The following is a 66,601-nucleotide window of genomic DNA, read 5'->3' on the forward strand; positions in this document are numbered from 1 at the left end:
GTACTCTTCCCCAGATCTGTGCCTCGACACAATCCTGTCTCAGAGCTCTACGGACAATTCTTTCAACCTCATGGCTTGGTTTTTGCTCTGACATGCACTGTCAACTGTGGGACCTTATATAGACAGGTGTGTGCCTTTCCAAATCATGTCCAATCAATTGAATTTACCACAGGTGGATTCCAATCAAGTTGTAGAAACATCTCAAGGATGATCAATGGAAACAGGATGCACCTGAGCTCAACTTCGAGTCTCATAGCAAAGGGTCTGAATACTTGGTATGTTTTATTTTATAAATTTGCAAAAAATTCTAAAAACCAGTTTATGCTTTGTCATTATGGGGTATTGTGTGTAGATTGATAAGGGGGGGAAATGATTTAATCCATCTTAGAATAAGGCTGTAACGTAACAAAATGTGGAAAAAGTCAAGGGGTCTGAATACTTTCTGAATGCACTGTTCATATCAAGTATTTAAAGGTTTGTAAAGCCATTGCTTTTCACCATGACAGTCGGGGATGTGTTCATGCATACAAATACATACCATTAAACATGCTAATGCACGTCTTTACCTGGTTAAATGGCGACTTGACTCGTGCACTTCCATCTCATGGCTCTTGAAATCATTGAGTTCCTTCCGTATGGCTGCCTGTGAAGGACAAACAGGTTGCGAGGGGAACAAAGGGTTAGTGCCCAGACAAATAGAAAGTCACTCAGGTCTTGCTCAGACTCCTTTTAGATGCTTCATGCATCATGTACTCTCCTCTTCAGGTCAAGAGTGAATAAACTAAATTCTCTCCATTAAAAACACACTTCTCCCTTGGTCGCCATCTTTTCCATCCTCTCCCTCCCGCTGGTTTGAGGGAGCAACAATAAAGAACCTTCAATAATCTCCACCCTGCTGCCTTGTACTCAAGGTAGCACCTTAGTTTGTGCACCATGTTGATCAGTATCGCAACATTCACAAGGGTTGTGTGCTTAGAAAAACATGACATTTTAGCCTGTACAAAATAATGAAAAGAATCCTCTAGTACATTCCCCTTCTTTGCACCATTTGGGATAACAGCACCGGAAGCAACCTTTTGTGGTGGTTGTATTGTGTGGTTTCTTAGAACAAAATCGGGTACAAGCACATCTGATTAGATGTAATGCATCCTTAAAATGATCACAACCCCGAAGATGACTCAAACTTCTTCCAGGAACAATATGTGGTGGCTCAGTCAAGTCTTTAGTTCTGACACAGGCCGGTGACGTCACAGACAAGTCTAATTAAAGCAGGAAGCACCAGTGACAATAAAAAAAAAGTGGTCAGATGAAGCAGATGCTAAGCTACATGACTGTTTTGCTAGCACAGACTGGAATATGTTCCGGGATTCTTCCGATGGCATTGAGGAGTACACCACATCAGTCACTGGCTTCATCAATAAGTGCATTGATGACGTCGTCCCCACAGTGACTGTACGTACATACCCCAACCAGAAGCCATGGATTACAGGCAACATCCGCACTGAGCTAAAAGGTAGAGCTGCCGCTTTCAAGGAGCGGGACTCTAACCCGGAAGCTTGTAAGAAATCCTGCTATGCCCTCCGACGATCCATCAAACAGGCAAAGCATCGATACAGGACTAAGATTGAATCGTACTACACCGGCTCCGACGCTCGTCGGATGAGGCAGGGCTTGAAAACTATTACAGACTACAAAGGGAAGCACAGTTGCGAGCTGCCCAGTGACACAAGCCTACCAGACAAGCTAAATTACTTCTATGCTCGGCAAGTAACACTGAAACATGCATGAGAGCATCAGCTGTTCTGGACGACTGTGATCACGTTCTCCATAGCCGATGTGAGCAAGATCTTTAAACAGGTCAACATTCACAAGGCCGCAGGGCCAGACGGATTACCAGGACATGTACTCCGAGCACGCGCTGACCAACTGGCAAGTGTCTTCACTGACATTTTCAACCTCTCCCTGTCTGAGTCTGTAATACCAACATGTTTCAAGCAGACCACCATAGTCCCTGTGCCCAAGAACACTAAGGTAACCTGCCTAAATGACTACCGACCCGTTGCACTCACTTCTGTAGCCATGAAGTTCTTTGAAAGGCTGGTCATGGCTCACAACACCATTATCCCAGAAACCCTAGACCCACTCCAATTTGCATACCGCCCCAACAGATCCACAGATGATGCAATCTCTATTGCGCTCCACACTGCCCTTTCACACCTGGACAAAAATAAACACCTATGTGAGAATGCTATTCATTGACTACAGCTCAGCGTTCAACACAATATTGCCCTCAAAGCTCATCACTAGGCTAACACCTCCCTCTGCAACTGGATCCTGGACTTCCTGACGGGCCGCCCCCAGGTGGTAAGGGTAGGTAACAACACATCCGCCATGCTGATCTTCAACACGGGGGCCACTCAGGGGTGCGTGCTCAGTCCCCTCCTGTACTCCCTGTTCACTCATGACTGCAAGGCCAGGCACGACTCCAACACCATCATTAAGTTTTCTGATGACACAACATTGATAGGCCTGATCACCGACAACGACGAGACAGCCTATAGGGAGGAGGTCAGAGACCTGGCCGTGTGGTGCCAGGACAACAACTTCTCCCTCAACGTGATCAAGACAAAAGGAGATGATTGTGCACTACAGGAAAAATAAGAGGACCGAGCACGCCCCCATTCTCATCGACGGGGCTGTAGTGGAGCAGGTTGAGAGCTTCATGTTCCTTGGTGTCCACATCACCAACAAACTAACATGGTCAAAGCACACCACGAAAGGTCGTGAAGAGGGCACGACAAAACCTATTCGCTAAGGAGACTGAAAAGATTTGGCATGGGTCCTCAGATCCTCAAAAGGTTCTACAGCTGCACCATCGAGAGCATCCTGACTGGTTGCATCACTGCCTGGTATGGCAACTGCTCTGCCTCCGACTGCAAGGCACTACAGAGGGTAGTGCGTACGGCCCAGTACATCACTGGGGCCAAGCTTCCTGTCATCCAGGACCTCTATACCAGGAGGTGTCAGAGGAAGGCCCTAAAAATTGTCAAAGACTCCAGCCACCCTAGTCATATACTGTTCTCTCTGCTACCGCACGGCAAGCGGTACTGGAGCACCAAGTCTAGGTCGAAGAGGCTTCTAATCAGCTTCTACCCCCAAGCCATAAGACTCCTGAACATTTAATCAAATGGCTACCCAGACTGTCCCCTCATTATTATTTTACGTAATGAGGAACGTTGTGTAACAGAAGGCAGAGTTAACTAGTTGCCATGTTTTTGCACCTGAACGGTCCTCAGGTGTTGACCCCGTATGCTCGGATCCCACCGCTGCCTCCAACATCACAAGGATGACAGAAAGGAGAGAATGGAGAGCGGCTCGCTCTTCTAAGAAATACACAGTTCATTAAAAGTCAGAACCACGTTCCGACGGCCGGGAGGATCGCTCGGGGGTGTTTACTCTCGGAGCGGTAAACAAAGGGGGGGGGAAACATCTAAACAGCAGCCTGGAAGTGCTGTGAGGAGAGGAGAGGAAATGTCCTGGCATTAAACTCCCGCATTATGCTTCTGAGCTCTGAACTGAACGGTGGAGATCGATTGATCCAGGGCAGTCTTCAGAGAGGGGCTGCTACCACGGCTGCCAATGTTGTTGTTGTTACTGCTATAACAGCACAGGGGAAGTACAACACTACAGACCGATAGGCTTTCGACCTTTGATTTGGGCAGGGGAAAATCTTAAATGATAATAGATATGAAGGAATAGATTATGGGTAGATCCGCATTGTGAGGGTCAAGTCGCTCATGTACTCCCCAGGGCTGTGTCTATGTACAATAGGATTTTCTCTGCAGCATAAACCGACTTCAAAGAAGCTAATACCATACCTCATACCAGTATACACAACCTCATAAAGGCAATTTGATGCTAAATGACACCGCTTGACAAAGTACTAAATAAATATGGCTCAAAGGTGATACATGTAGCATTTCCACAAGGAAATAGAAATGATCACTAAAATGCTACATGTAGCTCCTTTTACCCACCCATCCCCACCACTACTTGCCTTGTCGGCTGCCGTGAGGCGGGTCCAGGGTTTGTCTGCCCGTCGGTCGTGTTCCGGGGCGTCGGACACCTCTACGTAGTCACTGAAGCGGATCAGGATCTTAGCCTGTCTCAGCTCCTCCACCGTAGGCCTCTGGCTCAGCTGGAACAAGAGAGAGGAACATAGTGTTGTGATGAGTATGGACCATAGACATATAAATAATCCACGTATGGTATTGACAGAGCAAAGGCCGTAACATTATCTTTACACTGGAAAATACAGCATTATCAACCGTTACACAGGAAGTTTATCAGGCCTGAAAGCTAGTATGCTGAAGGTCCCTCCAACTGCTATATGAAGCAGCTATACTGTACTCCACATGATAGATTAGCATGTTGGGGTGAGTACAGACTGTACAAAGCAAAGACCACTATATCAACCTTTACCCAGGAGGAGACTTATCAGGCCTGAAGGCTAATCCACTGGAGGCAACCTAAACATCTATACAGCTTGGTTTCTGAAGCCATTCAATTACACTGCAAATTATTGATCCAACTTATTCATTTGTTTATTTGTTACATGCCATTGCACCAGATTTAGCTAGATAGCACATTTTCATCTATAGTCCCTGGGCAGAAAATAAACCAACATCAATACAATAAACATTAAAAATAAACTAGTGATTTTGGTTTGACTTTTATAAATAGTACAGTCCCAAGCAACACTACATTACTGCATCTGGGCGTGATAAAGGGCTTATTGTTTACTAAGAGAATGTAAGACTAGTTGTATGAGGGGATCGTTATGGTTTGCTCACAAATGCCAGTGCCAAGGGCACTGAGGACACTACCGTCCCCTGGGGTGATCTGGGAGATGTAGTGCTGTGACTACCACTGATTTCACACCTTGCTCTCCTCTCACGCAGAGTGAGTCATTGTTTTGCTGTTTGTTTTGCTGTGTCTGTCCTGTCCAACACCTTAAAGAACAACTGTGAGCCTTGGCAGTTGGCACACTGTTTGCCCATGGGGGTTATGCAGCATTTTTCTAAAGCTATTTTTGTAGTCAGGATGGAATTGGAAGTTCCACAGCTCCTACTTTTTGGAAGCCCCTCTCCTGCCTTACCTTTCGCGTTAATCGTCGTTTTATTTCCCTCTTCTCCTCCAACTCCTCCTGTTCGTTGAGCGCTGTGAGAAAACACAAGGGGTCAGAGGTTAGACCGTGTTTCAGGGCACACATGATGAGTGGGCTGTGCTGCTTAGGAAACGTTTTAACACTACTGGAAGGAGAATAACACCTAATTTACATAATTAAAATGCAGCACACAAACACACTTCTTAATATTCTACATCGCTGAATTTCTCAAAGCCTTCAATGGTTTATCATCTTCATCATCTTCATCATCGTTGCCTGTTTGTAATGTAGGACTATTTGCATTGCAGAAACGGAGGAAGGGAAATTCTGTTTCTCTATCCCCCATTCCCACATGGCTAGTTCAACATTCCTTAACATGGGGTTGGTTGGCTGGTTTAAGTTACATTAAAATAAAACACATTTCTTGCTTCTAGGGAACAAATGGGAATATTCAGACCCAGTCATATCCAGTTTTGCTCAGAAAAGAGAAATACTTCCATCTCACTAGAGATTACTCTTATCCTTTTCCATGGATGCTCTCCAAACTAATTATCAGAAAGCACCCTCTAGCTTTAGAGGGAAGGAGTTAAAATCAAAAGGAGGCAGAGGACTGAAAACATTCTATACTTGCTAATCCAAAACGCACCACAGAGTTCTGCGTTAAATGCATAACTATACCACTGTACTCTTGGTTTGGAGTGCCAGTCCAAACAGAATGTTCCATTTGATAAATGGGCTGCAGGTAGCCTAGTGGTTAAGAGCGTTGAGCCATTAACCGAAAGCTTGCTGGTTTGAATCCCAGAGCAAACTATGTGAAAAATCTGTCAATGTGCCCTTGAGCAAGGCACTTAAACTTAATTTCTCCTGTAAGTCCCTCTGAATAAAAGTGTCTGCTAAAATGTAAATGTAAATAAAGACATGCCCCATTTATTTAACCTAGGCTATGTTGTGGGGGAGACTGCCATTCCTGGAGTCTTACACCCCGCTTTTCCTCTCCTTACACACACTGCCAATCACAGAGCAACCTCTGGGAGACCAAGGCACTGGTGGTAAACTGGTCTATGATGAAAGCAGAGGAGCCCAAGCTGCTAGCGCCTGCCTGCGTCTCTCTGATACGGAGTGTGTTTGAGCTGAGAAACCAGCCTCCCTGGCCCTAGCCAGCATCCTGAGGGAACCACACCGCCTTGCCGTCCTCAAATGAAGGAGAGAGAAGAAAGGCAAGATGTATGCCACTGGCTCTTGGATAAGTAGGCCTCTGAAATAACCAGGGCAACTGTGGTTCGAGGCGGCTAGCATAAAATACTTATTAAATGTGGACTAATATGGTACATTAGGGTAAGTCAAGTCACTGGGAATAGTTGTAAAAGGGAGAACATTAGAGTGGTTTAATAGTGAGGTGATTATTATCAGTAAATTGCTACTGTCCTGTCTATATAATGATGATGTGTTATAATGGTAGGTTCAGGAAGTAGAGGTACATACAGTACTCACGTTTCAGGATATTCCTCTGTTCCAGTTCCTCAGCACTGGGCCTCTGACTCAACTGCCTGCACAAACACACGGTCAAGTCAACCGAACAGTAAATAGTCAAACTCAACTTCAGATGGATAGTACAAAAACCAAAACATGATAAACCCCCTGAGCAACAAAAGCAAACTTTGTCAACTAGCCTAATCTCCATAGACGACGACAACAGGACCAAACATGGGCAACTCAACCTACATTGATAGTAGGGCTGGGAATTGCCAGAGGCTTTACAATACTTAGGTGCCGATACAATATGTATTGCGATGCGCAAGATTCTGTATGTATTGCGATTTGATACTGTGATCTCATTGCGATTCGATGTTCCAAACATATTGCTCACTATATGTCTGCTGCAGAGAGACGAGAGCGCATGAGGAAACGAGTTTTGATCAGTCATGGAATAAGTGCTGAAAAGATGTTGGCTCACTATTTAAAAAGATGGAGAACAAGCTATAGGATGAAAAATACAAGAGTTTTGGCACAGGTACAGCCGGCTAGTGCTAGCTAACGCTAGCACGAAAAAATAAAATAAATAAAAAAGACCCACACTATTTTTTTATATTTTTTTACAACTTGATACTTTGAGTCTACAGAAACACATGCAAACATGGATATTTCTCAGTCCCTTTAAACTAAGCGGCTCACTTTCCGGTTCTGTGCGTGTCATCTCAGGACAAATCACATGACAAAAAGTTCAGTTTCTCTTCCTACTCAGTCACTCCCCTGCGGTCACTTCTCCTTTACAGGACTCCATCCAGCCAGTGTTATCTAAGTGACAGTTGAGTGACAGCTTGAGTGCCAGCCAGCACCAGGGTGACAGCTATGGCTGAGTTGGCAGGTCAGGACGGATGGCATCTCAGTCACTATATCTATTCTCTGACAGACATGAATAGAAACTGACTGGATTCAAGGCAGTGAGCCGCAATATTCTGTGTACAGGGCTCATGCCTTTATCTCAGTAAAACCTTCTTTTTTTTTTTACCAGCACCAGTATTGTCAAGGTCAGGATGTGCACATCACCCTAATTTTCTTCATTGAGTTCTTACATTTACTTCCAGACCAGATAAACCAGATTTCGTAAATGGTGTTATTCACACAAAATTATATGCTGTAACAATAGCATACAGCACCACACTATACAGTTCAGTCAACCATGCCCATCTCTATTCTCCCCCTCCTAGTTACTTTGTCTAGGGAAGTCACATTGAGATTGACATTTTTCATGTGATTACATCTCTTTTCCTAGTTGATCCAGCGACTTCTGCACCACGGAGGAGTGGAGCAAGAGGGAAACGCAAGAGAGACAGACAGAGACAGACAGAGAGAGAGAGACAGAGAGATGTAGGGAGAAATAAAGAAAATAGGGAGGGAGAATGAAACTGTTTGAGAAACTCCTGAGTGGCGCAGTGGTCTAAGGCACTGCATCGCAGTGCTAACTGTGCCACTAGAGATCCTGGTTCGAATCCAGGCTCTGTCGCAGCCGGCCGCGACCGGGAGACTCATGGGCGGCGCACAATTGGCCCAGTGTCGTCCAGGGTAGGGGAGGGAATGGCCGGCAGGGATGTAGCTCAGTTGATAGAGCATGGCATTTGCAACGCCAGGGTTGTGGGTTCGATTCCCACGGGGGGCCAGTATAAAAAAAAATATATGTATTCACTAACTGTAAGTCGCTCTGGATAAGAGCGTCTGCTAAATGACTAAAATGTAAAAATGTAAATGTAGAAAGCAAGCAGTTGAAAAGAGTCAACACTTTGAAAAGATTCCATTCCTAATTTATGCCTTTACCCTCTTCCCTTTTATTATGCGTGCAAGGTCGAGAGAGAGAAATCTTGTATCAAATCTCTTTGACATCAAGTGCCTGACATGACTGGCTGAATACAGTATGACATTCTAACAAGGTCGGTGAAAATGCTTTTAATTTGGTTTGTTTGGAATAAGCTCTGAACACAGTAGTAGCTATTCGGACTGTGTGGGGACATTATGGATGATGGCTAGAGCACCTCAAGAGGTTTCTGCCTGAGCCTACATGACGGGTGTCTGCTGCTACAATGTCCAGGACCCAGAGTTACTCAAGTTACAGAGAGACTGATTGGTTCGTCTTGTGTTGTCTCGTCTCAGTGTCTCGCTCGGCTGCACGCGTCCCGGAGAAACAAGACAGTGAGTCTGCTAGACGTCTCCGCTTCTCAGCATTCTGCTCGCAACGTCAGCTCAGCGTTCTGCAGATCTACACAGACACACGCTGGCGCTGACCTCAACCCAACCTCAGACAGTCTGACGGACCTCTGCGCTCATCCCAAACCATCATAAAGCATCGTTGTTATACAAGAGGCCATTGCCATATTCATAATGACATTACATAAGGAATTACACAATACGTTTGATGAAATGACCAATATGAAGATCTATTATACAGTCTATTAAGTCTTCATCAGAATAAGGAGAAGAGATGGTTGTCATAATGACCTCCTTCAGGATTACAACCATCCATTTGTATTGGCGTGCCAGAGAGCTGCAACAGAGGAGCACAATGCACATGGCAAATAGCATGAAATTGGGAGTCATGACGCTGCTAGTGTGTCCCAAATGGCACCCTATTCCTTATATAGTGCACTGCTTATGACCAGAGCCCTATGGGCCCTGGTCAAAAGTAGTGCAAAATATAGGGACTAGGGTGCCATTTGAGACGCATACAATGGCACTGCGTAAAGGACAGTGAGACATGGAGCGTTTTGGGAACAACATAATGCCTTCTGGGAACAACACACCATGTGCCAATCACAGCATGGAATAGTTGCAGAGTACGCCCTCTTTTTCTCTTTAACACCCAGTCTCTTCTCCACACATCCGTTATCTTCCCTCTTCTACTCCCTCCGTCCACCGCTTCCTTCACTACCATCTCATTGTCTCCCTACTGGCCAGGTCTGTTCTGTCCAAACAGCATCCTGTTCAGTGATGGTAGATTCCTTCAAACCATAGATTAATTGATAAAGAAGCATGACTAGGTCATGTTCTCCTTGGATTAAAAAGAACCCATCTGTATATTGCCATATTGAAATGGAATCTGAAACCATTAAAAGTGTTACTGCTGTGTTTGTAGGAGTGTGTGATCACTTCATATGGGCTTCTAAAGGTGTCTGTTCCCTTACCTCAATGTGTGTGGTGGTGCTGCATGTGTGAGAGCTGTTGGTATGGGCTAGTGAGTGAGTGAGTGAGTGAGTGAGTGAGTGAATGAATGAGAGAGATCCGTCAGTATAGCGAGAGTGTGGAGGAGTGGTGTGGTAATCCTTGGCATATATCACTGTGGTGATTCAGTGAGCGAGGGAGGACGGCAGGCAGTGGGAAGAAAAGAGGGAGGGAGAGAACGTAGAGAGATGATGCATTGCTGAAATTAGGTCAGCTCAGTTCTCAGCGCCCCTCTTAACAAGGTGGAGGGTTCATCTTTAAACGGATGGAAAGAAAATAATACAACTAAACTGATGGAAAAGTGTTTTGATAAAAAGGAGGCTTCCATTGCGCTTTCAAAAAGCCAGATGGGAGTGAGATTAGTCATAGCTAGTTATGTTAGCGGGGATATCAGACCATTTTCCCAAAGTGGGCCACAGTGCAAGATTTGGCTGTTGACAACAGTTTCCTGAAAGCTCTGTTATAGAGGAGAAATGGACACGCCTTTCAAAACACATCAGAGAGCTGTTGGCATTGCAGAAGAGGCATGCTTGGTCTAGTGCTACATTAAGGATGTTGAAGATATTTAACATAAAATGGACACGTCGCTCTATTTATGAAAATACAATGGAGTCTGTTCTAGTCACTATCCATCTGTGACTCTAATAATTGCTCTACTGAAAAGATCCTGGTCCACCTTGCAATCCTCCTTTGTTATAAGAGTTCTGCATGGGCAGGGTGTATGTGGCGCGTGCCCTCTCTCTCACCGTGTGAGCTTGGTGCCTATCTGCTGCCTGGACTCCAGCCTCTCCTCGTCAGTCTGCACAGGCAGGATGTTCTTCTCCTCCAGCTCGCTCTTAGATGGACGGTTACTCAGCTTGACGGCCAGAGAATCCTTCCTCAACACTTTCAGACCTAGGGTACCTAGACACAGACACCAAGCATTAATAAAATAAATGACCAGAGCCAGGGAACCTACACACAGACAGTTAAAACACAACATTATCCTACCGTGTGTGTGTGTGTGTGTGTCCACCATGGTGATCTTACTTGTAAAGAGAGAGTCATCATCATCTTCATCATCCTCGTTTTTGTACATGCTGGGCAGGTCCTCATAGTCGGACTCGTTGGGCATGTTCTCTTTGTCGTCCTCGTCGATGACCTCAGAGGGCACCTGGCTTCTGTCCAGCAGACTACACTGACCAGAACGCATTGCATTGCTGCAGGGAGAAGAGAGGCCAGGGGGTAAGTGTTAGTGGTAATGATGGATAGGATAGAATCTTCATAGTAATCTCTCCTATCTACCACTTTTCACTTTCCCAGTGTGAATCTAATGATTGCTATAGAAATGCAACAATGTGCTGTAGAGAGCCACTATGACCATGTCTCTACAAGTGGTTGACTCATTCCCCATCTTCTGTGTAGTCATCTTAGAAAATGGCAGTCTGGCTGGAATTGCCTTGACGCACTCGATGTGCGAGGTCGAGGCTGTGCCATTCCTGTATCATGGTCATTAGCACCAAATTGTCCACCTTGACTTGCAGCCATTGAGTTAGTGAGACAGACACACATATCTGGTTATCCGAGCCATAGGTTCCTAGCAGGGAGTTCAGTCTATGACCGCCACATTAGCCTACATACCATTAGAAAAGGTTGGTGACCACTGATCGGCGTCAAAATCACTTTCGGAGTCAAAAAGCAAATCGAGATCTAGCGCTCAGAATTGTTTCAAAACATGACCCAAAAAAATGTAAGCCTATGCAACATTGCCTAATAAAAAAAAGTTATGTAGGAATGAGATTTGTGCAGTAGGCCTAATACATTATCACAGCATATTGGCTATGCTTAGCCTGCCAATATTGTTCTTCTCAGATCACACTATTATATATCAAAACTCAAGCTTTGATAAGAAAATAGATACGTTGTAGTATCACTTGTGAGGCACAGCTGAGCATAAATTGAAATAAAAGTTTTTTTATTTTACTGAACTGATGGTACCAGCATCTGATGGTCAGTCTCAGCTGAGGGAGAGAGCAGCAGAGGGTCCCTGCACTCTTATTTCCTCCGGTGAGACTGACCAGAGAGAGGGGACACAGTCTTCCACCTGATGGTGAAACTCAAGTCACACCACATTATTTCTGCCTCATGCGCAAATTCATGTTGTTCCTATGATCAGAGAAAGTGAAATATTCCTCAATGTTAAAATAGACATGAAGAGCTAATAATAGTAATAATAATAATAATAATAATACAAATGTAGGTCTATCGCAGGTTTATTGACTACTCATTCATTGCAGATGCAGTGCTGGTTGTAGCGCGAGTGGAAGTAGGGAGAAGCGCATTTTATGTTTTGTAAAAGTGTTTAACATGAACTCACTCAAAAACAGCAGCTCTTTGCTGTATTGTTTGACAGCCTCTCTCTGGTCATAGTTTTAAAAGTTATGAAATCTCACATAGGCAAACTTTGCTGTGGGGTTGTGGAAGCTGTAGGCACAGTGATTTGAGCTATCCGATTGGCCAGCACAGTAGGCGCACTTGATTTAGCTCTCCTGGTCCGCCAGGTAGGCAGAGTCCCTTCAGACAAATGTTTTGGTTCAAAATTGGAACACTTTGCCTACCCGGCACGCTGAGCTTCTGAATGAAGTGCACCTGCCGCAAACAGTACAAAAAAATACGCAAGGCTTTATCGTTGGCTTTTCTACAGAAATGTTTGGTGATAGACTAGGAATGCCTTGAAGATCGCGGTTGGTGATCACAGCATGAGATAGTTGTCCATATCCTTCACATTACAGACCATTCAGGTTCAATGAAACAAAGTGGTCAATCAACTGGGTTGATGAGGGGCTGGTTCCATATTGCAGTCAGATGTAGATAGGGGGGTTTAATATACATACCACACAGCTATTTACATTTTAGTCATTACAGTTAGTGAATGCATACATTTTTGTAATTTTTTAAAATGTATTTATTTATTTCATTTTTTTCATACTGGCCCCCCGTGGGAAAAAAACCCACATCCCTGCCGGCCAAACCCTCCCCTACCTTGGATGACGCTGGACCAATTGTGCGCCGCCCATGGGTCTCCCGGTCGCGGCTGGCTGCGACAGAGCCTGGACTCGAACCAGGATCTCTAGTGGCACAGCTAGCACTGCTATGCAGTGCCTTAGACCACTGCGCCACTCGGGAGTCATGTTTGACTATCACGCTGTGACTAACCACAAGTCCCTGCTGTGTGCGTGCATAAGAGGACCCGCTGCTGTGAGGCGGTATCATACTCATGCATACATAGTGGCGCAGTGGTCTAAGGCACTGTATCGCAGTGTTAGCTGTGCCACTAGAGATCCTGGTTCGAATCCAGGCTCTGTCGTAGCTGGCCGCGACCGGGAGACCCATGGGGCGGCGCACAATTGGCCCAGCGTCGTCCAGGGTAGGGGAGGGAATGGCCGGCAGGGATGTAGCTCAGTTGGTAGAGCATGGCGTTTGCAACGCCAGGGTTGTGGGTTCGATTCCCACGGGGGGCCAGTATGAAAAGAAAAAAAACTAAGTCGCTCTGGATAAGAGCGTCTGCTAAACGACTAAAATGTAAATGTATAATCTACCTGAATGAATAAGAGGTCTGACATTTGGTTGCAGAAATAAGAGATCCCGGTCTATACAAATGATATGATAATACTGGCTGTACCAACTCAATTCAGTTGAAAGATAAGGGAAATGGAGAACAGCTGATAGATTCATTCTGGTTGTGTTTTTTTATCTCAAAATTGGGACAAAAAAACGCAACCAGAATGAATCTGCAACCAAGTGTTACATAAACTACAGAGAAATGACATGTCCAATTCACCAATACAGGGTAGAGGACAGGACAGGCTGTGGCATCAGTTGAGCCAGGCTTGCCTCTGGAGGAGGCCTGTGTGCCATGGTGCCACATACACACAGTCTGCTGTCAAAGTGGGCCACCCTGTACCAGTGGAACAAGGCGAGCTGGGTCAGACCTCTACATCAAAGCCACATGGTGGCAGCCTGACCCCAATATCACCAGGCAAGGGGTGACCTGACCTACAAACCAGCTGGACCTGCTATACAGAACAGATAGTGCGGCTTCAATGCATACAAGTCTTCAATTTTGACTATTTACCTAGGGTGAGTGTTGGAGATAGAAATATATGATACAGAACAGATGTTACACTTCACTCCCATCATAAAGTTTTGCCATCTAAACTGTATTTTCTTTTTTTTTTTTATTACCCCCCTTTTCTCCCCAATTTCTCTCATCGCTGCAACTCCCCAACGGGCTTGGGAGGCGAAGTTCGAGTCATGCGTCCTGTGTAACATGACCCGCCAAACCGCGCTTCTTAACACCAGCCAGCCGCACCAATGTGCCGGAGGAAACTGACGACCGAGGCACGCCCGGCCCGCCACAAGGAGTCGTAAAGCCACCCCCCCCCCCCCGGCCAAACCCTCCCATAACCCAGACGACGCTGGGCCAATTGTGTGCAGCCCTATGGGACTCCCGATCACGGCCGGTAGTGATACAGCCCGGGATCGAACCCGGGTCTGTAGTGACGCCTCTAGCACTGCAATGCAGTGCCTTAGACCACTGAACCACTCGGGAGGACCCGCCATCTAAACTCTTAATGTCTACCTGCAACTTCCTGGACAAAGACTATTCAACCATAGAGATCCATAATGGTTTTATTTAATACTGTGTATACAACAACTCACTTCTCCAGCCTCTGTAGGTTGAAGGCCAGCGTCTTGTTGAGCTCCTCGATGATGCGGCTGGGGGCGTGGCCTTGCATGGAGCCGTACTGCAGCTGGAGCTGATGGCCGTGGTTGTGTGCGTGTCCGTGTCCGTGGTTATGGTGGTTCCCGCCCCCCTGGAGCCCCTGGTGGAGGTTGGCTAGGGCTGTGAGATGCGAGGGCAGCAGAGGGCCATGGTGGGGAGGGTGGCCTTGGAGGTGGCCCTGGGGAGGGGGGCACTTCTGCTGGGAGAAGGTGCTGAGGGGGGAGGGTGAGGGTGAGGAGCAGGAGTTGTCCTTTACCCCTTGAGGCACACAGATCATCCCCTTCTTGGGAGGTAGAGGAGGAGATAGCTTGCCTCCCTGGCCTTGCATACAAGCCAGCTTCATCTGCTGGCAAGAGTCTGGACAGAGAGACAGATGGGTAGAGAAAGAAACAGAAACAGGTAAACATAAATGTAACTTTTTTCTGAATAGCAGTAGCAGAGTGCTTTGACTGAACTAAATATGCTTTGACATGTCCATTCTTCCACGATGTCTTAACTGGTAAGTATAAGTAGGACTGCAGATTAGTGTGTCCTGACCAGGAAAATGTCTTGGCCCAGGGAAAACCCAGGGCTCTAAGCACAATCACCAAGCCATATTGTAAAAGACGGGCGACAGTCGGATAGAGTAGATAAACATGACAGTGTACAGTAGAATGTCCAGATTTGATTGAGCAGGGAGAATTAGATTAGGCCATTGCCACCTCCAGCAGAGACAGACAGGCAGACACAGACAACAGCTGACCTGGCTACACTGGGATTTAATGACGCTAATCTCTCCATCTGCACAGACACAATGTGTGTGCGTGCACGCGTCTACTGACAATAGGTTTACGATTATTCAACTACATAACTGTCTAAAACTTTCACTGTGTCTCTGTCTCAGAGCTTTGTACTGTAAGCCATTTTCCAGTTCAGTAAATCGTTTCAGTGCCAAACATGATTACATTGTATATAAAATTCTTGTCCCAATGTCGTACACCCATGTTTGTCCTTCCTCACCCTCACCCTCAGGGGAGACAACTACAGGAAGAGCCTGACTGATGTCGTCCAATCCACTTTCCCTTTGTTAAAGGAGATCAGCAAATCTTGTTGAGGGTTTGACACATTAACAGTGCCTTTGTTTTAGTCTAACAAGGGGCATCAGTGGCAGGGTCGCTGTAGTTGCTGGTGTGTGTGTGTGCTTACCTGTGCTGTAGTTGGGGATGCTGTGGTTGGGGATCCTGTTGAAAGGTTTGGGTGGGAGCGCAGGGGGCTGTTTGTGGTACATTGGGGTCTTGGCAGCGTTGTCCTGAACATCACCGGGGAAACCAACAGATTTCTTGGAAGGCAGGACCATGGACGACTTCATATTAGAGGGCTCCCGAGTGCAGCCTCCGCCCTCCATCGAGGATCGGAACTCCACGGTTGCTGGAGAAAGACAAACACCAAATATAAACATGTACAGACAACTGGAAATGAAACTGTCTATGAAGGTGAAGACAACAAATTATGTGCTGCATCATTCAAGTGAACATGAATGATATGGTAGTGACACACACAGAGTATACTAAACATTAGGAACACCTTCCTTATATTGGAGTTGCACCTATCCTTTGCCCTCAGAACAAGCTCAATTTGTCAGGGCATGGACTCTACAAGGTGTTGAAAATGTTCCACAGGGATGCTGGCCCATGTTGACTCCAATGCTTCCCACAGTTGTGTCAAGTTGGCTGGATGTCCTTTATGTGGTGGACCATTCTTGATACACACAGGAAACTGTTGAGTGTGAAAAACCCAGCAGCGTTGCAGTTCTTGACACAAACTGGAGCGCCTGGCACCTACTACCATACCCTATTCAAAGGCACTTTAATATTTTGTCGGGCCCATTCACCCTCAATGACACACTACTCTGTTCAATAACTCAAGTCATACTTAATTTCAGGTTCTTCAGCGATGAGTATATAAACTACTTACAACTCTTCCCCACAATCAGAACAAATCATTCTCAGCATAACAAAAAGAGAAAGTGGAGTTTCCCAAAAGAGTTAAATGGTGATATAAACAAACTTATCCAGGATGAGACTGGTTTGGTAAGATGGAGAACTATATAAACAAGCTAGTCCAGTGAAAGCAGATGTATTGTTAATCAAATGGCTATCCCCTTTTGTATTTTTTTGCACTGACTCTTGCAGTGACTATGCACACTCACTGGACTCTACCCACACACTACACTGACACTCCAACACACACACACACACACACACGGCTGTTGTGGTGACTGTATTACAGCCACACCGGTGTTCACGAGTCATGAAGGCAGTCAAATTCCACGTGACCGTTTAGTCACGGTAATTAGGCTTCTCCAAGATCTGATGCTCATTAGTAGCCTACCAAACTTGCTAAGTGCCTGGTACTCAGCACTCTATTGTCCCTCTAATCACTCTGACATCAATTAAAATGTATTCGAAAATCTAATCAAACACTTCATGAGAACATTTTTCTCCATAACAATGCACCTTTATAATAAAAGCATTACATGCATAATTGCATTTGCAGTCACTTTTGATAATGGTGTTTTCCGCTAATGGAACATTTGTGCTTATAGCCTACTACCATGTGCGCATTGCTGTGCTTATAATGTGAAGAAAGTCTGATAGTTTTAGCTTTACATTTTGATAAACTTTCTCATCGGTTGCGTCAGCCACATTGCTTAAAAAATATTTTTGGATGCTAGTGGTTGTATTAATTTAGGATCTATCGCATCCCACAACTGTCCCAGAATATGTTTGGAATATTTATTTCCTCGCACAGAATAGGTCAACCTTTGTACTATGGGGGATAGTAGATTGACATACGCTAGTGCTTTTGCTGTTCGTTAGGCCTACTCATATTGTTGGCTGACGAAAGGTAAAATGTGGACAGTTCTTCCAATTTCTTCAATATGCACAGTGAGCCCCACATTTTGTTTTTGATTTTTTGGGGCTTACCCGTTTTGCATGTTATTTTGGCATTAATACATGTCACATACCAGTTTGCAAACAATATACAGTGGGGAGAACAAGTATTTGATACACTGCCAATTTTGCAGGTTTTCCTACTTACAAAGCATGAAATCCAGAAAATCACATTGTATGTTTTTAAAGTAATTAATTAGCATTTTATTGCATGACATAAGTATTTGATCACCTACCAACTAGTAAGAATTCCGGCTCGCACAGACCTGTTAGTTTTTCTTTAAGTAGCCCTCCTGTTCTCCACTCATTACCTGTATTAACTGCACCTGTTTGAACTCATTACCTGTATAAAAGACACCTGTCCACACACTCAATCAAACAGACTCCAACCTCTCCACAATGGCCAAGACCAGAGAGCTGTGCAAGGACATCAGGGATAAAATTGTAGACCTGCACAAGGCTGGGATGGGCTACAGGACAATAGGCAAGCAGCTTGGTGAGAAGGCAACAACTGTTGGCGCAATTATTAGAAAATTGAAGAAGTTCAAGATGACGGTCAATCACCCTCGGTTGGTCTGGGGCTCCATGCAAGATCTCAACTCGTGGGGCATCAATGATCATGAGGAAGGTGAAGGATCAGCCCAGAACTACACAGCAGGACCTGGTCAATGACCTGAAGAGAGCTGGGACCACAGTCTCAAAGAAAACCATTAGTAACACACTACGCCGTCATGGATTAAAATCCTGCAGCGCACGCAAGGTCCCCCTGCTCACGCCAGCACATGTCCAGGCCCGTCTGAAGTTTGCCAATGACCATCTGGATAATCCAGAGGAGGAATGGGAGAAGGTCATGTGGTCTGATGAGACAAAAATAGAGCTTTTTGGTCTAAACTCCACTCGCCGTGTTTGGAGGAAGAAGAAGGATGAGTACAACCCCAAGAACACCATCCCAACCGTGAAGCATGGAGGTGGAAACATCATTCTTTGGGGATGCTTTTCTGCAAAGGGGACAGGACGACTGCACCGTATTGAGGGGAGGATGGATGGGGCCATGTATCACGAGATCTTGGCCAACAACCTCATTCCCTCAGTAAGAGCATTGAAGATGGGTCGTGGCTGGGTCTTCCAGCATGACAACGACCCAAAACACACAGCCAGGGCAACTAAGGAGTGGCTCCGTAAGAAACATCTCAAGGTCCTGGAGTGGCCTAGCCAGTCTCCAGACCTGAACCCAATAGAAAATCTTTGGAGGGAGCTGAAAGTCCGTATTGCCCAGTGACAGCCCCGAAACCTGAAGGATCTGGAGAAGGTCTGTATGGAGGAGTGGGCCAAAATCCCTGCTGCAGTGTGTGCAAACCTGGTCAAGACCTACAGGAAACATATTATCTCTGTAATTGCAAACAAAGGTTTCTGTACCAAATATTAAGTTCTGCTTTTCTGATGTATCAAATACTTATGTCATGCAATAAAATGCAAATTATTACTTAAAAATCATACAATGTGATTTTCTGGATTTTTGTTTTAGATTCCGTCTCTCACAGTTGAAGTGTACCTATGATAAAAATTACAGACCTCTACATGCTTTGTAAGTAGGAAAACCTGCAGTGTATCAAATACTTGTTCTCCCCACTGTATATATTTTTTAAATCATTGAGTTAATAAAGCCGCATACAAACATGGTATCTTTTTTGCTTTCTTGAGCAAGGCAGCTCCAAAATGCAGGTGTTTCAGCCTAGCTCAGTGCTTTCTGTGGTGGTGGGGCAGCCATCTGAAAATACGGAGCATAGGTGTTGGTACTGTTCTATAGTTGCGCCATAATTAGCTCAGTGTTCTGTCACTCGTGGGGACAGTACGTCACCACCAAGTCTAAGGGTAGACCTAAAAAAGTCAAGCCCCTTGGGTGCTGCCATAGAGTTACATTAGAAGTGCCCATCCAAGAAGGCTCAAGGTCATTGGCCACAGATAAAATGACGTCAAATCACGTTATATCTACAGTAGCTTTGATTGGACTGATCATGTCAACATCATACTTTCAAAATCTTAGCTAGCAGTCATCATCATGAATCAAGTCGACAATCTACTGGCAAATCCTTTTTAATCCTTGTCATATGAAGAGAAATAATGAAGATAAATTATAGATAAAACATATCGGTGCGCATCGGCCATAAACATTACAACAAGTTGGAAATCGCAAATTCAACAATGAGTGGTTTGGAAGGAATCAGTGGCTAACTGCAAGCATTGCAAAGCAATCACTAGCCTGCTATTCAGTGGAGTGGCTGTGTGGTCCCAAGTCTGGGATTAAGGGTCTCTTTTCCAAGCTTAAAATTATTCAAACATTCAACATTGGCCATGGTGTCAATGAAGCATGATTTGTGCCGCGCTCAAAACCACTGTTAACTCTGAACTGCGAAAACTTGACTTCAGTGAGTTCAAGACAACTGTGAAGTCAGGAAAAAACGAGCTCCGACTGGGAAATACGTTTTGAACGGTCATCCAACTCTGAATTTTAAGTCAGGAACTCGGGCCTCTTTCTAGAGCTACGACCTGAAGATCAATGACATCATCATGATTCAACCTTGTTTTTTTCCAGAGATCTCAGTTATCTTGAAAGCACCATAAATCCAGAGAATGCCAGACTTTGATGACACAATTTGCCCGCCGCGCCACCTTCCTATTCAAGTGAGCACAGCACAACAAGGTGAGTCCAAAAATGTATTGTATGTTGCTGCATAACTGTTGTAATATGCCATGGAGATATGTATAATGTAGCTAAGAAAGTAATACTAGCCCATGTGCCTCACCCTAATAATTTGGTCTATTTACCCCTCTTAATTTTGCCTATTGTTCTGACTTGGTGGTGCACATGTAGCCTATAACCTGTTTTAGAGAAATGTAATAATCACATTTTGTAAAGAGTTGTCTGCTTATATGCCCCCTTTATTTATCCTACGGATCTGACTTGATGTACAGGGAGAACACTAAGAACGGCCCATGTTCTGAATTCTGTCGCTGTACATTTCAAAAGTGCTAAACAAAGTTAGATTGCCTCTTATCTGCTTGTCGTCCCCTTAGGTCATAGTTTGTACATCTCAAATGTTATTAGAAACCACATTTGTTTAAGCAAGTCAGCCAAATCAGCTATGTTTTTTTTTTAAGGAAGTAAATGATGCTGAATGAACTGTTTCGCTGCCAGACAAGGCTCCGCTGATAGCCAGGTGTAGCAGTGGTAAGATGTTGGGACAGCTTTATGTAGGCCCTAACAGTTTGTGGGCACCATTTGTCACCGTTATAGTGCAATTAATGTATTTTTTAGTGGCTTTGCTGGCATGCATCCCACTTTTTTGCCCCACCAAGATTTACAAGCTAATATCGCCACTGAATATGCACCTCAGAAATTGGATAAGGACAAGCGCATTTGAGTCCCCGATGGGTCGGTCTTCACTTGTAGCCTGTGAGAAAGACCCAATCACGTGATGGAGTGCGCAGCACTCAGGGAGAAGCTCACAACGGCCACTCGCCACAAAAGGCATGGATTTTTTTAGGGTGCATTACAGCCACACAAAGGGGATGCCACCGTGAAATTCTAGGCATTATCAAATGCTTGTCAAATTGTGAATGATGTGTGTACAGCCTGTGCAAAAAACTAAGCAGAGCTCATGCCTATGAAGCGACTTTTTTCAAATCATCATTCAAGTCGCATCATGCAGCGTTACAATGTATTAAAAATCAAAACATATAGCCCAACGTCTGTAGAACAACTAAAGTTACATTCATATCTTGAAAATCAAGCATATAGAAATACCTATTTCTTTGTTAACAGCTCAACACAGAATAGCCGCATGTGTGCACTCCCTCAAATCATTTGGAGAAAATATCCTTTCCATTTTATTCAGCTTTGTTCAATTGTATTCTTCATACTATAAAATAATGCCACGGAATTCTAAGCAAATCTTGTCTGCTAAATGAACTAGTGTAGCCCACATCCATTTGGCATAGCCAGATCAGGACCTAACATAAGGACAACTCAGAGTATGCTATTCTGGTCTTCTGAAATAGACTACATTTTCTTCATATCATGCTTCTTTAGACTAAAATAAATAAATAAATAAATAAATAAATAATAGATTTATTGTGAAGGTGTAGGCTATATTACATGGATTTATTAGACTTTTTAAAATGTAGATGTTCCAAAAGGTCTGCATCAGTGGCTTGTAGGCTGTGTGGAAGCCAGGAGATGCTAAATGTGTTTGTTAATTAACGGGCAATTACCGTGAGACCGACAGTTATTTGCTTGACAGTCACCGGCTGACGAAATTTCATGACCTCCACAGCCCTACACACACCCCACACAAAACTGTATACTATCCAACCTGATTGCCTAGTCACTTTTACCCCTTCCTACAGATTACCTCAATCACCTCAACTACCTCGTACCCCCAGCACATTGACTCGGTACTCCTTGTATATAGCCTCGTTTGCTAATTCTTACTTTTTAACTCTGCATTGTTGGGAAAGGGCTCGTAAGTAAGCATTTCACAGTAAAGTCTACACCTGTTGTATTCGGCACAAATAAAATGTGATATTGACTGTAGCCTACTAGTATGTACCAGTAGTATAGTAATGGTTTAGGAAACTGGTTTATGTTCAGACCAGTTGTCCACAGAGAGGGAGGCAGAATGATTACATCACCCATCAGCTCAACTAAACACAGCATCTCTTAAACCCTGATGGACTTTCTCCTTCATCAGAAGGAGATATCCTGACTGACCGGGGGAGAACCTCTGTCAGATCCAAACATGTTTAGATAAAAAATATATATCTCACACACAAAATATATACACATAAGAAGTCTCAATCTGCTAGATTTCCTATATTTTGAGTATGAACCCTTTTGACAGGATAAGATAGATCTGCTCAAAATGAATGGATCATGAATGAATGACTTTCTGAAAGTGATGGAGCAGAACACACAATAGTCACACATCTCATTCACTGTAGGCTCAACAAAACGATGAGAGATGACCAAAACCAAACATTGACATGTCCTTTTTTTTTTAGGGGCACAGGATGAAGTGAATGAGGAAACATCTCACCTTTCTCAAAGATCTCCTTCAGCACGCCTCTCTTGATCAGCTCTTCTCTGCTTTGCCTTACCGACATCTTCCTCTCCAACGCTGAGGGGGAAACATGATTGTTAAATCATATAAACATAAATCAAATCAAGGGTGCAGAGGTGTGTGTGCAGGAGCATTCGTATATGGAAAAACAGGAGTATTATCTTCAATATCAAACCTACAGTAAATCCTTTAACAGGTTGTAGTAGAGCCAAATCAGAAGATGAGGAAAACAAGGATGCGGATTATGTTAGGATCAGCATCACCCAAGTAATCAATAAATTAAATATTGACAATTTTTCCCTGGTGATTTCCATAAATGTGTTCACTTAGCTCCCAACACTGTGATCGGCACACTTGGGACTGAACACTAACGTCATTGGAACTCTGGGGGCACTGATCACACTATGGGGACATGAGGGACGGGTGCAAAAATGTACATTCGTTTTCACTAAACCTTCACTTAGTCTAAAATATTATGAACTGGTGACCAACTGCCCATCAAAATCATTAGTAGATAAGTAAAATGGGCAGTGAAATGACATAAAATGGTGAGGCCTCTAAATAGTCAAAACGAACATCTAATCCAGTTGTAAAGCACTATGTTAAACCAAGGAAGCTCTTCAAAAAGGCATGAAGGAGGATTCTAACCTCATTTGTAAGAATGATCAGACAATAAAAAGGCAAAAGGTAATGCAACATCACCTCCCATAGTAATGCATTATGTATGAGCAGGCATGTCCCAAAGTTAATGCTTCTATATTTAGCTCTCAGCAGTTGAGGGACTTAACCATTTTCTATCGCTGGGCTGAACAGAGGCAGTTTACCATCATGTTAGCAATAAGAAAATCTACCCCAGCAAAGGAACCAATTACGAACGTGAAATGAGGATCAGCAAAAACACTTGAGCAGCACACTGCGCAACAATCCCCCTGCAGGCCAATATAGAGAAATAAGGAGCCACAGCTCTATCGACAGTAGGGGCCAGGGCCAATACACCTTTACCAAAATGAATAGAACCCAAACAGTATGGGCCCTCAATCCCCTCCACCCTCAGCTTCAACTCAAAAGGGAAGGCACAAAGGCGCACATGCAAATCATTCAAATGTCAGAAACTGTTGTGTGAGCCTCTAGTGCAGGCAGTCAGAGTGAGCCTCACTCAGTGTTGTAAAATGTCACATCGCATAAAGTTATTATTATCTCAATATTGAGTCATTATGAGCTCCTCCAGGACATCCAGATTTTTTATACACCAAAACTTCAAAGACTAGCCAGAGAAGCTCGTTGGGGATGGGCTGGAAGTCATGTGTTGGCTGCTGCTGTGATGGTTTGGGCAAGTAGACAGGATCAAAACATCCCTTCACTGTCCAGAAAGAGTCACTTCTACTCTGTCTTCTGGAGCCTCGGGAGAAGTGGAATTTGGGCAGTGTGCTATTTTGAAGAACTGGACTGCTATACCAAAATATAAATGCCATGAGCAGGATATCCACCTACATACTAGTACAGCAGACAGGCAGAGGAGTAGGAAAGCACTGATTATAAAAATAAATAATAAAATAAATAAAAACTCCTCCCACCAGGGTTGTGCTCAATTCAGAATTGAAGTAGTAAACAGGATACAGAATTGCAATTAAAATTTGAATTAAAAGGAAATAATTGAATTAAGTTAAATTCAAATGCCTCATCTATATTAGGTGTAGTCTATACAATATATATATTGTACACAAAAACAAACATATCGTTATATACATGCATATAAAATATTGGATGAAACAATTGATCTTCAGGACAAACTCTTGGAATGATCAAGGAAAACAAAACCTGTATGTAAAGATTGTAAGTTATTATATTTCATTATGACCTACATTTTGTTCAATATGGGGATAATATGTCCCAGAATGCATTAGTTTAACTCTCAAATTGACCCTAACGCCTTAAAAAAGAAGCCAAACAAATGTAATGGTTGGTGGAAATACACTGCTCAAAAAAATAAAGGGAACACTAAAATAACACATCCTAGATCTGAATTAATGAAATAATCTTATTAAATACTTTTTTCTTTACATAGTTGAATGTGCTGACAACAAAATCACAAAAATTATCAATGGAAATAAAATGTATCAACCCATGGAGGTCTGGATTTGGAGTCACCCTCAAAATTAAAAGTGGAAAACCACACTACAGGCTGATCCAACTTTGATGTAATGTCCTTAAAACAAGTCAAAATGAGGCTCAGTAGTGTGTGTGTGGCCTCCACGTGCCTGTATGACCTCCCTACAATGCCTGGGCATGCTCCTGATGAGGTGGCGGATGGTCTCCTGAGGAATCTCCTCCCAGACCTGGACTAAAGCATCCACCAACTCCTGGACAGTCTGTGGTGCAACGTGGCGTTGGTGGATGGAGCGAGACATGATGTCCCAGATGTGCTCAATTGGATTCAGGTCTGGGGAACGGGCGGGCCAGTCCATAGCATCAATGCCTTCCTCTTGCAGGAACTGCTGACACACTCCAGCCACATGAGGTCTAGCATTGTCTTGCATTAGGAGGAACCCAGGGCCAACCGCACCAGCATATGGTCTCACAAGGGGTCTGAGGATCTCATCTCGGTACCTAATGGCAGTCAGGCTACCTCTGGCGAGCACATGGAGGGCTGTGCGGCCCCCCAAAGAAATGCCACCCCACACCATGACTGACCCACCGCCAAACCGGTCATGCTGGAGGATGTTGCAGGCAGCAGAACGTTCTCCACGGCGTCTCCAGACTCTGTCACGTCTGTCACATGTGTTCAGTGTGAACCTGCTTTCATCTGTGAAGAGCACAGGGCACCAGTGGCGAATTTGCCAATCTTGGTGTTCTCTGGCAAATGCCAAACGTCCTGCACGGTGTTGGGCTGTAAGCACAACCCCCACCTGTGGACGTCGGCCCCTCATGGAGTCTGTTTCTGACCGTTTGAGCAGACACATGCACATTTGTGGCCTGCTGGAGGTCATTTTGCAGGGCTCTGGCAGTGCTCCTCCTGCTCCTCCTTGCACAAAGGCGGAGGTAGCGTTCCTGTTGCTGGGTTGTTGCCCTCCTACGGACTCCTCCACGTCTCCTGATGTACTGGCCTGTCTCCTGGTAGCGCCTCCATGCTCTGGACACTACGCTGACAGACACAGCAAACCTTCTTGCCACAGCTCGCATTGATGTGCCATCCTGGATGAGCTGCACTACCTGAGCCACTTGTGTGGGTTGTAGACTCCGTCTCATGCTACCACTAGAGTGAAAGCACCGCCAGCATTCAAAAGTGACCAAAACATCAGCCAGGAAGCATAGGAACTGAGAAGTGGTCTGTGGTCACCACCTGCAAAACCAGTCCTTTATTGGGGGTGTCTTGCTAATTGCCTATAATTTCCACCTGTTGTCTATACCATTTGCACAACAGCATGTGAAATGTATTGTCAATCAGTGTTGCTTCCTAAGTGGACAGTTTGATTTCGAGCAGTGTATAAAATGGCTATTCTAAGCACTAAGGTTAAGAGTATTTATAGATTGTTTCGAGAGAAAAAAGTGATACATTCTAAATTCTACTTCTTGTGACTGAAATTCTACATCCTGTGGGGTGTGGCCAATTCAATTTAAATTTCCACTCATGAGTTGAATGGGAGTCAATTCGAAAATTCTGAATTGAGCACAACCCTGCCTCCCACCCTATACTGTGTGTGTGTGTGTGTGTGTGTGTGTGTGTGTGTGTGTGTGTGTGTGTGTGTGTGTGTGTGTCCTCATTTGATAAATGGCCTCATTATGTTGCCTCATAAAACATTTGATATCAAATGCAAAATGCTGGAGTATAGACCTTTTTATGAGCTTTTTGAGGAGGAGCGGAAGTGAACCCTGGAACCCCAAAGAATTTACGGTGTGTTTGTAAACAGCTGTAAACAGCTAGCTAGCTAACTTAGTCTAGTTGTTTTCTCAAGGCCAAAATTAGCATTCAACCATAGTATTCACGGGTGGGATAGTCCATATCAAATGTTATTTCCCACATGCGCTGAATACAACAGGTGTAGACATTAGTGACATATTTACTTACAAGCCCTTAATAAACAATGCAGTTAAGAAAATAAAAAGTGTTAAGTAAAAAAAGGAAATGCAACAAATTAAAGTGCAGCAGTAAAATAAAATAACAGTAGGGAGGCTGTATACAGGGGGTACCGGTACAGAGTCAATGTGTGGGGGCATCAGTTAGTCGAGGTAATACAGTTGAAGTCGGAAGTTTACATACACCTTAGCCAAATACATTTAAACTCATTTTTTCACAATTCCTGACATTTAATCCTAGTACAAATTCCCTGTCTTAGGTCAGTTAGGATCACCACTATTTTAAGAATGTGAAATGTCAGAATATTAGTAGAGAGAATGATTTATTTCAGCTTTTATTTCTTTCATCACATTCCCAGTGGGTCAGAAGTTCACATACACTCAATTAGTATTTGGTAGCATTGCCTTTAAATTGTTTAACATGGGTCAAACATTTTGGGTAGCCTTCCACAAGCCTACCACTGTTGTGTCTTCAGCAAACTTGATGGTGTTGGAGTCGTGCCTGGCCATGCAGTCATGGGTGAACAGGGAGTACAGGAGGGGACTGAGCACACACCCCTGAGGGGCCCCCGTGTTGAAGATCAGCGTGGCAGATGTGTTGTTACCTACCCTTACCACCTGGGGGCGGCCCATCAGGAAGTCCAGGATCCAGTTGCAGAGGGAGGTGTTTAGTCCCATGGTCCTTAGCTTAGTGATGAGCTTTGAGGGCACTATGGTGTTGAACGCTGAGCTGCAGTCAATGAATAGCATTCTCACGTAGTTGTTCCTCTTGTCCAGGTGGGAAAGGGCAGTGTGGTGTGCAATGGTGATTGCACCATCTGTGGATCTGTTGGGGTGGTATGCAAATTGGAGTGGGTATAGGGTTTCTGGGATAATGGTGTTGACGTGAGCCATGACCAGCCTTTCAAAGCATTTCATGGCTACAGATGTGAGTGCTACGGGTCGGTAGTCATTTAGGCAGGTTCTTAGTGTTCTTGGGCACAGGGACTATGGTGGTCTGCTTGAAACATGTTTGTATTACAGACTCAGTCAGGGACTTGTTGAAAATGTCAGTGAAGACACTTGCCAGTTGGTCAGCGCATGCTCGGAGTACACGTCCTGGTAATCCGTCTGGCCCTGCGACCTTGTGAATGTTGACCTGCTTAAAATTCTTACTCACATCGGCTACAGAGAGCGTGATCACATAGTCATCCGGAACAGCTGATGCTCTCATGAAGGCTTCAGTGTTGCTTGCCTCGAAGCGAGCATAGAAGTGATTTAGCTCATCTGGTAGGCTTGTGTCAGTGGGCAGCTCGTGGCTGTGCTTCCCTTTATAGTCTGTAATAGTTTTCAAGCCCTGCCACATCCGACGAGCGTCAGAGCCGGTGTAGTACAATTCAATCTTAGTCCTGTATTGACTCTAGCGGGATTTATTGTAAGTGTCCGGGTTAGAGTCCCGCTCCTTGAAAGCGGCAGCTCTACCCTTTAGCTCAGTTGCCTGTAATCCATGGCTTCTGGTTGGGGTATGTACGTACGGTCACTGTGGGGACGACGTCAACCATGCACTTATTGATGAAGCCAGTGACTTGTGGTATACTGCTCAATGTTATCGTAAGAATTCCGGAACATATTCCAGTCTGTGCTAGCAAAACAGTCCTGTAGCTTAGCATCTACGTCATCTGACCACCTCCTTATTAACCTAGTCACAGGTGCTTCCTGCTTTAGTTTTTGCTTATAAGCAGGAATCAGGAGGAGAGAGAGTTCTGGTCAGATTTGCCAAATGGAGGGAGAGGGAGAGCTTTGTACGCATCTCTGTGTGTGGAGCAGTCCCGTGTAGCTCAGTTGGTAGAGCATGGCGCTTGCAACGCCAGGGTTGTGGGTTCGATTCCCACGGGGGACCAGTATGAAAATGTATGCACTCACTAACTGTAAGTCGCTCTGGATAAGAGCGTCTGCTAAATGACTAAAATGTAAATGTAAAATGAGTAAAGGTGGTCTAGAGTTTTTTTTCCTTTGGTTGCACATTTAACATGCTGGTAGAAATTAGGTAGAATGGATTTAAGTTTCCCTGCATTAAAGTCCCCGGCCACTAGGAGCCTAGCTGCCTCTGGATGAGCGTTTTCCTGTTTACTTATGGCCTTATACAGCTCATTGAGTGCAATCTTATTGCCAGCATCGGTTTGTGGTGGTAAATAGCTACGAAAAAGATATAGATGGAAACGCTCTTGGTAAATAGTGTGGTCTACAGATTATCATGAGATACTCTACCTCAGGCGAGCAAAACCTTGAGACTTCCTTAGTATTAGATTTTATGCACCAGCTGTTGTTTACAAATATACACAGACCGCAACAATGCATAGACCTAGAACATGCATTGCCAACCTTGCACCTAGAGATCTAGCTACTCGGGTGCAGGTATCAGTTCCAGGACAGCCCTGACATTCTGCTTATTATTTGTATTAGACACTATTCATTTAACTATTCAATCTCTTGTTAGGAGTCAGATTAATGTCTAAACCCACTAACCATTTACATAGGCGTTATTTGAATGATATTAAAGTGTTGATTCTTTGATTTAAGTAATATGAGTATTTTTTGGGTCATTGAACATTCCCTGTTTGTTTTATTTGGTTGTCACTCACTCTCATTTTCTCTGATGATATTACACAGATTTACAGCTGCAGTGGATGTCCTTGATTTATTAGTGGGTGTAACAAGCCCTGTATGGCTGACCTAGGATGTAACCCCTGTCCACAACAGCCACAAAGCAGCATCCATTATCTTACCAAAAACCATGATCTTGGTTGGGCTAGGATAACAGTACGTTAGGTCTCAGGGCGGGTGACATCAACACACGATGGCTACAAGGGCTTTGTCTCACTTGGTCTTTCCTTGATTACTCGCATCCCATCTCCTCACCTTTATTGGATGATAAAGTACAAGGTCCCTCCCCTCTGACCTTCTCCAATGGGTTTTTAGAAGGAGGCGAGGAATCGAGGAAGGATGAATTGAGAAAGAACCTAGCACTCACGTGCTACACTCACTGACTTCCTTCTCCGCATTAACCGCAGCAGGCATCAGCGCAGACAACTGAGTCCATCTAGCACCCACAGACTACATTGTGGGTATTTAATTCTGCTACATTGACTCAGATCACACAGTCAGTGACGTAGGAGGTGAAAGGGGTGTGACTGTAGCAGAGGTGAGTTCTAGTAGCCACTGTGATGTCATCCCCCTCATACTTTAAGTAGTAGTCTGTCTATCATGAATGCATCTAGATTTTAATATCATAAGCATCTCAGCTGCAGGAGGATCAGCTTTTGTCAGAATTGACTTCTTCCTAGCAGGTTTCGGAGAACTTACGCAACAGGTTAGGATAATTAAATGTGGCAGGTTAGGAGAATTAGGTTAAGGTTATGAAAGGGGTTAGCTAAAATGCAAAAAGTATCAACTTGATGTAAATTGGACAAAAGCTGGATCCCATCTAGACATTGCCCCTTCAATGCCCCTACAGTTCAGCCATTAGCATGGCCCCTGACGCTCTCATATGAACTACAATCCCGATGCTGTGTTAACGTTTAGAAACGTCAATAATCACTTGCGATACGGCTTTCGAAACATATGGCCCTCATCTTTCATCAGCAGTTTTGCAAAGATCCATACAGCTATGGGTGCCTCCATCCGACGGTCCTTATGCTTCCAAAACTGTACCGTAAGCGATGCATGTTAATGTTCAGACCAAGCATTGGGGGATTTTAACAAAACTCCACCCTACACAAGACGCCTTCGTCCAATGACTCTTGTGTAATGTAATGTAACAGAGTCACCATTCCAACACAGACAAGCTGCTTTTTAACATAATTGACATTTTTTTTCGTAAGGAAAACTAATTATTTCACTCATATTTTAAGTAATTATAGGTCATATTTCATAGAAATCTGGAAACACTAAAAAGGTTATTTAAAGCCTTATATAAAACGTTCTCTCTCAAACGGCTACATTATTTAACCCAACAGAGACACTGTTACTCTGATTAGCATGACTTTATAAATCAGAACAGACTAGCTTCACAAAATATTTCGGAAGATTCCAAGCAGTTAAATATTGAGGTTAAATTGGGTCAGAGGGTTGTTGTGTGTCTGAGAATGCGTAATGTGTTCTGTGGTTACATTTCAATTTGATCAAAATGAAAAAAGTAAAGTAATTACCAAAAGATTTGACATAACTCTGCTTGCATTGCCATGATGGGATATACGCAGTTACGCAATGATTCCTGATTCACAACATGCCTCAGCCAGCTAGGTCTTCAGGTTTGTCACAAACATGCCGTTCTAAAAAATGGGGACAAAGGACATTACTGTACACTTAGGAAGAAGCTGTTCAGTGTTCACAGAAAACATCAAACTACAAAATGGTGTAAATCACCACTTGTCGCTCGGTTCCAGAATTGTATTGAAAACTGAAATTCAACAGTAGGCTAGGCTACATTACGTTTCCACTAGTGTGAGTTGGTTCAGACCCAGAGCTTGAACAAGTGACAATGTGAAGTCAGAGTTATTATTTTCACAGTCCATTCAAAGTACACCTTGGCAATCATGGCAAGCTAGCTACTCATGATCTGCTCCAAGATGAGAGGGGATAATTAATTCATTGGAGAGACGCTTTTAAGAGCATATTAAATGAATCTGGCATCACTGAATACACTCCAACAGCATCGACTTGCAAATGCTACGCTTAGCTTTATAGAGACATCCATTCTGCTGTGAATTGACCCAGATAGAGAGGAGACAGAGCGTTCGCTACAGTACCAAGCCCCGGGACGAAGTGAGGCTTTTAGCGAGGAAATTCACTCACCCGTCAGCCTCACAAAACCGCAGTAAAACTTTCATGCCATCTTGTGTCACAGATGTTGTGGCTCTCACATCTGGAGTCTAGTTAAGGCAAGCATCTGTGTTGAGGAAGATCTGGACAAAGTTTTTACGCTAGTGACAACAAAGGAGTGTGTGGCTGTTATGGCATCTCTCTGGTGCCATTACCTTTAGTTGCCCTTTTCTTGAACAGTGCCTTCAGAAAGTATTCATACCCCTTGACTTATTCCACATTTTGTTGCGTTACATACGGAATTCAAAAGGGAATGGATTTTGTCTCACCAAATCTACACACCAGTGGAGGCTCCTCAGAGGAGGAAGGGGAGGACCATCCTCAGTGAATTTCATAAAAATAAAAATGGTAAAACATTGAAAGTGTTATATTTTTAGATAAAACTATACTAAATATATTCACGTCACCAAATAGTTGATTAAAACACACCGTTTTGCAATGAAGGTCTACAGTATCCTCAACAGCACACTGTAGGGTAGCACCATGGTGTAGCCAGAGGACAGTTAGTTTCCGTCCCTCTGGGTACATTGACTTCAATACAAAACCTAGAAGGCTCATGGTTCTCACCCCCTTCCATAGACTTACAGTAATTATGACAACTTCCAGAGGATGTCCTCAAACCTAACAGAGCTCTTGCAGCATGTACTAACATGATGTCCACCCAATCAAAAGGATCAGAAAATGAATCTAGTACTGAAAGCATAAGCTACAGCTAGCTAGCACTGCAGTGCATAAAATGTGGTGAGTCATTGACGCAGAGAGAAAGACAATATATTAACAAAGATCTTCAGAAATGGAGAAGCAAGAGTGAGCGAGCTAGCTATATTTCATAGTATTTTTTTCACTTTCTTTGCTAGTGAATGCAGCTAGCTAGTTTAACCTACTCAAAACACCCAGCTCCAAAACAGAGAGGGATGCTATGTTAGCTAGTTGGCTATGCCTAGCCAACACTGGAACTCTTCCTATTCAAGGTAAAGTTTTATGAATTTATTGCCACCGGGGACTGCCGGTGTAACTGCTAAACTGTAGCGGGATTACTAAAGCGTTATTTCTAATAGCTATATTGACTATGACGTTAACTAATATAGTGACAGCGATTTAGGCTATGTGTAGCGGTTATGATATGAAGGTTTGGCAAGGTTTTCACCTGGTCACAGCTGATGTGTGGTGCACTGAAGTCCACATGTGAAGGGAAAAGGTGAGAGGAGCGAGTGTAGATGCAAGGAGGAAGTATACAACGATCAAAGGGATCATGCTGTTTGTATGTGGCTGCCTGAAAGTGAACTGTGTTGCGTGTAATTAGGGGTGTATTCATTCCACCGATTCTGTTGAAAAACTTTTCTTAAAACGGAAGCAAACGGAACGAAAACGGGGATGAAAATACCTGAATTTGTCCAATAAAAACTATTGTTTGCAACTGTTGGACTAATGATTACACCCTAGATCAGCTAGATGTAGGCAAGAGTGTGCAAGGCAGTATTGAATGCGTCAATGTCGGTCACCTTGATTACTCAAATTTATTTCGACCTGTGCACCTACATTGTAAACCTTCATTCACCGGCTAGGTGAAAATTTTAGTATCATGTAGTAGCATAAACCTTTCAATGTTACATTGAGCTGGGTGAATGGAATATGAATGACAGTCATCCAATATGCTGTAATAGAAATAAGGCCATGCTCATAAAATCTTTATCATCCTCAATCATCTTAAATGGCACCGACCGCCACCCCCCTAATAATGACAAAGTGAAAACATGTTTTTAGAAATTTTAGCAAATGTATTGCAAATGAAATGTAATTTACATAAGTATTCACACCCCTGAGTCAATACTTTGTAGAAGCACCTTTGGCAGGGATTACAGCTGTGAGTCATTCTGGTTAAATCTCCAAGAGCTTTCCACACCTGGATTGTGCAACACTTATACATGATTCTTTTCAGAATTCTTCAAGCTCTGTCATTTTTCAGGTCTTGCCATAGATTTTCAAGTACATTTAAGTCAAAACTGAAACTCTTTGGAACATTCACAGTCTTCTTGGTAAGCAACTCCAGTGTAGATTGTGTTTTAGGTTATTGTCCTGCTGAATGGTGAATTCATCATCTCCCAGTGTCTGGTGGAAAGCAGACGGAACCAGGTTCTGTGCTTAAAAACTCCCCAGTCCTTAACGATTACAAGAATACCCATAACATGATGCAGCCACCACTATGCTTGAAAATATGGAGCGTGGTACACAGTAACATGTTGCATTGGATTTGCCCCAAACATAACACTTTGTATTCAGAACATAAAGTTAATTGCTTTGCCACATTTTTTGCAGTATTACTTTAGTGCCTTGTTGCAAACAGGATGCATGTTTTGGAATATTTTTATTCTGTACAGACTTCCTTCTTCTCGCTCTGTCATTTAGGTTAGTATTGTGGAGTAACTACCATGTTGTTGATCCATCCTCAGTTCTATCACAGCCATTGAACTATAACTGTTTTTAAGTCACCATTGGCCTCATGGTGAAATCCCTGAGCGGTTTCCTTCATCTCTGGCAACTGAGATAGGAAGAACGCCTGTATCTTTGTAGTGTCTGGGTGTATTGATACACCATCCAAAGTGTAATTAATAACTATTTTTTTTACCCATCTACCAATAGGTGCCCTTCTTTGCGAGGCATTGGAAAACCTCCCTGGTCTTTGTGGTTGAATCTGTGTTTGAAATTCACTGCGCGACTAAGGGACCTTACAGTGTGGGGTACAGAGATGAGGTAGACATTTAGGAAATAATGTTAAACACTATTACTGCACACAGTGTGAGTCCATGCAACTTATTATGTGACATGTTAAGCACATTTTTACTCCTGAATTTATGTAGGCTTGCCATAAAAAAAGGTGTTGAATACTTATTGACTCAAAACAAATACAGCCTGAGGACCACTGCACATCCTGAACATAAGCCCACCAATTATCATGGTGCATAAAGCATTTTTAAATAAGGTCTACATAGCATTAAAAACAAAAGGAATCCAAAATAATCTGTTTTTAATGCCACTGAAAATACAGTATAAATATGCAAAGACATTCTCAATAGGCTACATTATGAACAACAAACCCAGGAGTGGACAGATTAGTGCCCCACACTCCCAGGGAATAAAGCTTGATCCTCTAGTTTCAATTGCATTCTGTTACCATAAGAACACTGTGACCTGACTAACAGAAGGGACAGGAGGCACAGCTTTCAGTACTCTCAGGACTATGAGCACCGTGGCTAGCTCACTACTGGAGTTATACGAGTATAGCCCCCCAGAGCTGGCCTTCATCTGCCTGACTAGGATACATAATCCACATTCTCCAATTAACTGGCTGGAACATCTGCATGCCCAGCAGCTGGTCTGCTTCCTGCCTGCTGTCACAGTCCCAATGATCATGAACATCATAAACAAGAACAACCACAAGAGAACAAACTGGGGGTAATAGCTGAACTAATCCAATAAGATAATTTATTTTAGTTTTCTGTTGCAAAACGTTTTGCTACGGTGTAACCTACTGAACACCACCCGCTGAGGACTTCCAACCGTCCGTCAGTGACGGCCTTGAACAACTTTGACTGATGGAGTAAACCTAAGCCTGGTGCACTACTTCAGTTTAACCTCTGCTCAATCAATGTCAGGGCAACAGAGGCCACTGCTGTAAGTCATGATGATGAGCTCAGCAGTCTCCATATAGCCTTCCCTGGTTCCAACTTCCAACTCCTCAGACAGAGATCCATCCTAACATTAATTAATTAATTTGCAACAAAGAAACTATATGTATCCAAACAACCAACTACAATGTCCTCTGCAGTGTTTGGAACAATATTCATCCTCAGTGTAGAAAGGGACTGAAGTGAAAAGCTCTTACAGAAGCCAGTCCAATGGGAAAAGCTAGGTGGTCACAATATGCCATTATGCTGCCATTAGTGTAACCAGTAGGAAAAATAAAGGCGACTACATTATACAGACTAAACAAAATAATACTTCTACACAGAGAGATAGTCATATCCATTGGGCTTTACTCTTGATTTCACAACAAAAAACTCCCTTTGTTAAATTATGCTGCTCCATTTCGCTCAGGAGAGAGGGAAGAGAAAACAGATAGAAGGAAAAATATGGGCTCAAATAGTCAGTCAACACCATGCATACAAAGTATGTGTGAGAAAAAAAAAATGGTAGCCAGCAGAAAGAGAGTGTGATGAGTCGTTCTAAAGTCGAGGTGTCAGCGTTCACTCAGAGTCCCCAGGGATAGAAGGCAAGGCTGAGGTCCCAAGGCTAGAGTAAAGGGTTGGGACAGCAATACAAACCAGACCCAAAGCTAAGAGCATTGGAGGGGAAGGCAACAGTCACAGTTTAGCAGCCCGCAAAACCTTAAAGCTGGAATCCTTAAATGGTAAAAACTGCCATTTCCATTTTGAATATTACAACAACAAAGTTACTGCAAACGACACACACCATTTTTCCCCCCTCAGACATAATTGCATGCGTGATAGAACAGCAGAGTATGTACTGCAATTTGTTTTACCACGCTGCTCACCTCAGTTTGGACGCTGCATTTAGTCAACAAAACAATAACGAAGGTGCTGGGGCGAACATTGAACTAACTATTTAAAAACAGACAATTCACAAAACATCAAAAGGTGCAGATCACGTCACTGCCAATCTCAATAAATCACTGACTGATCAATTTTCAATTGCATTCATAGGAAATCTGACCACTAAAGAAAGCACCATCAAATCCAGTTCTACCCAGCACAGCTTCAGAGAAGAAAACTCTTGGGAACAGAGAAGCGGGATAACATCAAAACCATCACCAGAGCCTGAAGGAGCAGGAACCCAAATATAGACAGGAATTCAGCTGTGCACCTGACTGACCCAATATAAAGGCTGAGTGATGGAGCCGATTGAGAACACAAGACATCTTTCCAATCTTTTCATGTCAAGTGGATAGTCAGGCGAGGGCAGTAGATTGTCAGGGGAAGAGGTCAGATTGTCAGGAGAGTTCACACCAAGGCTAGTAGTAAATAAATGCCATAGATAACCAGGCAAGCGTGCAGTAGACTGTGTGCCCTTCACATGCCCCTGACTGTTACAGACTGCCGGATCAGAGGAAGTGTAAAGATGTCTCATGCCGTCAAACTACTGCACTTTCGCGCAATCAATTTACCACTAGTTCAATCACCTTGCAGCAAATCTTCCACCTTCACTCTGGACTGGCAAGCACGGAACTAGAAAATATATTTTCCTGATGCATTTAGAAAAACTATAGCAGCCAATCATTTCAGAGCAGCACATCACTCGATCTTTACTGCATGATGAAATATTCAGACAGTTTTAGGTAGAGGATATAGGATTAAAGACTGGAGAGATGTGTCGGTGTAGGCCGTCATTGTAAATAAGAATTTGTTCTTAACTGACTTGCCTAATTAAATAAAGGTTACCTAAATAAATAAATAATAAAAAAAGATACCTAGGAGGCTGTAAAGAGGGGAGCGGTACTTTGAGGGACAGTAGGCGGTGTGTGTTATGTTGCGTTTGTGTGTCCCTTACCTGTAGAGGTCTGCTTGAACTTTTCACTCTTCTTCTTCCTCCACTTCCAGGGTTTCAAGAGACGGCCCAGAGTGGCAAACTTGCTCCGGCGGCGGATAGGCGGGGTGTGTGTGCCAGAGACCAGGGACTCGGAACGCATCGCGGCCCTCCTTTCAACCTCCTCCGCTGTAGGGACACAAAATGGAGAGAGAGGGGCTATATTCAGGGACCACAGATGGAAATAGATAGCTACATCTGGTGTCATATTTGTTGTGCTTGGTTTCTGACAAACAAATCAACTGAAAATGAAATTTCAACAGCAGTAAAGCCACTGAAGAGTCTCTGATAAGACTCCAGCGTAAGAGTAAAGATGTGCCAACTGGCCTTCCACAAATCATAAAGAGGATGAAATCTGTCATGGGTAAATAGACCTGTGTGTTATCAGATAGCATGAAAAAGGGGTAAAAGTACCATACACACACTACCAGTCAAAAGTTTGGACACACCTACTCATTCAAGGGGTTTTCTTTATTTTTACATTGTAGAATAACTGTGAAGACATCAAAATGATGAAATAGCACATATGGAATCATGTAGTAACCAAAAACGTGTTAAACAAATCACAATATATTTTATATTTGAGATTCTTCAAATTGCTAACCTCTGCCTTGATGACAGCTTTGCACACTCTTGGCATTCTCTCAACCAGCTTCATGAGGTAGTCACCTGGAATGCATTTCAATTAACAGGTGTGCCTTCTTAAAAGTTAATTTGTGGAATGTATTATTTATTTCCTTCTTAATGCGTTTGAGTCAATCAGTTGTGTTGTGACAAGGTGGGGGGGGGGGGGGGGAGAAGATACCCCTATTTGGTAAAAGACCAAGTCCATATTATGGCAAGAACAGCTCAAATAAGCAAAGAGAAACGACAGTCCATCATTACTTTAAGACATGAAGGTCAGTCAATACAGAACATTAAGAACTTTGAAAGTTTCTTCAAGTGCAGTCGCAAAAAACATAAAGCGCTATGATGAAAATGGCTCTCATGAGGACCGCCACAGGAACAGAAGACCCAGAGTTCATTAGAGTTACCAGCCTCAGAAATTGCAGCCCAAATAAATGCTCCACAGAGTTCAAGTAACAGACACATCTCAACATCAACTGTTCAGAGGGTACTGTGTGAATCAGGCCTTCATGGTCGAATTGCTGCAAAGAAACCACTACTAAAGGTCACCAATAAGAAGAGACCTGAGCAATGGACATTAGACCGGTGGAAATGTTTACCTTTGGTCAGGAGTCCAAATTGGAGATTTTTGGTTCCAACCGCTGTGTCTTTGTGAGACGCGGTGTGGGCGAACGGATGATCTCTGCATGTGTATTTCCCACCGTAAAGCATGGAGGAGGTGTTATGGTGTGGGGGTGCTTTGCTGGTGACACTGATTTATTTAGAATTCAAGGCACGCTTAACCTGCATGGCTACCACAGCAATCTGCAGCGATACGCCATCCCATCTGGTTTGGGCTTAGTGGGACTATAATTTGTTTTTCAACAGGACAATGACCCAACACACCTCCAGGCTGTGTAAGGGCTATTTTACCAAGAAGGAGAGTGATGGAGTGCTGCATCAGATGACCTGGCCTCCACAATCTCCCGACCTCAACCCAATTGAGATGGTTTGGGATGAGTCAGACCGCAGAGTGAAGGAAAAGCAGCCAACAAGTGCTCAGCATATGTGGGAATTCTTTCAAGACTGTTGCAAAAGCATTCCAGGTGAAGCTGGTTGAGAGAATGCCAAGAGTGTGCAAAGCGGTCATCAAGGCAAAGGGTGGCTATTTGAAGAATCTCAAATATAAAATAAATGTTGATTTGTTTAACACATTTGTGTTTACTACAAGATTCCATATGTGTCATTACATAGTTGATGTCTTCATTATTATTCTTAATGTAAAAAAAATAGTAAAAATAAAGAAAAACCCTTGAATGAGTAAGTGTGTACAAACTTTTGACTTGTAGTGTCAAATACAGTGGGGAGAACAAGTATTTGATACACTGCCGATTTTGCAGGTTTTCCTACTTACAAAGCATGTAGAGGTCTGTAATTTTTATCATAGGTACACTTCAACTGTGAGAGACGGAATCTAAAACAAAAATCCAGAAAATCACATTGTATGATTTTTAAGTAATTAATTTGCATTTTATTGCATGACATAAGTATTTGATACATCAGAAAAACAGAACTTAATATTTGGTACAGAAACCTTTGTTTGCAATTACAGAGATCATATGTTTCCTGTAGGTCTTGACCAGGTTTGCACACACTGTAGCAGGGATTTTGGCCCACTCCTCCATACAGACCTTCTCCAGATCCTTCAGGTTTCAGGGCTGTCGCTGGGCAATACGGACTTTCAGCTCCCTCCAAAGATTTTCTATTGGGTTCAGGTCTGGAGACTGGCTAAGCCACTCCAGGACCTTGAGATGCTTCTTACGGAGCCACTCCTTAGTTGCCCTGGCTGTGTGTTTCGGGTCGTTGTCATGCTGGAAGACCCAGCCACGACCCATCTTCAATGCTCTTACTGAGGGAAGGAGGTTGTTGGCCAAGATCTCGCGATACATGGCCCCTTCCATCCTCCCCTCAATACAGTGCAGTCGTCCTGTCCCCTTTGCAGAAAAGCATCCCCAAAGAATGATTTTTCCACCTCCATGCTTCACGGTTGGGATGGTGTTCTTGGGGTTGTACTCATCCTTCTTCCTCCAAACACGGCGAGTGGAGTTTAGACCAAAATGCTCTATTTTTGTCTCATCAGATCACATGACCTTCTCCCATTCCTCCTCTGGATCATCCAGATGGTCATTGGCAAACTTCAGACGGGCCTGGACATGCGCTGGCTTGAGCAGGGGGACCTTGCGTGCCTGCAGGATTTTAATCCATGACGGCGTGGTGTGTTACTAATGGTTTTCTTTGAGACTGTGGTCCCAGCTCTCTTCAGGTTATTGACCAGGTCCTGCCGTGTAGTTCTGGGCTGATCCCTCACCTTCCTCATGATCATTGATGCCCCACGAGGTGAGATCTTACATGGAGCCCCAGACCGAGGGTGATTGACCGTCATCTTGAACTTCTTCCATTTTCTAATAATTGCGCCAACAGTTGTTGCCTTCTTACCAAGCTGCTTGCCTATTGTCCTGTAGCCCATCCCAGCCTTGTGCAGGTCTACAAATTTAACCCTGATGTCCTTACACAGCGCTCTGGTCTTGGCCATGGTGGAGAGGTTGGAGTCTGTTTGATTGAGTGTGTGGACAGGTGTATTTTATACAGGTAACGAGTTCAAACAGGTGCAGTTAATACAGGTAATGAGTGGAGAACAGGAGGGCTTCTTAAAGAAAAACTAACAGGTCTGTGAGAGCCGGAATTCTTACTGGTTGGTAGGTGATCAAATACTTATGTCATGCAATAAAATGCAAATTAATTACTTAAAAATCATACAATGTGATTTTCTGGATTTTTGTTTTAGATTCCGTCTCTCACAGTTGAAGTGTACCTATGATAAAAATTACAGACCACTACATGCTTTGTAAGTAGGAAAACCTGCAAAATCGGCAGTGTATCAAATACTTGTTCTCCCCACTGTATATATATATATATTATAAGTATCAACTCTACACTGAGCAGGATTAGTCTAGCTTTCGAGGGTCCATACTTACGAACTTGTACTTAAACCTTAGGTTTAAACTTCCTTAAAAATGCTATTTGTTAGCTTATTCCCATGAGATAATGTAGCTACTATGTAGCACTATGCTAACATGACCAGCAAGATTATTTCCTATAACAAATTCCACATCAGCCAAGCAAAGATCTTAGACAGTATAACAAGTCACAAGCATTCCCCATGTCAAACCAGTACATCTTCAATAGCAGAGAGACAAACAATTAAACACAAACAACCCGTGGGAAAAAGGGCTATACACGCACACGTCCACTCTGAGAAGAAGAACCAACACATGACAAACACCAAGTAAGTACTCGCAAACAAATGCACAAACTGAAAGAAAATACTTGACTCCAGTTACACAGAAACCTGGGCACTTGCTGGCAATTAGGTAAGAGTCATGATTAGAGTTTATACAAATGTTAAAATCTGTAGCAAAGTCAAGAAATGTGATCATTTAGAGCAGGGATGGGCAAATTTGATGGGGCCACAAAACAAATCTGAACTCATCATGAGGGGCCACAGTGCCTCGCAGGTCTGCGTACCCACATCCATACCCACACATGCAGTCAGATCCAGCCCTAGGCTTTTGGACCCCCAAAATAGTTAATTTCCTGCAATTCTACATATTTTGCCATGGGGCGTAGCAAAAATAATGCAGTTTTAAGAGAAGTTTGCTACAATTCTACACATTTGCCATGGGGCAGAGAGAACATTTAGCAATTGTATAACTATACTGAACAAAAATATAAATGCAACATGTAAAGTATTGGTCCCATGTTTCATGAGCTGAAATAAAAGACTCCAGAAATCTTCCATACGCACAAAGCTTATTTCGTTCAAATTTAGTGCACTAATTTCTTTACACCCCTGTTAGTGAGAATTTATCCTTTGCCAAGATAATCCATCCACCTGACAGGTGTGGCATATCAAGAAGCTGATTAAACAGAATGATCATTACGCAGGTGAACCTTGTGCAGTTGTCACACAACGCCACAGATGTCTCAAGTTTCAAAGGAGCATGCAATTGGCATGCTGACTGCAGGAATGTCCACCACAGCTGTTGCCAGAGAATTGACTGTTCATTTCTCTACCATAAGCCGCCTCCAACGTTGTTTTAGAGAATTTTGCAGTACGTCCAAACCGTCCTCACAACCGCAGACCACGACAGCCAGGGACCTCCACATCCGGCTTCTTCACATGAGGGATCGTCTGAGACCAGCCACCCGGACAGCTGATGAAACTGAAGAGTATTTGTCTGTAATATAGCCTGGGCCTGGCTCCCCAGTGGGTGTGCCTATGCCCTCCCAGGCCCACTTATGGCTGTGCCCCTGCCCAGTCATGCGAAATCCATAGGTTAGGGCCTAATTAATTCATTTCAATTGACTGATTTCCTTATATGAACTGTAACTCAGTAAAATAGTTGAAATTGTTGTATGTTCCGTTTATATTTTTGTTCAGTATAATTTCATGCAATTTTACAAATTTTGCCATGGGGCGGAGTGAAATTAACCGTTTTTAATATGATATCTGATGATCAATGGGGGCCCCCCGGTCGGTAATTCGACCATGATTACTACAAGTTTAGATCGCTGGCCGCTAGACTAATTTACCAATCCCCCAAAAAATAAAAATATTTTTAATTGCACCTTGTGTATTCTACTAGTAACAGTAAGTTGAGACCCCGACAGTTGCTAAAAAGTATTATTATTTTTGGGCGGGGGAATTGGGGATGCCAATTGCCCATGCCTGATTTAGAGCGCACAAGGGAGCACAGGGCTTGAATATGAGCGTGAATGTCAGTTGGGCGTGGCAGAAAGAGTTGGGGTGATTTTTAATTGCCTGCAGGGTAAATAAACTCACAATATGTGAATAAATCTAAGTCTATCAAACGGCAGATAAAAAATACAAACAAGTAGAAGACAAAACCTGATCATGTGACCACTCTTCAGAAGTGGGCCATGTTCTCCCCTGCCTCTCAATCTGCCGGTTTAAAAAAAGATGAAGCAACACAGTCTTTCAAGAAGCATGCTTAATCCATGTCAACACAACAGGGGGGCAAGGTTGCCTAAACAGATCCCAGCCTCCACTGTTGTAGCCTACTGTACGCTACAATACACAAACACACAAACTCTGTTGATGATGGCTGACCCTGGCCGTGACCCCACTCTCAGAGGATATCTCAGGGGGAGTTGGGATATGCAAAAAACATTTCCAATTCACACATGCGTATAATACACACTAATACAGTCTTCGGCCTATAACAGTTCCATAGTGATAATGATATACTTTAGTGAAGATATAGGTAAGGTCTGCCCTGATGAGAGCCATGCAATCTGCCACCTCAGTTATCACTTGGCTACTCTCTCACAGCTCAGCTCTAAAAGTGATAACTGATTGCTACATGGGGCTGTAGTTCAGATGTATGAGATGACCTCTAGCTCAGGGACAGGAGACAGTGAGTCAGTCAATACAGTGTCACACCACCCCTGCTGTGACCACAGCGTTCATAATTAAATTACATGACCGCATTTACCATCATGATGGCTGACAAGTGACAACATGGACACGTCACTCTGCAGGCAGGTAGCCGTTCCACTGGGGATAAGGATATATGGTATAGCACAGTGTTTCCCAAACTCTGTCCTGGGGACCTCGAGGGGTGCACAACTAGTTTTTTTCCCCTAGCACTCCACAGCGGATTCAAATATTCAAAGACTGATGATGAGTTGATTATTTGAGTCAGCTGTGTAGTGCTAGCGCAAAAATCAAAACGCGCACCCCTTGGGGGTCACCAGGACTGAGTTTGGGAAACACTGGTCTAGCCACAGCTCTCAGCTCTGTCTATTAATAGATCAGATTCAATGCTAATTGAATCCAGTGATGTTTCAAATGACTTCATCAAATGAAGTCCAAAATGAAAAACAGATCATTCACAAAACATTGTTTGTCAACTCTGCATTTGCGACAACAACAGCCAGCCACACACTTCCTAGTTTTGTTGACAGGGATGCAAATTTAAAGTGACAATTTGTTTTTCCGGCTGTGTTTGGTTAAAGATACTCCCATAGCTGCCCGTTAACGCGCCAAACATCCTCGAGACATCCTTCAGAACTCACCATGTTGCGTGAGCAGCAGCCAAATAAATAAAAAGCAATTTGCAGCAAAGTCAAAGTTACTCTTCTTCCAACTCGACAAAAACTCCCAAGAGAAAGCTACAAAGGCTGTGTAAGAATAAGAAAAAAGGCTTTAAACTGTAGGCTACTACATAACTAGTGTTTCTTTACCAGCATGTATTCCCTGATACACACATCTATACTCCTCTGGCCAGTTACCCAGAACCAGAGTGCCAGATTAAGCCTAGTCCTTGAACAAATATTAATCTGGGTCCGGGAAACTGGACCCTCATGTTTTTTTTGTACATCCACATAATCCTATTGGCTGAGTGACATTTCTTCATGCAGGGTTAGGGTGGGGTAGAGTAGAAAAGCACAGCAGGGGACTGAGAATGACCACTTCAGGTGCTACTCAGTAGGAGGAGAGGGTTTTGGGTAGTGGAGTCAGGCATGGAGGGGGGAGCAGGATCTTGGCCAATTCCACACCACACCAGGAACCTGCTCCAAAAATACTTGTCGAACACACATTGTAGCTGCCTGTTTTTCCGTGATACATTTGTTTGACCCACTACACATACTGCAAAACTAGGTGATGTTGTTACAAATTGTTACATTGTGAAAATGTTTCCCTAATGCAACAGAATGAGTTAAGTGAGTAAGTCGTTTAAGCGCGTTAACCCAGGCGAGGGCCTAGGCGGCATCCCAAGCCGCATCCTCAGAGCATGTGCAGACCAGCTGGCTGGAGTATTTACAGACATATTCAATCTCGCCTTATCCCAGTCTGTTGTCCCTACTTGCTTCAAGATGTCCACCATTTTTCCTGTACCCAAGAAAGCAAAGGTAACTGAACTAAATGACTATCGCCCCGTAGCACTCACTACTGTCATCATGAAGTGCTTTGAGAGGCTAGTTAAGGACCATATCACCTCCACCTTACCCGCCACCCTAGACCCATCACAATTTGTATATCGCCCCAACAGATCCACGAACGACGCAATCGCCATTGCACTGCCCTATCCCACCTGGACAAGAAAAATACCTACGTAAGAATGCTGTTCATCGACTACAGCTCAGCCTTCAACACCATAGTGCCATCTAAGCTCATCACTAAGCTCAGGGCCCTGGGTCTGAGGGCCTACCCCAAGTGGTGAAGGTAGGCAACAACTCCTCTGCCACGCTGATCCTCATCACCAGGGCCACACTGCCTGCCCTCCAGGTCATCAACAGTACCCGGTGACACAGGAAGGCCAAGAAGATCAACAAGGACCTCAGCCACCCGAGCCACAGCCTGTTCACCCTACTACCATCTAGAAGGCTGAGACAGTACAGGTGAATCAAAGCTGGGACTAAGAGACTGAGAAACAGCTTCCATCTTCAGGCCATCAAACCCTTAAACAGTCACCACTAGCCGGCCTCCGCCCAGTACCCTGCCCTGAACCTTAGAGACTGCTGGCCTATAGTCATTGAACACTGGCCACTTTAACAATGTTTACATGCCGTTTCACCCACTTTATGTATAGAATGTAGTCATGGCTCATCCTATATAAGGCATAAGCATTTTTTTGTGTAGGCTTTACTGCACTGTTGGAGCTACAAACGCAAACATTTCGCAGCATCTGCGATAACAGCTTCAAATCCGTGTATGTAACCAATAAACTTTGATTTACTAAGGAAGGCAATGTAAATAATATGGTAAAAAAGGTAGCCTAGAGAGCATAGCCTCCTCGATTACACAGAACAATGAGGTCAAGCCTCGACTGGAATTGTTGCACGCCTGTAATTGACGTTACCAGGATTAAATACATCAAGCCATTTTCACCTAGGACTAGGATATATAATCGCGGAATGGACAAACAAGAACGCATGTTTTCCCCCCTATTGAGCATGTTCAATGAAACCAGCGTTTGTTTGATGCCCAGCAGAGATGAAGCGAGACGATGTGGCACAATCAATGACTGTATATATGGGCACAATGCATCCATATCAATCCATATGCCGCTAGGCTACTCACCGTCATGGGTATCGTTCCCGCGACTGCAGTTGCTGCAAATGTGCTTGATCTCTTTTCCGATGTGACAGTGGATCATGAAGGGCATATTGTTATTCTGGTGATACTGGTGGTTGGTTTGCTGATGCTTGGTTTGGTGCCCTTTCTTATTGTTGTTGAGAGACATCATTCTGACCAGGTAAAATGCCTTCTTCTTCGGTTTCTCCACCGCCACGGGCGTATTGTTTTCCATGTAGCCCGTGTTGTTGAACCAACTCCCATGAATGGTGGTGGGCACAGGATCCGCCGCCATGGGGTAGTTGGCGGATTTGAACATGGAGGCACGAAAATGAATTTGCGACTAAACGCAAGGCATATGGGGACGGGGTTTTAAACGAACAGCTCCCGGATTCCTACCTGACGTCAACCAATCGCGAGGCTTTCGATCTTGCGTGCTTCCTGAAACCCCTTCTCTTTTATCAACGACGTCAGATATAATATTGTAAATTCCAAACCTGGATCTGAGATTCCGATCTCGCTCACTCACATCCGGCTGCCTCCGCAATGCCAAGGGCAGAAGTCAAAACCACGGATACTATTATACTATGATGTAGACCATTGCTGCAATAGGCTACTTTACAGCTTGTCCCAAAAGAAGGACTGATAGTGAAATAGAGTGAGTGAATTGCAGTGCCTCTGTCTCTCCCTCCGTCCCCATCCTCGTCTGCAAAACTAATCTGCAAGTGAGCATATGATTGGCTACCTACCCAGTGCGCACTCCTGCAGTAATATAGTCTACAGACAGAAAGAAAGTAACGGTTTTGAATCAAATCCCAAGACTTGATAATGACATTAATGATTATAGGGTCCAACTATAGGCCTACATGATAGTTTGGATAGAGAGCGTGTTCGTACTTGATTAGAAAGGCAAGTATACACCAATTGAACACAATTCACACTGAAAAAGTCAAGTGCAATGCACTTTATTACACTTCAGATGCAATTCACTGCAGCGCTTGTTATGATAGTGTTAAATATTCATCCTAAGAGACAGTATGATAAAATGTGCCTTTACAGCTAAACACACACACACACACACACACACACACACTGTTGGAGAGGAGATATATACATTTTTTGTACATGAAGCAAAATTATATTGTCATTTTAGAGGAATATTAATCAGTAGCCTGCTTACTTTAATTAATGTATCTAACTATCTACCATTGTGCCAACTATCCTTCTAATATGCATAGAGAGATAGTCGTTATCCCTAATGTTCCTGGCAAGAATATTCAATAGACCTATAGCTCATCCTCTTTAGCAATAAACTAGTCACCAGCTACTGTCTCTTCATGGGTTTGGGCTACATCACACATGTCCTTAAATTAACATATATTCAGTGGTGTAAAGTATTTAAGTAAAAAATAATTTAAAGTACTGCTTAAGTCGTTTTTTGGGGTATCTGTACTTTACTTTACTATTTATATTTTTGACAACTTTTACTTTTACTTCACTACATTCCTAAAGAAAATAATACTCAATACATTTTCCTTGACACCCAAAAGTACTCATTACTTCTTGACCTTCTTGATCCTAACCAGTCAGGTTTCAAGACTGGTCATTCAACTGAGACTGCTCTTCTCTGTGTCACGGAGGCTTTCCGCACTGCCAAAGCTAACTCTCTCTCCTCTGCTCTTATCCTTCTAGACCTATCTGCTGCCTTTGATACTGTGAACCATCAGATCCTCCTCTCCGCACCACGTGCTCTCACCACTGGTGTCCCCCAGGGCTCAGTTCTAGGCCCTCTCTATACCACTTGGCTCTGTCATATCCTCACATGGTCTCTCCTATCATTGCTACGCAGACAACACACAATTCATTTTCTCCTTTCCCCCTTCTGATAACCAGGTGGCAAATCGCATCTCTGCATGTCTGGCAGACATATCAGTGTGGATGTCGGATCACCACCTCAAGCTGAACCTCTGCAAGATGGAGCTGCTCTTCCTCCCGGGGAAGGACTGCCCACTCCATGATCTCGCCATCACGGTTGACAACTCCATTGTGTCCTCCTCCCAGAGTGCAAAGAACCTTGGTGTGACCCTGGACAACACCCTGTCGTTCTCTGCTAACATCAAAGCGGTGATCCGATCCTGCAGGTTCATGCTCTACAACATTCACAGAGTACGACCCTACCTTACACAGAAAGCGGCACAGGTCCTAATCCAGGCACTTGTCATCTCCCGTCTGGATTACTGCAACAAGATGGCGTAGCAGTGCGGTCGCTTTTATTTCATCGTCCTGTGTAAATATCCCGTTTCTTGTTTTTTTTGTCTATTTTGTATATATCTCTCAATTTTTACTTTTCATTCTTTAACTAAATATACTTTCCTGCAACCCGCCTCACCCAACGTGGAAAGGATTCTATTATTTCTTTATAACTTTCATCAAGAACCGTAAGCTGATACTAGTGTAGCCGCAACTAAATGGCTACCTGTTATTAGTCACCGTTAGCGTCTTCCCCACTGTCCGTGGCCTACACTATCCACCAGCCAGCTCTAGCTCTAGCCTGGACAATTTGTCGGCCAGTCTGCACAGCGTGCTATCGACCCAGAGCTTATTGGACTTTCTGCCGGAATCACTGGACCCTAGCGCCGGATCATCACAACCAGCTAGCTAGCTGCAACCTGTTGTGGCTGATTTACCATTGCCCTATAGCAAGCACCAGTTAGCCCTGAGCTAGCCTCAGGCCCATCTCCCGGCTATCTACCTCTCTGTCAACCGGACGGGACCTCCTAGTGTTGACACTGAGCCCCGCCGATCCAACACGACTGGTTTGCCGACGAAATAGTCTGATGTGGTTTCATCAGGCTTCCAGTTGCGACGACCACGAAGATCCATCTGCCAGCCCCGGCCCGCTAGCACACGCAAACTACAACTGTGCTCCCTGCTAGCTGTGCTGAAGCACCAATTTGAACTGCTCTCGGACTCACATATTGCTGTTCACTGGACCTTATGATCACTCAGCTGCACAGCTGATGCCTGCTGGACTGTTCCTTTACACGGTACCCTGTCCTGTTTATTCTGTTTAGTCTTAGCCCAAACGTTATCGCTATTTCCAGTTGTTGTCTTAGCTCTCTCTAATAACACCTGTGACTGCTTTATGCCTCTCTCCCATGTCAATTATGCCTTGCCTATTGCTGTTTGGGTTAGTTCTTATTATACAATTTCACTGTAGAACCCCTAGTCCCTCTCAAACTGCCTCATATAGTTCCTTTGCTCCACCCCCCATACACGCCGAGACCGGCTCAAGCAGTGCCTCCAATGACGCTATCTCTTTCATTGTTACCCAACGCTTAGGGTTACCTGAACTGTACTCATATCCTTCCATATCCTTTTCTGTACATAATGCCCTGAATCTTTTCTACAACGCCCGGAGAACTGCCCCCTTTATTCTATGTACCCAACGCACTACATTTACATTTACATTTTAGTCATTTAGCAGACGCTCTTATCCAGAGCGACTTACAGTTAGTGAATACAATTATTTTTTTTATTTTTATTTTTTTTTATACTGGCCCCCCGTGGGAATCGAACCCACAACCCTGGCGTTGCAAACGCCATGCTCTATCAACTGAGCTACATCCCTGCCGGCCATTCCCTCCCCTACCCTGGACGACGCTGGGCCAATTGTGCGCCGCCCATGAGTCTCCCGGTCGCGGCCGGCTGCGACAGAGCCTGGATTCGAACCAGGATCTCTAGTGGCACAGTTAGCACTGCGATGCAGTGCCTTAGACCACTGCGCCACTCAGGAGAAGCAGAAGACTAGAAGACCAGTTCTTAAAGCCTTTAGTCGTATCCTTATTCTAGTCCTCCTCTGTTCCTCTGGTGATGTAGAGGCTAACCCAGGCCCTGCAGCCCCCAGTATCACTCCTACTCCCCAGGAGCTATCATTTGTTGACTTCTGTAACCATAAAAGTCTTGGTTTTCTGCACATAAATATCAGAAGCCTCCTTCCTAAGTTTGAGTTATTCATTGCGTTAGCACACTCCGCCAACCCTGATGTTCTAGCAGTGTCTGAATCCTGGCTTAGGAAGGCCACCAAAAATTCTGAAATTTCCATCCCCAACTATAACATTTTCCGTCTAGATAGAACTGCCAAAGGGGGTGGAGTTGCAATCTACTGTAGAGATAGCCTGCAGAGCTCTATCATACTATCCAGGTCTGTGCCCAAACAGTTTGAGCTTCTACTTCTAAAAATCCACCTTTCCAGAAATAAATCTCTCACTGTTGCCGCTTGCTACAGACCCCCCTCAGCCCCCAGCTGTGCCCTGGACACCATATGTGAATTGATTGCCCCCCATCTATCCTCAGAGTTCGTACTGCTTGGTGACCTACATTGGGATATGCTTAACACCCCGGCCATCCTACAATCTAAACTAGATGCCCTCAATCTCACACAAATTATCAACGAACCTACCAGGTACAACCCTAAATCCGTAAACATGGGTACCCTCATAGATATCATCCTGACTAACTTACCCTCTAAATACACCTCCGCTGTCTTCAACCAGGATCTCAGCGATCACTGCCTTATTGCCTGCGTCCGTAACGGGTCCGCGGTCAAACGACCACCCCTCATCACTGTCAAACGCTCCCAAAAACACTTCAGCGAGCAGGCCTTCCTAATTGACCTGGCCCAGGTATCCTGGATGGATATAGATCTCATTCCGTCAGTAGAGGATGCCTGGTTGTTCTTTAAAAGTAATTTCCTCTCAATCTTAAATAGACATGCCCCATTCAAAAAATACAGAACTAAGAACAGATATAGCCCCTGGTTCTCCTCAGACTTGACTGCCCTTGACCAGCACAAAAACATCCTGTGGCGTACTGCATTAGCATCAAATAGCCCCCGCGATATGCAACTTTTCAGGGAAGTTAGGAACCAATATACACAAGCAGTTAGGAAAGCAAAGGCTAACTTTTTCAAACAGAAATTTGCATCCTGTAGCACTAACTCCAAAAAGTTTTGGGACACTGTAAAGTCCATGGAAAATAAGAGCACTTCCTCCCAGCTGCCCACTGCACTGAGGCTAGGAAACACTATCACCACCGATAAATCTACAATAATCGAGAATTTCAACAAGCATTTTGCTACGGCTGGCCATGCTTTCCACCTGGCTACCACTACCCCGGCCACCAGCTCTGCACCCTCCGCTGCAACTTGCCCATGCCCCCCCCGCTTCTCCTTCACACAAATCCAGACAGCTGATGTTCTAAAAGAGCTGCAAAATCTGGACCCCTACAAATCATCTGGGCTAGACAATCTGGACCCTTTCTTTCTAAAACTAGCCGCCGAAATTGTCGCAACCCCTATTACTAGCCTGTTCAACCTCTCTTTCGTAACGTCTGAGATCCCCAGAGATTGGAAAGCTGCCGCGGTCATCCCCCTCTTCAAAGGGGGTGACACTCTAGATCCAAACTGTTACAGACCCATATCCATCCTGCCCTGCCTTTCAAAAGTTTTTGAAAGCCAAGTCAACAAACAGATCACCGACCATTTCGAATCCCACCGTACCTTCTCCGCTATGCAATCCGGTTTCCGAGCTGGTCATGGGTGCACTTCAGCCACGCTCAAGGTCCTAAACGATATTATAACCGCGATCGATAATAGACAGTACTGTGCAGCCGTTTTCATTGACCTGGCCAAGGCTTTCGACTCTGTCAACCACCGTATTCTTATTGGCAGACTAAATAGCCTTGGTTTCTCAAATGACTGCCTCGCCTGGTTCACCAACTACTTCTCAGATAGAGTTCAGTGTGTCAAATCGGAGGGCCTGTTGTCTGGACCTATGGCAGTCTCTATGGGGGTGCCACAGAGTTCAATTCTTGGGCCGACTCTTTTCTCTGTGTATATCAATGACGTCGCTCTTGCTGCTGGTGACTCTCAGATCCACCTCTACGCAGACGACACCATTTTGTATACATCTGGCCCTTCATTGGACACTGTGTTAACAAACCTCCAAACGAGCTTCAATTCCATACAACACTCCTTCAGTAGCCTCCAACTGCTCTTAAACACTAGTAAAACTAAATGCATGCTCTTCAACCGAACGCTGCTTGCACCCGCCCACCCGACTAGAATCACTACACTCGACGGGTCTGACCTAGAGTATGTGGACAACTACAAATATCTAGGTGTCTGGTTAGACTGTAAACTCTCCTTCCAGACTCACATTAAGAATCTCCAATCCAAAGTTAAATCTAGAATCGGTTTCCTATTTCGCAACAAAGCCTCCTTCACTCATGCTGCCAAACATGCCCTCGTAAAACGGACTATCCTACCGATCCTTGACTTCAGCAAATTGGATGTAGTCTATCACAGTGCCATCCGTTTTGTCTCCAAAGCCCCATATAATACCCACCACTGTGACCTGTACGCTCTTGTTGGCTGGTCCTCACTACATATTCGTCGCCAAACCCACTGGCTCCAGGCCATCTATAAATCACTGCTAGGCAAATCCCCGCCTTATCTTAGCTCATTGGTCACCATAGCAACACCCACCCGTAGTCTGCGCTCCAGCGGGTATATCTCACTGGTCATCCCCAAAGCCAACACCTCCTTTGGCCGCAATTCCTTCCAGTTCTCTGCTGCCAATGACTGGAACAAATTGCAAAAATCTCTGAAGCTGGAGACACTTATCTCCCTCACTAACTTTAAGCATCAGTTGTCAGAGCACCTTACCGATCACTGCACCTGTACACAGCCCATCTGAAATTAGCCCGCCCAAATACCTCATCCCTATATTGTTATTTATTTTGCTCATTTGTACTCCAGTATCTCTATTTGCACATCATCTCTTGCACATCTATCATTCCAGTGTTAATACTAATTGTAATTATTTTGCACTATAGCCTATTTTATTGCCTTACCTCCATAACTTGCTAAATTTGCACACACTGTATATATATGTATTTCTGTTGTATTTTTTTGACTTTGTTTTGTTTTACCCCATATGTAACTCTGTGTTGTTGTTTTTATCGCACTGCTTTGCTTTATCTTGGCCAGGTCGCAGTTGTAAATGAGAACTTGTTCTCAACTGGTTTACCTGGTTAAATAAAGGTGAAATAAATAAATAAATAAAAATAAACTCGCTGTTGGCTGGGCTCCCTGCCTGTGCCATTAAACCCCTGCAACTTATCCTGAACGCTGCAGCCCGTCTGGTGTTCAACCTTCCCAAGTTCTCTCACGTCACCCCGCTCCTCCGCACACTCCACTGGCTTCCAGTTGAAGCTTGCATCTACTACAAAACCATGGTGCTTGCCTACGGAGCCGTGAGGGGAACGGCACCTCCTTACCTTCAGGCTCTGATCAGACCCTACACCCAAACGAGGGCACCACGTTCATCCACCTCTGGCCTGCTAGCCCCCCTACCTCTACAGAAGCACAGTTCCCGCTCATCCCAGTCAAAGCTATTCGCTGCTCTGGCACCCCAATGGTGGAACAAGCTCCCCCATGACGCCAGGACAGCGGAGTCACTGACCACCTTCCGGAGACACTTGAAACCCTACCTCTTTAAGGAATACCTGGAATAGTATAATATAAATCCTTCTACCCCCCCTTTACTACCACTGTCTTTTGTCTAAACTAACACCTGACTTATTTCACCTGCTATTTCACCTGCTAGCACTGAACCTCTGCAAGATGGAGCTGCTCTTCCTCCCGGGGAATGTACTTATTGTGATCGAGATGTAGTTGTCCCTGATTGCACTGACTTTGCTCACAGCTGCTTGTTTGAAGAAGTGTACTTACTGTGATCAAAATGTGGTTGTCCCACTGGCTATCCTATGTTGAATGCACCAATTTGTAAGTCGCTCTAGATAAGAGCGTCTGCTAAATTACTTAAATGTAAAATGTAAATGAATGCTTAGCAGGACAGTGAAATGGTCCAATTCACGCAAATATCCGACGGTATTCCAGGGCGCATTCTCAGAGCATGCGCAGAACAGCTGGCAGGCATATTCACAGTCATTTTCAACCTCTCCTTGTCCCAGTCTGTAATCCCCACATGTTTTAAGATGACCACCATCATTCCTGTCCCCATATTTTAAGATGACCACCATCATTCCTGTCCCCAAGAACTCTAAGTCTTCATGCCACAATGACTACCGTCCAGTAGCACTCACTTCTGTAATAATGAAGTGCTTTGAGAGGGTGGTTATGGCACACATTAATTCCACCATCCCAGACACCCTAGACCCACTCCAATTTGCATACTGCCCCAACAGATCCATAGATGATGCAATCTCAATTGCGCTCCACACTGCCCTCACCCACCTAGATAAGAGGAATACCTATGTGAGAATGCTGTTCATTGACTACAGCTCAGCGTTCAACACCATTGTCTCCTCCAAGCTCATCACCAAGCTTAGGACTCTGGGTCTGAACACCTCCCTCTGCAACTGGATCCTGGGCTTCCTGATGGGCCGGCCCCAGGTGGTGAGGGTAGGCAACATCACCTCCGCCACTGTGACCCTCAACACAGGGGCCCCACAGGGGTATGTGCTTAGTCCCCTCCTGTACTCCCTGTTCACCCACGACTGCGTGGTCACGCACGACTCCAACACCATCATCAAGTTTGCTGACAACACGATGGCGGTAGGCCTGATCACCAGCGACGATGAGTCAGCCTACAGGGAGGAGGTCAGTGACCTGGCAGTGTGGTGCCGGAGCAACAACCTCTCTCTCAACGTCAGTAAGACCAAGGAACTGATCATGGACTACAGGAAACGGGGGGGCAAGCACGCCCCGATCCACTTCGACGGGCCGCACTGAAGCAGGTCGAGAGTTTCAAGTTCCTCGGTGTCCAAATCCCTGAACACATGCGCACAGTCGTGAAGAAGGCGGGACAGCGCCTCCTCACCCTCAGAAGGTTGAAAAAGTTTGGCATGGGCCCTCAAACCCTCAAAAAGTTCTACAGCTGTACCATTGAGAGCATTTTGACTGGCTGCATCGCTGCCTGGTATGTCAATAGCACCGCCCTCGATCGCATGGCGCGACAGAGGGTGGTGCGGACAGCCCAGTACCTCACTGGGTCCGAGCTCCCTGCCATCCAGGACATCTATATCAGGCGGTGTGGTAGGAAGGCCCGGAAAATCGTTAAAGACTCCAACCACCCAAGCCATAGACTATTCTCTCTGCTTCCGCATGGCAAGCGGTACCTATGCATCAAATCTGGCACCAACAGGCTCTTGAACAGCTCCAACCCCCAAGCAATAAGACTGATAAATAGCTAACAAAACTTCTGAGTTAACTATCTGAGTTAACCTTGTACCTTTATTTACCTTTTATTTGTATTTTTGCACTGTCTCTATGCACACTCACAGGGCCCTACACACGCACACACACTCACTCCATCATCTGCTCACTCACACATAATATGCACATACATTTATACTGACTCTACACACACGCACACCCACTCACATACAAGCTGCTGCTACTCTGTTGACCTTCTATCCTGTTGCCTAGTCACCTTACCCCTATACATATCTACCTTCATCACTCCAATATCCCTGCACATTGTAAATATTGTATTGAAACTGACCCTGTATATAGTATGCTTACTTACTTACTTACTTATTGTGTTCTTCATATTTCTCTCTTCTTCTAGTATTAAATTGTTATTGATTATTGCATTGTTGGGTTTTGAATTTGCAAGAACAGCCTTTCATTATACTTGTGCATGTGACATTAAAAACGTGAAACTTGAACCTTGAAGCAGCACAGTTTTTAAAGCTACATGACCCTATCAGTATGTCTCTCTGTGCAGCTCCAGCATTAGCTGTTGACCCACATGATGCATGACAGCGTTCTAATGTAACTACAGGCTGTGGATAGCGCCCAACCACATAACTTGGGCTCATTCATGGTAAAAAACAAACCAAGGATGTTTTATATTCATTTTTGTCTCAGAGCAAGGTCGTTTTTTTTTAGCTACTAGTAGCGTTTCTTTAAGGAAAAAAAATACTTTTAGGCAGAGATTTTGCTTTATACTTTAGATGTAAAAGGCTGTAGACAAGGGCCATACCTCTGTTTCTTTCACCTGAGTGGAAATGCATTTGGTCACATTTTCCTTCTACAGCAGGCCAGGCACTACACTGCTACAGCCTTAAATAACCTACACCAGCATTCAAACCTATGTTCATCAAGTACAGTATTTTGATTAGTAGATAGTATTTAAATTATTTAGCTTGTTTGATCGATTTTTGCATTTACAACATAAGTAGAGTATGACACTGTGATTGCTCTTTTAGTTTATTTTGCACATTGTGTGTGTATTTTAGTTTCTGACTGGACTGGATATTGTTTGTGTTTTATACAGCACTACTGCTACCATGTCTCACCTCATCAATCGGTTATTTTCTTTGATGTAATAATGTCAATGAGTCTAACCAGCCTCTCCAGTTTCCCTAAACTGATTATGTTTCTGTCCGCAGCACACAACCCTCCAAAAAACCCTGTATTAGAAAACATACTGTTCTGTACAGTCAGTTTGTCCCAGTAAATTGGAATAGTCACTCATCCAGACAGAGAAGTACATGAACCGATCAGGAGGAAGAGTTTACTTCTTACTGTTAGAGCTAATACCTAGGCTGAGACAGTACACTGTACACGCTCTAGAGTCCTGCTGCTGTGTTATGAGTGAGGGCATGGCTAGGGCATGAGTCTTGCTCTGACACAAACAACCACCATGTTGGAATTCTCCCTCCACCTCACCTCAGTTTCTCCTCTGCCATTTCCTTATCCTCCGATCCCCCTTCTCTCTCTCTCTCTCTCTCTCTCTCTCTCTCTCTCTCTCTCTCTCTCTCTCTCTCTCTCTCTCTCTCTCTCCCTTTCTTTCACTCTTCACTCTCTCTCTTTCTATCTCCCCCTCTTCCTCCCCTTCTATCTCTCCCTCCCTCTCCCTCCCTCCCTCCCCCTCCCTCCCTCCCTCTCTCTCTCTCTCTCTCTCTCTCTCTCTCTCTCTCTCTCTCTCTCTCTCTCTCTCTCTCTCTCTCTCTCTCTCTTTCTCACACACACAAACACACTCACACAGGTCATGCACATCTGCTGGCTTCCCTCCCTTTTAAACTTGAAAGGAAACTTTCAGTCTCCCCTTGGCGTGTTGAATTGTTATGCAATTATAATTTGGGAGGAACCTAATTTTCCTCCATTTAGTTACACAGTTCTTGTCTCCACCCTGAAAACTAAGCTCAATCTAACGTAATCGCTTATGTAAAGTCTGACTGAGAACGCTATAAAAGAAAAGATAAATGAGGCCCCTTGAGTCTCTGGCTTCAGCTCCCCCTGTTTCTTATACATCTGTGTGTACACACATCACATAAGTGCTCTCTCTCACACACACACAAACACACACACACACACACACACACACACACACACACACACACACACACACACATACACCATATTTTCTGAGGTGGTGATTCAATTAGCACAGAGACTGTGTATAGGGGAGGACTGAGAGACCATCACCACAGAGGTATTAGACTATATCACTTGCTATGTAATCAAACTAAACATATGACACTGTAGGGGAGCACTTTGACTACATTGCAGCTATGGTAACATAAATAATAATAATAATAATATGCCATTTAGCAGACGCTTTTATCCAAAGCGACTTACAGTCATGCGTGCATACATTTTTGTGTATGGGTGGTCCCGGGGATCGAACCCACTACCCTGGCGTTACAAGCGCCGTGCTCTACCAGCTGAGCTACAGAGGACCACAAATACCATCCCAAGAGAGAAACATGAAATAATTGATAGCCAACAGAGACACAAGTTCATGCTCCAGGACAGCGCACTGCCACGCTCACATACAGTTAACTGCTATGTCTGAAATATATGTTATCATAAAATCCAGCTGGTGTAAACTTTCATTTAAATGATACAGTATGAACATTGACAAGGTGGAAAGTGTTCCACCTTGTGTCCATTATATGAAAATGCTAAAGTGGATTGGTATTTGTGGCTTTATAATGCTGCCATCTAATGGTTACTCAATTCACATCAGGCCTACTTGTTTCACACACCTCATTCGGGTCAGAGGTATAATAAAATACAATATAATGTATCTCATACATTTACATTATTTCTAGGACACCACATACTGTATGGTGTCCCTGGGACATATACTCATATGTTGTCCCATGGACATCAAACATTCCTTTGTTTTTTTTACAATAGGCCTACTCTGTACCTTAAGTGTCAGAAAAGGGTAGAGCTGAGTAGTGACATACTGAACCTGTTTTGCTCTAAGACGCCCACAAGCCTCACAAGACTCGTCTGAAGGTAGCCCGGTACCAGTTTAAAAAATGAATGGAAGTATACACCGAGTGTACAAAACATTTCCTAATATTGAGTTGCACCCCTTTTGCCCTCAGAACAGCCTCAATTTTTCGGGGCATGGAGTCTAACAAGTGTCGAAAGTGTTCCACAGGGATGCTGGCCCTTGTTGACTCCAATGCGTCCCACAGTTGGGTAAAGTTGTCTGGATGTCCTTTGAGTGTTGGACCATTCTCGATACACACGGAAAACTGTTGAATGTGAAAAACACAGCAGCGTTGCAGTTCTTGAGACATTTACACCAGCCGCCTGGCACCTACTACCATACCCCGTTCAAAGGCACTTAACTTTTTTGTCTTGCCCATTCACCCTCTGAATGCCACACATACACAATCCATGTCTCAATTGTCTCAAGGCTTAACAATCCTTCTTAAACCTTTCTCCTCTCCTTCATCTACACTGGTTGAAGTGGATTTTACAACAGACATCAATAAGGGATCATAGCTTTCACCTGGATTCAGCTGGTCAGTTTATGTCATGGAAAGAGCACCCTAATGTTTTGTACACTCAGTGGAAGTAGTTTAGTGCCCCTAAGAAATTGGTTAAATATGGGTCCTGATCTTTCTTATTTCTCTCAGATATAGGACAGACACTATAAAACTTGCTTTTTATTCATTTTTTGACTGTTTTTCCATGTATGAATCTGTTATTCAATGTGTTTCTATGGGCTACTAGCAGTAAGGCCAAATTAAATGTTTCACCAAATAATTGTTTTATCAAAAAACAATTATACCTAAACGAGTTGTAAAAATCAAAATCAAATTGCTAAATTATCCTTGGTATGACCATCTTAAAACCTGAAGTATCCCCCCCGCCACTATTTCGATGTAATTTCCTGTCCTGAGATTAAATGCACGTTTAGGTTCTACCTCTGAAGAATGACCAAGGCAATTCACAAATTGAGTGTGGGAATTTCCATGTGGAGTTGATAAACATCAACTGATAGGGCACTATCTAGCTAGCATGCTAACCTTATCTATGTACTGTATATATACTGAACAAAAATATAAACGCAACATGCAACAATTTCAACGATTGTACTGAGTTACAGTTCATAAAAGGAAATCAGTCAATTTAAATAAATTCATTAGGCACTAATCTATGGATGTCACATGAATGGGCAGGGGCGCAGCCATGGGTGGGCCTGGGAGGGCATAGGCCCCACTTGGGGGTCAGCCCCACCCACTGGGGAGCCAGGCCCAGCCAGTCAGAATTAGTTTTTCCCCACAAAATGGCTTTATTACAGACAGAAATACTCCTCAGTTTCATCAGCTGTCCGGGTCGCAGGTCTCAGACGATCCCGCATGTGTAGAAGCCGGATGTGGAGGTCCTGGGTTGGTGTGGTTACACGTGGTCTGTGGTTGTGAGGCCGGTTGGACGTACTGCCAAATTCTTTAAAACAATGTTGGAGGCGGCTTATGGTAGAGAAATTACCATTCAATTATCTGGCAACAGCTCTGGTGGACATTCCTGCAGTCAGCATGCCAATTGCACGCTCCATCAAAACTTGAGACATCTGTGGCATTGTGCTGTGTGACAAAACTTACAGTGGCCTTATATTGTCCCCAGCACAAGGTGCACCTGTGTAATGATCATGCTGTTTAATCAGCTTCTTGATATGCCACCCCTGTCAAGTAGATGGATTATCTTGGCAAAGGAGAAATGCTCATTTACAGGGATGTAAACAAATTTGTGCCCAAAATTTGAGAGAAATAAGCTTTTTGTGTGTATCAAACATTTCTGGGATCTTTTTATTTCAGCTCATGAAACATGGAACCAACACTTTACATGTTGCGTTTATATTTTTGTTCAGTATAGCTAGCTAGCTATCTTGCTAACCTCATCTAGCTAGCTAATGTTATCTGTTGTTGATGGTTTTTTTTAACTACACCGTATTCAAAAGATTAGCCAGTTGGCTCTATGGCTGATTCTGGAGCTGGATTTGTCATAAGCATTGATTTAGGGAAAACTTCACCACAGATGGAAACCACTCTCCTTTGACTTCACCATCTATTGTTATCTCCAAAGTTTTGGCATCTTTCATAGAAATAGTTAGAAAGAATAAGATGAAGCTCTGGTAATATGGATAACTATTGAAAGATAGCTGATATGCGTTTTTCTACATTGTAATGGACACGGTGCAACCTTTGCTAGGCTGCTGGCAGGCTTCGGCTGCGATACAGCAAAGCCAAGTCAGCCAATGCTCATGGTTCTCACAGGGGAAGTGAAATGATAGGCTACAATGACTTTGCTCATGATCATTCACGCCACAAATTACATGTAACTATAAGTTCCTTGAATTTTCTTTCACGGGGGGCCTTTTCATTATCTGGATAAACACTTGTGTAGTGAAGAAAGACTTTAGTGGTCAAAATCATTCATCTTGTGGTGAGTGGGTTTGCAAAACGCTATCATATCACACAATTACACCATTTATAAAATTGTCATATATATTTATTTTTTAATACAGACTAGCTAAAAAATAAGTGAAAATGTACAAATGATCCAATGGATTATGATACTTTTCTGGTAAAAAAATAGTGGCGTTGCAAAAACATAAGTTTGCACCCCCTATTTTATTTGCTCCAAGGTTGAGGTGGCCAAGTGGACACAAGGCTGTTTGTCTCATCTCAGTCACAAAGAGGAATAACTTTGCAGCTGTTTCTGATTAATAAACATCGGTAGGTTCAAACATCAACAAAGCAGACACCCTGCCACAGATTTGGCAAACAGATGAGGGATGGGGCTGGAGAAATGCAACCACTCTCAAATTCATAGACAGAGCTTATCCTCTTGAGCAAACATTCCATAACTGCAGGGGGCAGTAAATCACCAACCTTGGCTTTATACCTGTTCCAACAACACACTCCAGGTGGCAGTATGCACTATTTCAGTTTGTTTACCAACTCATAGAAGTAGTAGAAGAAGAAAATGGACCACTTCAAATTAGAGATGGCCTCAATGGCGCTTCCAGAGATACAGTGTATGGATATAATGACGTTACATTTAAATTTTAGTCATTTATCAGACGCTCTTATCCAGAGCGACTTACAGTTAGTGAATACCTTTTTTTTTTTTTTTTTTTTATTCTTTCTTATTTTTTGTTTTATTTGTTAATCTTTTTTTTTTTTTTTTTTTTTTTTTTTTATACTGGCCCCCCGTGGGAATCGAACCCACAACCCTGGCGTTGCAAACGCCATGCTCTATCAACTGAGCTACATCCCTGCCGGCCATTCCCTCCCCTACCCTGGATGAGATACTTATGTATCCACTCTGACAATGGGATTCGTTGTCCACAGAGCGGAATGGCGGGCTGTCATGTTCCCACCTATTCCTCTCTTTGGATTGGCGGATAATCTCGTTAATCTATATATATTCGATGAGGGGTGTTGATGTCAACCACCTGTATTCAATGGAAAGTGTGATGATATGCTAGCCTCATGAATATGCATATACCGTCTCGAATTTCAACAGGGACAACTCCGATATAAAGTGTATTTTTTTCTCAAAGTTGCCGGGATGTCACGTGCATCACACTTATATCAGTACACTCGTAACAACCTAAGCATTACAAAACTTCTATTAGATCAAATAAGCCTCACGTATCAAAATAACAATTCAAGTTTATCTTGACTAAATTTGTCACTCTCTCTTTGCCCCCATACAAAAACTCCTCACCTGCATAATAATTATGTATCTGCTTAACGTGGACAGATTTTGGGCAGAGAATGAGGCATTTGTAAGTTATATTCTTAAAGAATCAATGGCTATATATAATTGATTTAGAAGTCAAAAAATGTATGTTTCAATCGCAGAATGCCCCTTTAAATATTAATTGCCATTGTGACCCTTTTCTTGGGGTTAGGGCCCCATGTAGCTCAGTTGGTAGAGCATGGCATTTGCAACGCCAGGGTTGTGGGTTCAATTCCCACGGGGGGCCAGTATGAAAAAATTTATGCACTCACTAACTGTAAGTCGCTCTGGATAAGAACGTCTGCTAAATGACTAAAATGTACAAATGTTTGGTGAAAAGCAGTCCAGTAACTGCATGTAATAACCCAGAGGCGCATGTGTTTTCACTGCAATTGCAGTAGCATTATAGTCCACCAGAGAGCAGCAGTGATACACTATGTGCTACAACTGGACCAGCCTCTTTTGATCAAATGAGGGAATACTGTGCTCGAGTTCCTGCCTGACTACATTGCCGACGCATACCAGATCTTACAACGCATGGAGAGGTATTTAACATATCAGCTAACCACATCATATGATATAGCAATCTAATGCCCGACTGTACAGTCGATGACGTGGGACGCAACCATGGATGATGCAATACAACGCCTGCCCATCTGGTCTGGCAGGAACTCGACCGGTTTCTTCTATGATGGGAGTGAACAGCTCCAAGTCTCTCAGGAACTGCAGGGTGTCAAATAGTCTGGTCCCAGATCTGTCTGTGCTGTCTTACTTTGGTTGCAGTGACCATAGGAGTTAGTTGGCAAGGCAGCAGAAACAGGTCTGGGATGAGGCTAGGTGGCAGAGGCTGCAGGTGTAGTTTTCCACCTCCCAGCCACTGAAGCATCTTCTGACCAGTGTGTGTCTGATGATTTAACACCAATCCGGCCTCCTCCTCCAGTATGTTCAGTTGCTCTTGGCCCTGAAACCTTACTGGAGATGTGGAATGTAAGAAGCATTAATATTTCACACAGGCACTGAAAAGCTAAAGTGTATGATCTTAATTTGATCACCCTGTTGCAGGAGAACATTCCTGCAATGCAAACTTATAGTGTATTTGAGGTTTAAAAAGGCTTCTGAAGTTTGTAATTTCCACTATTAAATTTCAGACTTACGAAAAATGTATCAACCCCTACAAAAATGTCCATTAATTATGATCCTCATAATAATTCACATTTCCTGTTGCTGCAGGATAATTTTTCTGCTGTAGCAAACTGTCTCAAATTAAGATCCTACAGCTGTACACTGACATGATGATACATCTAGGTAGAGCTATTGAGGGAGGGGAAAACAAACAATAATAATGGCAAAAAAAGAATTACTCAATCTAAAATTCAATAGTCCAATGGTTTTTGTTACTGGTGAAAATTTATATTCACCCAAGCAAAAATGCTCATGTTGATAGTTGTGACCATAATTGTACAAACAATTACCATCTTATTGAGATTAGATTTTGCTTTTGGGAATGAATACAGTTCATACTATTTTGGGCATCTAAGTGCAGTCTGACTGAGTTCCTTGGATAAAATGTATTATAAACTCTTATCATACTGACCAGAGCAATTTCTTCCCCATCCCATCCCATCCCATCCCAACAACAAAATCATTTGGAACACAATGGTCTTTACACTGAACACTTGGACATATAGACTTTCCCTCTTGTCCTTGGAATGACCAAGTGAAAGAGTGTTGAACACACTGATATGCAAATGAGAATGATAGTGCAAAAAAAAAAGACTCATAAGTATTTAAAAACCAAAGCCTATCATTGGGCGCTTCTCTAAACTGTTTGGAGATATAACACACTGCCCTCGAATTACATCGTCTTTATGATGCTGTTAAACCAATGCCCTTCAGTGCTTATGGAGAGTCTATGAGAGTACAGCACAGCAGTCCCCGGTGGAGACACTAGTCAAACTCAGTTGCTTTGTTTGCACAGCCAGGAACAATATAGTTCACATTGGTCTTTCATAAAGGGACTCTTTAGAAAACGAATAATGGAATGACCCAAGTAACTGTAAGTGCCATACAAACTTCCCAAGGGAGTTTACTCTTCTACATATTTAATCCCACTGGTTGCTGCAATACACATAGCTACTACATTTCAGTGGAGGCTCCTCAGAGGAGGAAGGGGAGGACCATCCTCAGTGAATTTCATAAAAATAAAAATGGTAAAACATTGATAAAGTTATATTTTTAGATAAAACTATACTAAATATGTTCACGTCTCCAAATTGTTGATTAAAATACACTGTTTTGCAATGAAGGTCTACAGTAGCCTCAACAGCACTCTGTAGGGTAGCACCATGGTGTAGCCGGAGGACAGCTAGCTTCCGCCCTCCTCTTGGTACATTGACTTCATTACAAAACCTAGGAGGCTCTTGGTTCTCACCCCCTTCCATAGACTTACACAGTAATTATGACAACTTCCGGAGGACGTCCTCCAACCTATCAGAGCTCTTGCAGCATGAACTGACATGTTGTCCACCCAATCAAAGGATCAGAGAATGACTCTAGTACTGAAAGCATAAGCTACAGCTAGCTAGCACTGCAGTGCATAAAATGTGGTGAGTAGTTGACTCAGAGAGAGAAAGACAATAGTTGAACAGTTTTCAACAAATTAATTTATTCAAAAATGAAGGAGAAGCAAGAGAGAGAGAGAGAGAGATTTCATCTTTTTTTTTTCACTTTCAGTTTCACTTACTTAGCTAGTAAATGCAGCTGGCTAGTTTAGTTACTCAACAACCAGGTTCAAACAGGGGGATGCTATGTTAGCTAGCTGGCTATGACTATTCAACACAACACTGGAACCCTTCAAGTCAAGGTAAGCTTTTAGTTTTATTAATTTATTGCCACCGGGGCCCGCAGGTGTAACTGCTTACGGACTATACACTGTAACGTTACTGCATGATTGTAGCGGGTTTACTAACTCATTAGTTCTATTAGCTATGTTGACTAGGAAGTTACTTTAGCTAATATGGGGACAACGATATAGGCTGTGTGTAGCGGTTATGACATGGTTGGGCTTGGAAAGGTTTTTCGCCTGGTCACATACAGCTGATGTGTTGTTCATTGAAGTCTACAAACAAAGGGAAAAGGTGAGAGGAGGAGAGTGCATAGAGGCGAGAAGGAATACAAATGGCTGCTATGAAAGTGAACTGTGTTTATGCGTGATCAGGGGTGTATTCATTCCGCCGATTCTGTTGAAAAACGTTTCTTAAATGGAAGCAAATGAAACAGGGATACAAATACCAGAATATGTCCAATAGAAACTCTCGTTTGCAACTGTTGGACTAATGATTACACCCTAGATAAGCTAGATGCAGTCAAGAGTGTGCAAGGCTGTATTGAATGTGTCACTGTCTGTCATCTCACATTTTTCTCTTGACCTGTGTGCACCTACGTTGTAAACTTTCATTCATAGGCTAGGTTGTAGCAACCTCATGATTGGTATAGGGAAAATTCGAGTATCATGTAGTAGCCTAAACCTATCGATGTTACGTTGAACTGGGTTTATGGAATATGAATGACAGTCATCCAACATGCTGTAATAGAAATAAGGCCATGCGCATGAAAAAAATAATGGTCCTCCCTCATCATAAACGGCACTGACCGCCACTGATATGAATACAGTGTAGTAGTATATTCTACCTATCTCCTCCCCGTCCCTTTATTTGTCTGCCTATAGAGTAGGCTGCTGCTGCAGCAGAGTCAGCGCTGAAACCCTCTGTTTACCATTTTTCCATCAGTGTGATAATGGTGAAACAGCGCTGCACACAGCAGCTTTTGGAGAAAACGAACATGGGTTTAATAACTGAGGAGCAAGGGGGCGTGTGTGTGGATACAGACAGGGGTGGGTGTGTGGATACAGACAGGGGTGGGTGTGTGTGTGTGAGGGGCGTGTGTGTGGATACAGACAGGGGTGTGTGTGTGTGTGTGAGGGGCGTGTGTGTGGATACAGACAGGGGTGGGTGTGTGGATACAGACAGGGGTGGGTGTGTGGATACAGACAGGGGTGGGTGTGTGTGTGTGAGGGGCGTGTGTGTGGATACAGACAGGGGTGGGTGTGTGAGTGTGAGGGGCGTGTGTGTGGATACAGACAGGGGTGGGTGTGTGTGTGTGAGGGGCGTGTGTGTGGATACAGACAGGGGTGGGTGTGTGTGTGTGAGGGGCGTGTGTGTGGATACAGACAGGGGTGTGTGTGTGTGTGTGAGTACATAGCTACTGTAGAGTAAGGAAGCAAGGTCATACAGGGGAGAGGGAAATGTTTTAATCCTAATTCAGGTGTGATGAAGTGTAAACCCTACAGTCAGGTCTCAGTGAGGAGATGTAGGATCTATGCAGCTCTTTGAAGTAACAACAATGTATTTTTCTCAGTCCAATACAAGCGTTGTTGTCATACGATATGCAGTGAATGATAGTTAGAATTCAAAACCTGTACTTGTGAGTTTGATATTCTTCTAGATAGACTGTGC

The 66,601-nt window shown here is 43.8% G+C and overlaps 1 protein-coding gene across 1 annotated transcript; it reads right to left on the reverse strand.

Moving 5' to 3' along the window:
* Positions 1 to 562: 562 nt before the first annotated feature.
* LOC311098890 (phosphatase and actin regulator 1-like) lies at positions 563 to 46,316 on the reverse strand (the record flags this gene model as incomplete). Its single annotated transcript, XM_084139442.1, has 11 exons — positions 563 to 639; positions 4,054 to 4,198; positions 5,159 to 5,220; positions 6,650 to 6,714; positions 10,624 to 10,780; positions 10,907 to 11,076; positions 14,579 to 14,999; positions 15,828 to 16,049; positions 22,672 to 22,752; positions 37,195 to 37,359; positions 46,004 to 46,316. The coding sequence occupies 11 exons, from the start codon at positions 46,314 to 46,316 to the stop codon at positions 563 to 565; spliced, it is 1,878 nt and encodes a 625-aa protein (XP_083995568.1).
* Positions 46,317 to 66,601: the final 20,285 nt, after the last annotated feature.

This window comes from Coregonus lavaretus (assembly GCF_964263955.1).
Source record: "Coregonus lavaretus genome assembly, chromosome: 23".
Lineage (NCBI taxonomy): Eukaryota > Metazoa > Chordata > Actinopteri > Salmoniformes > Salmonidae > Coregonus > Coregonus lavaretus.